This window comes from Ovis canadensis, chromosome Y (assembly GCF_042477335.2).
Source record: "Ovis canadensis isolate MfBH-ARS-UI-01 breed Bighorn chromosome Y, ARS-UI_OviCan_v2, whole genome shotgun sequence".
In the NCBI taxonomy this organism is placed as follows: Eukaryota; Metazoa; Chordata; class Mammalia; order Artiodactyla; family Bovidae; genus Ovis; species Ovis canadensis.
Genome location: NC_091271.1, coordinates 1,573,126 through 1,644,989, shown reverse-complemented (window position 1 = coordinate 1,644,989; position 71,864 = coordinate 1,573,126). Strand labels below are relative to the sequence as shown.

Genomic DNA, 71,864 nt, shown 5'->3' with positions numbered 1-71,864 from the left:
TGTGCTGGGTCTTCACTGCTGTGTGCGGGGGGGGCTTTCTCTGGTTTTGCTGTGCAGGCTTCTCTTTGCGGTGGTCTCTCTTGCTGTGGAGCTTGGACTGTAGGTCCAAGTTGCCACTCCCAGGCCCCAGAGCAGAGGCTGAACAGCTGCGCTGCACGGATTCAGTTGCTCCGAGGCAGGTGGGATCTTCTGGACCAGGGATCGAACCCGTATCTTGCTATCTACCTACTGAGCCACCGGGGAAGCCCACATTACCTGATGAAGATTAGTATTCCACCTGTAGGGAACACTCTAGAGGTGGAGTGGGCTTCCCTGGTGGCTCAGCTGGTAAAGAATCTGTGTGCAATGCAGGAGACCCTGGTTTAATTCCTGGGTTGGGAAGATCCCCTGGAGAAGGGAATGGCTGCCTGCTCCAGTATTCTTGCGTTTCCCTGGCAGCTCAGCTGGTAAAGAATCCACCTGCAATGTGGGAGACCTGGGTTCCATTCCTGGGTTGGGAAGATCTGCTGGAGAAGAGAAAGGCTACCCACTCCAGGATTCTTGGGTTTCCCTGGTGGCTCAGCTGGTAAGAATCCACCTGCAATGTGGGAGACCTGGGTTCCATCCCTGGGTTGGGAAGATCCCCATGGAGAAGGGAAAGGCTACCCACTCCAGTATCCTGGCCTGGAGGATTCCATGGACTGTATAGTCCACGGGGTTGCAAAGATGCAGACGCGACTGAGTGGCTTGCACTCCACACCACTTCGCTAGAGGTGGAAGATTTGAATTCCTGCTGCAGCAGAGCGCATCACAACTTTTCAGATGCAATTGGACAGGGAGAAATTAGGAAATAACATGTGACGATCTCACATTCAGAGGTTACTCAGTGCAGTTCAGTTCAGTTGCTCAGTTGTGTCCAACTCTTTGCCACCCCGTGGGCTGCAGAACGTCAGGCTTCCCTGTCCGTCACCAACTCCCAGAGTTTACCCAAACTCACGTCCATTGAGTCTGTGATGCCATAATAAGGACAAAATTGGGGGTAGATTCACAGTTAAGGTCTGGCAGGAACGCTTTATTCATGAAAGCCTGGAGACCCCTCTTTATGGGAAGTCCAAGGGTCCCCAGACGAACCCTGCTAGCTCGGTGTCAACTCAAAAATTCTAGTGTCCAACGAGGAACTTCCAAGAAAAGTTTCACATAGGGAAAGAAAGTGCACATCAGAAAAGAGGGGTTTTCTTGGAAATCTTTCTGTTAGGAAAACACTCAGATGCAGATTCGCAAAAGTAAAACTAGGTACTTTTTTTTTTTTTGGTATCCTGAATCAAAAGTTATTTTCCTAGACAATGAAAAGCGTGGTTCTTAACTCACTCCTGTCAGGGAACTTTAAAGCACTTTTGTTCTAAAGTCACTCCCGTGCTCCCAGGGAAATTCTAAAGCTGAGTTTCCTTCCTGCAATTGTCAGAGAAATTACATTAGGTGGGTATGAACCAGAAGTCGTGACAATCAGGTATTGTTTCTCCATAACTCTTAGATGTATATTTTAACATGTTTTTTTTTCCCTGCATACATTGGTTTAAATATAGTTGTTTGTTCCAAAGATGGTGGTAGCTTGAAGATGTAAATCACAGGCTTGTCGCCTCCTGCAAGGGAAGTGGGCGTTTCCTGCACACGCAGGGAAGGTCATTCTTTTCCTGGCCCCTTGGGCCTGAATGGCGCTCCAGGTGCGTGTCACAGACAAATGGAATGTGAAAAACAGCTGGAGATTCAGGGAGGCGTGTCCGCATCAGATCTGTTGCGTTGTAGTCAGCTTGATGCATTTCTTGCATACGTACTGAGTTGTGTCTGACTCTTTTGCGACCCCAGGGGCTGTAGCCCACCAGCCTCCTCTGTCCATGGGATTCTCCAGGCAAGAATCCTGGAGTGGGTTGCCATTTCCTCCTCCAGGGGATCGTCCCAACCCAGGGATGGAACCCGCACCTCCTACATCGGCATTGGATTCTTTACCACTGAGGCACCAGGGAAGTCTTCAGGTTGATGCACACCGATGACCACATGGTTCATGAGGATATTAGGCTGTACAGCGGTCACTGCAGTTTCAGAAAACTCATAGGACAGATCCAGCTGGGGGCGTCACAGCCATTGGGTGTCCCCCTTCCTTTTCGGAAGGCCATGGGCTTGTGTGTCCCGTCCCCTTCCTATGCTGTGCTCAGTTGCTCAGATGTATCTGCCTCTTTGCGACCCTGTGGACTGTAGCCCGCCAGGCTCCTCTGTCCATGGGATTCTCCAGGCCAGAATACTGGAGTGGGTTGCCTTTTCCTTCTCCAGGGCCTCTTCCTGTACACCTAGGAAATTCTTAAGGGTTGACCTCCACTATTCTTTGAAGTTGTGTGTAACTCACACTACAGAGTGCTTAACCAAAATGGAACCTGTGTATGTGAGAGCTCCAGTTGACAACATACTGAAGCCATTTCCACAGCAGTGATGATACATGACCAACAGGTGGATGGGTAGATGAGAGATTAGATGAGTAGGTGATAGATGAATGATACATGCTAGATCGATGGTACTGAAACAGTGAAAGCGAATGTCGCTCAGTCGTGTCCGACTCTTTGCAACCCCGTGGACCATGCAGTCCATGGAATTCTCCAGGCCAGAATACTGCAGTGGATAGCCTTTCCCTTCTCCAGGGGATCTTCCCAATCCAGGGATCAAACCCAGGTCCCCCACGTTGCAGGTGGATTCTTTACCAGCAGAGCCGCAAGGGAAGCCCAAGAATATGGAGTGGGTAGCCCATCCCTTCTCCAGGGGACCTTCCCGACCCAGGAATCAAACTGGGGTCTCCTGCATTGTAGGCGGATTCTTTACCAACTGACCTAGTAGGGAAACCCAGATATATGATAAATCCTTAATAGATGATAAATGATGAAAAGATGATATCTGAGACAGATGATGGACAAAGAAGTATATAGATGATAGCTATAGGTAGATGATAAAATAGAGAGATATGGTTTATGCATACATGTTAGAATAGGTAAATAGAGAAGCAGAAAGATAATGGAGACGATAAGTAGGTAGATGATATTAATAGATAGATAGGTGTTGATGGATAGATGGATGGATAGGTAGGTGAATACATGGGTATATGAAGGGGTGGAAAAGGAGGTCAAGGATGGATAGATACATAGATACGGATGAATGGACAGATAGATAAATGGACGAAAACCAGATTAATGGATGGGTGAATGGATAGATTATATGGAGAGAGAAAGCAGATAGGTAAATAGATCGAGGTAGCTAGGTAGATACTGAGCTGATAGATATCTATACATCATTTACCTATTATCCATCCATCATCTAAGTATGTATCTACCTACCCTGATTTAGCTACCTGTCTTCTCTCTCTCCATGTAATCTATCCGTCCGTCCATAGGTGCATAGATACATGGACATGATAGATAGGTAAGCAGATAGAAAGACAGACACATAGATAGATGTCGTAGGTAGGTAGGTAGAAAGATACAGAGATGGATAGATGTCGTAGGTAGGTAGGTAAGATCCATAGATAGATGTCATAGGCAGGTAGGTAGATGGAAGATAGATACGATAGGTAGATAGACATAGATGTCATACGTAGGTAGGTACAAGGATGGATACATACATCAGTTCAATTCAGTTGCTCAGTTGTGTTGACTCTTTGCAACCCTATGGACTGCAGCACACCAGGCCTCCCCCCAACTCCCAGAGCTTGCTCAAACTCATGTCCATCAAGATGGTGATGCCATCCAACCATCTCATCCTCTGTCGCCCTCTTCTCCTCCCGCCTTCAGTCTTTCCCAGCATCAGGGTCTTTTCCAATGAGTCAGCTCTTCACATCAGGTGACCAAAGTATTGGAGTTTCAGCTTCAGCATCAGTCCTTCCAATGAATGTTCAGGACTGATTTTCTTTTGGACAGACTGGTTGAATCTCCTTGCACTCCACGGGACTCTCAAGAGTCTTCTTCAATACCACAGTTCAAAAGCATCAGTTCTTCACTGCTCACCTTTATGGTCCAACTCTCACATCCATGCATGACCACTGGAAAAACCACAGCCTTGACTAGACGGACCTTTGTCTGCAAAGTAATGTCTCTGCTTTTTAATATGCTGTCTAGGTTGGTCATAGCTTTTCTTCCAAAGAGTAAGCATCCTTTCATTTCATGGCTGCAATCACCATCTGCACTGATTTTGAAGTCCAAAAAGATAAAGTCTGACACTGTTTCCACTGTTTCCCCATCTATTTGCCATGAATTGATGGGACCAGATGCCATAATCTTCGTTTTGTGAATGTTGAGCTTTAAGCCAACTTTTTCACTCTCCTCTTTCACTTTCATCAAGAGGCTCTTTAGTTCCTCTTCACTTTGTGCCAGAAGGGTGGTGTCATCTGCGTAGCTGAGGTTATTGGTATTTCTCCTGGCAATCTTGATTCCAGCTTGTGTTTCATCCAGCCCAGCACTTCTCATGATATAATCTGCATACAAGTTAAACAAGCAGGGTGACAGTATTACAACCTTGACATCCTCCTTTCCTGACTTGGATCCAGTCTGTTGTTCCGTGTACATACATAGATAGATGTCATAGGTACGTAGGTAGAAAGATAAGATGCTTAGATAGATAGGTGTGGTAGGTAGGTACGTGTGATGTCGTAGGTAGGTAGGTAAATGGAAGGACAGATAGATATGACAGGTAGGTAGATAGATACTTAGGTAGGTAGGTAGATAGTTAAGGAAGTAGGTAGGTAGAGAGATTAGATCAGTAGGTAGGTAGATATTATTGGTAGGTAGATTGATAGGTAAGTAGGTAGGTAGGTAGATATGATCCGTAGGTAGGTAGGTAGATATTATTGGTAGGTAGATTGATAGTAGGTAGGTAGATATGATAAGTAGGGACTTAGAATGATAGATACAGATAGATAGTAAGTATTTTCTAGGTCTCTCTCGTGCTGCTGCATTAGTTCTTTGGAGCCACGCATGCATTATATATTGAAGCCATGCTCATTAAAATTTGAGACGTGAAAACGCGAAGCTCATGCCAAGTCCCAGCAGGTCCGTTACACGTAGGGCTACACCCGTCCAGAACTAAAACTCCAGCACAGCATGGCAGCCGCACAATGTCCCTGAGCCCTTTCTCTCTGTGACGTGGTCCTCTTGCGCCATTAATCTTTCAAATGTCAACTCCGGGAGCACCTGATGAGAGGATCCCCTCCCACCGTGAACACAGCACAGCGCTCCCACCCGCCAGAGCAGCGGGTCAAAGCCTGATGGGGTCTAGGCAGGTGGAATTAATTGCAGAACGTCACCCACCCCGGCACCTGCACAAAGGAAACCAGAGAGACACACATTCACTGGTCCTCTGGGCAAAAGCAAACGCCGAAGAATGAAGAAACACAGCCTACACGGGTTCCTGGGAGCTTTCCCTTGCTCCTGGGGGCGGGGCCAGAAGCCCACCCCAAACTTCGTAGTCAGGGACACTCAGAGTCTCCGCAAAGCCTCCCTGCCAAGCTAGTAAAAGCTGAAGTGTTAGCCACTCAGTCGTGTCTGGCTCTTTGCGACCCCACTGTGGACTGTAGCCCGCCACGCTCCTCTGTCCGTGGGATTCTCCAGGCAAGAACACTGGAGTGGGTTATCATTCTCTCCTCCAGGGGATTGTCCTGACCCAGGGATTGAACCCAGGTCTTCTGAATTGCAGGCTGCAGCCTGCTTGTCTCCTGGCTCTTTGTTCCAGGCGGTGCCAGCCGCGGGCCCCTTCTGCCGCATCCCCCATCTGGTTCTGACCTGGGTACTGTCTTTCACCTTGGTGTGCCTGGGTGTGTGTGTGTGTGTGCGTGCGTGTGTGTTCGTATGCATGCATGTGTTCCGTTTGTGTGTAAACGTGTACACGCATCAGTGTGCATCTGTAGATGTGCGTGTGTTTCTGCATGTTTCTGTGTGAATGCACGCCTGTACATGTACCGGTGTGTCAGTGTAGGCATGCGTGTCACGGCATGACGTTATCCATGTATGTGTTTATGAACATGGGTACGTTTACCTGTCTCTGTGTATCCTCGAAAACACTGCCGTGTCTCCTGAAGGAGAAGTATGGTATGACATCCTTTTATATGGAATCTAAAATGACATGATGCCAAGTAACTTACTTAGGAAACAGAGACAGACTCACAGATTTAGAGAGTGAACTTGTGGTTGCTGGGGGAAGAATGGGGAAGGGACAGTCAGGGAGCCTGGGATGGACATGGACACACTGCTGGATTTCACATGGAGAACCAGCAAGGACCTGCTGGACAGCACAGGGGACTCTGCTCAATACTCTGTAATAACCTTAGGGTTCCCAGGGGGAAGGAGGGGGGAAGGGACAGTCAGGGAGTCTGGGATGGACATGGACACACTGCTGGATTTCACATGGAGAACCAGCAAGGACCTGCTGGACAGCACAGGGGACTCTGCTCAATACTCTGTAATAACCCAATGGTCACCAGGGGGAAGGATGGGGGAAGGGATAGTTAGGGAGTCTGGGATGGACATGGACACACTGCTGGATTTCACATGGAGAACCAGCAAGGACCTGCTGGACAGCACAGGGAACTCTGCTCAATACTCTGTGATAACTTTATGGTTCCCAGAGGGAAGGATGAGGGGAAGGGATAGTCAGGGAGTTTGGGATGGACACACTGCTGTATTTAACATGGAGAACCAGCAAGGACCTGCTGCACCGCACAAGGAACTCTGCTCAATACTCTGTGATAACCTTATGGTCACCAAGGGGAAGGATGTGTAATAACCTTATGGTCACTAGGGGGGAAGGGTGGGGGAAGGGATAGTCAGGGAGTCTGGGATGGACACGGACACACTGCTGTATTTAACATGGAGAACCAGCAAGGGCCTGCTGGGCAGCACAGGGAACTCTGCTCAATACTCTGTAATAGCCTTATGGTTCCCAGGGGGAAGGATGGAGGAAGGAATCGTCAGGGAGTTTGGGATGGATATACTGCTGTATTTAACATGGAGAATCAGCAAGGACCTGCAGGGAACTCTGCTCCATGTCACGTGGCAGCCTGGATGGGAGGGGAGTTTGGGGGAGAATGGATACTTGTATATGGACAATTTAGACCCTTGACTGCCCACCTGAAACTATCACAACATTGTCAGTCAGCTGTACCCCAATACGAGATAAAACGTTTTCAAAAAGTAGCCTCCTTCTCACCTCCATTTATCCTGCATTCTTTTCCACTCCCCAAATGCCGTTCCAGATGACAAGGAAAAGAACCAGCTCATTAAAATGTCCGTCGTTTGTGAAGCTCACAGCACATCTCAGCAGCATTTGCTTTTACGTTGAGAACAGACACTTTTGAAAGGACGCCGTGAAAGGTTTATGTTAATAAATCCTGAGTTACTCCACACCTTCAAACATATTTCCAAGAGGGGGAAAAAAAAATGTTTACGCAGATAAATGTCTGACAGATACATGAAAACTTAACTTCAGTGCCTAGAGATCGTATCTGAAACTTCAGGCAATAAACACAGCCACAAGCACTGAGTGTCATCAAAAATATTATGAGATTGGTATTGCCAACGGGTTTCTCTTCACGGCATTAAGATGACATTGGATATCTCATGTGCATGCTGGTTAACCTCGTCTAAAATGAACAGTGTCTTATAAACACGCAGAGATATAGAGAGTGTTGAGGCCCAAATTCATCGCTTCTATCGACCATCCTCCTATAGCTCACAGTGACCTCTCAGAAAGATAAGGAACAGATTCTATGCCCTTCCAAATGTAACATATGGTTAAACTCAGGGTCAGGAGATCCATGGTGCGAAATGGAATATTTCCTGCCGTATCACTAAGGAAAGGGTGTCACAGTCATCAGAACTGATGCTTTTGAACTGTGGTGTTGGAGGAGACTCTTGAGAGTCCCTTGGACTGCAAGGAGATCCAACCAGTCCATCCTAAAGGAGATCAGTCCTGAATATTCATTGGAAGGACTGATGCTGAGGCTGAAACTCCAGTGCTTTGGCCACCTGATGCGAAGAGCTGACTCATTGAAAAAGACCCCGATGCTGGGAAAGATTGAGGGCAGAAGGGGACGACAGAGGATGAGATGGTTGGATGGCATCACCGACTCAATAGACATGAGTTTGGGTGAACTCGGAGAGTTGGTGATGGACAGGGAGGCCTGGCGTGCTGCAGTCCATGGGGTCACAAAGAGTCGGACACGACTGAGGGACTGAACTGAGCTGAGTCATTAGCTCTTGCAGCCACCGTGGATGGTGAGCCAGTGAGCCCTGAGGAAGCTCAGGATTCGAAGACACAGGATACTGGCCCCACGTAGCTGTGTACTCAGTGGCGTCTGACTCTCTGTCACCCCATGGACTGTAGCCTGCCAGGCTCCTCTGTCTATGGGATTCTCCAGGCAAGAACACTGGAGTGGGTTGCCATTTCCTCCTCCAGCAGATCTTCTGGACCCAGGGACCGAACCTGTGTCTCTTGTATCTCCTGCACTGGTAGGCAGACTCTTTACCTCTGAGCCACCTGGAGGCTCCTCTGCAGCTGTGGTACAGATCGAAGGAATGATTCCATCGAGCCTAGACCCTTACATCTTCCTGTAAACAGAAACACACTCCATTCCCTAGCGAGATATCTGATCTTCCTTCCGTTAAGAATGATCGTTTGATGTTCAGACTGCCTGCCCTTTCTTGCAAAACCTCTCTACCATCTGATTCCTCCCCTTGCCTCCTTGGAGCAGTGCACTCAGGGCCATTTGAGATGCCAACTCTCAGGCTTAAAGTCCTAAAAATCCCCGCCAAATGAAGCATTAGCTCTCAACTGTTACATTGTGAATGTTTGTTAAGTCCTCAATGGGTAGCTCTGTCCCACTGCTCACATAGCTTTGCATCAGGGCTTCCCTGCTGTCTCAGTTGGTGAGAAATCAGCCTGCAGCGCAGGAGACCCAGCTTCAGTTCCTGGGGTGGGAAGATCCCCTGGAGAAGGAAATGGCAACCCACTCCAGTATTCTTGCCTGGAGAATCCCATGGACAGAGGAGCCGGTGGGTTGCAGTCCAAGGGGTCGCAAGAGTTGGACACAACTGAGCAACAAAACCAGCTCCTGGCAGAGGTATATTTGGGGCGGGGGTGGGGTTGGGGAATGCAATTCAGATCCAAAGGAAAAGCTGCATCACGGCGACCATTATTTTGCATGTAGGTCCTAGTCAGTAACGGCTACTGTGCACAGCTGTGTTAAGAATTCCCCGTGTCAGCTGCAAACTGACACCTCTACAAAGATTAAATCAAGCGTTGCTGCCGCTGCCGACCTTCAACATCCCCTGAAAGGAGTCGAGGCTGGGGAGCGGGAATAAGGCATTTGTGCTCCTGGAAAAACTGGCATGAGAGGTTTTCAGATATTTAGATGTTTTTCAGGAGCTAATTTCATGAGCCCAATTCTTGTATCTCATCCTATCTAGAAAAAAACACTAAAATCCTTCACAGTGATGATTCCTCCTTGTGACTAGCATAAATTTCAGAAGACCCACAAAAACTTTCTACAAAAGTTGTTATTGCGTGAACATCCCCCTTGGCCAAAATCACATACGTATCGATCTTCCTCCCCTGCCAGTTTGGAGCGGTTTCAGAACTATGTGAGGCGCTGTCTCAGCCCTCATTTTGCCCCTCACACCTGATGGCGAAGAACCAACTCGCTGGAGAAGACCCTGATGCTGGGAAAGATGGAAGGCAAGAGAAGAGGGTTGGCAGAGGATGAGATGGTTGGATGGCATCACCGACTTGATAGACAGGAGAGTTTGTGCCAACTCTGGGAGGAAGTGAAGGACTGGGAAGCCTGGCGTGCTACAGTCCATGGGGTCGCAAAGGGTCGGACACGACTGAGCAACTGAACAGCACCAACAGCAAAAACTGAACTTGCAACTCTCGCCTTTTTAAAGTCACCCCCGCCTCTGTCTCCACGGAAACACAGTCCCTGAAAGTCACGAGGCAGGAATGAGTTCTTGCCTGGGACGGATGGTGCGGGCAGACAGCTCAGGTATCAGACACAGTAAGCTTGGAGATTTATCATCTTGGAGGTTTGCACTCTGCTCTGCGCCTCTGGGCAGACAGCTGCGTCCCAGCCCTTCCAGGGGAGGTGACGTAACTGGGTCTGGAAAAGGCAGGCACAGCACTGCTAAGACTGAAGCCTGTGGTGTCTGCAGAGAGTTGGGAGGAGATCTTACACCCTTTATCGCTCTTATCTACCGCCTTTGTAGCAAAAACCCTCCCTGGGGGCGTTCATATCGTCCTTGTAAAACCTCCAAATATCACCGGCTTTGGGTGCGGGGGGGTGGGGGTGGTGGCGCGGGGAGGGGATAGGTAGCCTGTTGGGAAATGCTTTTGCAAAAGCATCCTCTTTTAAGATAACGTGTTGGAGCGACAAAGAAGGTCTCGCTGGCAGTCCAGACTTACTCATTTCTCTGGAAAAAGAAAAAACTTGGAAAGATTAAAAAAAAAAAAAAAACAGAGAAGTTTCCCAAACTGATACCGGGAGCATTTGCCATGCTTGGCCGATAGGAAGTACAGCGGAGCTATTGTTAGAAGGCCTCCTTGTCAAGTCATTTCCTGGGGAGTGAAGGAAGGGTCTGCGGTGACCGCTTGTACTCCTGCCAAAATCGGTGGGTCTTGCTGCGTCCCGGGGAACGCTGTCTTCTTGGCGATGAGCTGTAGCACAGCTAAGGAAGGGGCAACTGTGCTTAGATGTCTGGGCAGGTGATCGGACTCAGGGATTCCTGGGGAGAGAGACGTCCAACCAGAGCTTACGTTTTCCACTCTGGGTGCATGTTAAGCTCAGTTCAGTTCAGTTGCTCAATCAAGTCTGACTCTGCAACCCCATGGACCTCAACACACCAGGCCTCCCTGTCCATCACCAAGTCCTGAAGCTTATTCAAACTCATGTCCATTGAGTCGGTGATGCCATCCAACCATCTCATCCTCTGTCGTCCCCTTCTCCTCCTGCCCTCAATCTTTCTCCAGCATCAAGGTCTTTTCCAGTGAGTCCGTTCTTCACACATTTAGCTTTCATTAAAAAAAAAAGAAGAAGAAGAAACGTTTTCAAACACTTAGCGATAATTTCTGGCTATGATACTAATGCTAGGTACCCGTTAGTCGCTCAGTCATGTCCAACTCTTTGCGACCCCCTGGACTGTACCCTGCCAGGCTCCTCTGTCCATCGGGATTCTCCAGGCAAGAGTACTGGAGTGGTAGCCATTCCCAAGGCTTTTCACTTTCATGCACTGGAGAAGGAAATGGCAACCCACTCCAGTGTTCTTGCCTGGAGAATCCCAGGGACGGGGGAGCCTGGTGGGCTGCCATCTGTGGGGTCGCACAGAGTCGGACACGACTGAAACGAGTTAGCAGCAGCAGCAGCAGCAGCCGCCGTTCCCTTCTCCAGGGGATCTTCCCCACCCAGGGATCAAACCAGAGTCTCCTGCATTGCAGGCAGATTCTCTACCATCTGAGCCACCTGGAAATCCCATGACCCTAAAGCGAAGGCAGCAGAAGAAAAATAAATAAGTAAATGGGACTGCGCCCCAGCTAGAAACTTCTGTGCATCAAAAGGCACTCAGGAGGGAGAAAGACAACTCCCAGAATTGGGGCAAAATATTTGCACACTGTGGATCTAATAAGAGATTCATACCTACGATATGTAAAGAACTTCTCCAAGGGAACAACAACAGCTAAACAAAAGCAACCCAATTTTTAAAAATGGGCAAAGGAGTCCAATAAGTGTTTGTGCAAAGGTGTATGAACGGTCGATGAATCTGTGAAAGTGAAGTCGCTCAGTCGTGTCCGACTCTGCGACCCTGTGGACTGTAGCCCACAAGGCTCCTCCATCCACGGGATTCTCCAGGCAGGAGTCCTGGAGTGGGGTTGCCATTTTCTCTTCCAGGGGATCTTCCCGACCCAGGGGTGGAACCCGGGTCTCCTGCACTGCAGGCAGACGCTTTACCATCTGAACCACCAGGGAAGCCCCCAAACACATGAGAAGATGTTCAGCAGCCGTAGGCGTTAGACCAATGCAGATAAAAAAGCACGGTGAGGTACCACTTCACACAAAACCAAACAAAAAAGAGTGGGAAATCAGAGTTGTCAATGAATACGGTACAGATGAACCTGTCTTCAAAGCAGAAATAGAGACGCTCATTGGAGAACAGACGTTACGGAGCCCAAGGCAGGAACGGGGCGCGTGGGGTCCACTGGGGGATTGGAATGGACACGTACACGCTATGGATGCTGTGGATAAAACAGGTGAGTAATGAGAACCGGCAGTCCAGCACAGGGCGCGCTACCCAATGCTGTGTGGTGGCCTCAAGGGAAAGGAAATCCAAATAAGAGGTGATGTGGAGCTGATTCACGTCGCGGCACAGCAGACACTAACCCAGACACTAACCCACTAACTCTACTCCAATAAAATAATTTTTTAAAAAAACACACACAATGGAGTATTACTCAGCCATTAAAAAGAATGCATTTGAATCAGTTCTAGTGAGGTGGATGAAACTGGAGCCGATTATACAGAGTGAAGTAAGCCAGAAAGAAAAACACCAATACAGTATACTGACACATATATATGGAATTTAGAAAGATGGTAATGATAACCCTGTATGCTAAGTCACTTCAGTGGTGTCTGACGCTGTGCGACCCCATAGATGGCAGCCCACCAGGCTCCTCCATCCCTGGGATTCTCCAGGCAAGAACATGGGAGTGGGTTGCCATTTGCTTCTCCAATGCATGAAAGCGAAAACTGAAAGTGGAGCCACTCAGTCGTGTCTGACCCTCAGCGACCCCGTGGACTGCAGCCCACCAGGCTCCTCTGTCCATAGGATTTTCCAGGCAAGAGTACTGAAGTGGGGTGCCATTGCCTTCTCCCGATAGCCCTGTATGCGAGACAGCATAAGAGACACAGATGTGCAGAACGGACTTTTGGACTCTGAGGGAGAGGGAGAGGGTGGGATGATTTGGGAGAATGGCATTGAAACATGTATGCTATCATGTAAGAAACGAAGCGCCAGTCTAGGTTCGATGCAGGATACAGGATGCTTGGGGCTGGTGCACGGGGATGACCCAGAGGGATGGTATGGGGAGGGAGGTGGGAGGGGGGTTCAGGATGGGGAACTCATGGACACCCGTGGCGGATTCATGTTGACGTGTGGTAAAACCAATACAGTATTGTAAACTAAAATAAAGTAAAATAAAAAAAAATAAAAACGAGGAGGGGGAGCTACTTCAGAAACTAGCTCTGACGTATGCACACGACCGTGTGTCAAAGAGACAGCAAGTGGGAAGCTGCTCCGCAGCCCAGGGAGCTAGAGGGGTGGGAAGCGGAGTTACAGAAAGTCTCGAGAGCGAGGGGATGTTTTAACAGTCATAGCGGATTCGTGGTGTTCTCGAGCTGCAGATAACACAACATTGGAAAGTCACGATCCTCCCATTTAAAAAGAAATACTGAATATTTATGCATCTATGTAGAATCTGAGAGCCAGGTGTGGGCAGGGCTGGACTCTCTCCTGGGCATGTAGACGGCCGTCTGCTCCCTGGGTCCTCAACATGCTTGTTCTTAACGTGTGTCTTGTTTCCTCACCTCTTATAAGGACCCCAGCCCTATGGGCTCAGGACCCACCCCTGTGACCTCATTTGACCTTCATCCCCTCCCCCGCCGCCCGTTTAAAGACCCCCCTCTCCAAATCACATCCTTAGGTCCCTGGGGGGCGGGAATCAGGATTTCAACCCAGGAATTTGGCGCAAAACCTCAGTTCAACCCACCCGCCTCCACGGGGAGTTGGGGTTTGTACAGATCCACTGGAGTCAGCACTTTCTCAAGTCTGGTCTCCCGTCAAAGAATGCAACCCTCCCCTCTGGTGATCGTTCCGGGGGCCGGAGAAGAATTTACTTGACGCTTGCCAGAGGAAGCCGAAACCGTGCTCGTGTGTTTTTTCGTCCTCTGCACTTCCCTCCCAAGAGTGTGTCCTTGAGTCTGCCGGGGATCCCGGGAAAGACAGGGACGGAGGGAAAAGCTGGGGTGAGGGCAGCTCTCACTCGTCCTGGCACAGGGGTGCGTCTCTTCCTGTGGTAATCGTCCCATCGAGAGACGTCACCTAGCACCTGCCGTCCCAGGCTTTGAGGGACTCGGGGACACGTTGTCATCTCACACGAGTAGCTCATTCCTAAGACAGAACCTATTGGAAGGGCAGCGATGGAGACGCAGACAGGGAACACAGTTGCAGGCCTGGATGGGGAAGGGGAGGGCAAGATGAATTAAGAGAGAGCCGCGTGCAAACATACACATCGTGACTCGTAAAACAGATGGCCGGGGGGATTCAAGGCTTCCCTGGCAGCTCAGACGGTGAAGCATCTGCCTGAAACGCAGGAGACCCAGGTTTGATGCTCTGGTCTGTTTTTTTTTTTTTTCAGAGTTGGTTTCTTTTTATTGTGCAATAACTAGGCCCACTTTCCTTAATGTGAATGTTAAGGATGTTCCTGCCCCGTGAATGTTAAGAATCCACGTGGACCATAAAGCTGATATCCGTACTCAACCCTGTAGCTTGCTTTTAGTTACAAAACTGTTAGGATTTCTTTTCCTAAAATGTTCACAGCAGAGGTATTCGTTTCACTTGTAGTTACTGCCGGGGTTACTGGGATTTTTGTGTGAGGAATGGACCCGATGGGTATTATGAACCCAACGCAGAGATCTGGAATTGGGATAGAACGCCACTTGTGGCCATATCTTGCAAAGTGCTGAAAGCTCAGCCTAGGACCTTACAGAAAGCTAAAATCGTGACTGCCGGAGTGGGTCACGTTATAAACCACGGTTCCTACTCCCTCCTCCCCCAACACCAATTAGCCTTGTTGTGAAGACAATATAAGAAATGGTCTTCGACCCCAGAGACAGCAATGTAGGCGTTCTAAACAGGGAGGAAACCTCAAGGTCTGGTTTTGACGGGGGAATAGTGAACGAGTCCCAAGTTGCACAAGACTCCAAAAACTCAGGAAGAAGCTGATCCGAGAGGGAAGAAGCTGTGTAGCTGGTATTTTGTGGTTGTCGCTAAGTTGTGTCTGACTCTTTGTGACCCCACGGACCAGAGCCCACCAGGCTCCTCCTCTGTCTGTGGGATTTCTCCAGGCAAGAATACTGGAGTGGGTTGCCATTTTCTGTTCCAGATACCCGGGCCTTTGACTGTCCCTTTTTCTCATGAAACACGACCCAGGTTTTACTCTGAAATAAGCCCACGTGTAAGATTTCCACTTAGCGTCATTAAGTGGATGACTGGTTAAGTCTGTACTTGACCGTACAGGAATAGAGGTTATGATACATTCTTATTCCACTTTAGGAAAAGGTACAACTATTTTTACATGCTGTGTGCTGTGCTAAGTTGCCTCAGTCGCGTCTGGCTCTCTCTGACCCTGTGGACTGTAGCCCACCAGGCTCCTCTGGCTGTGGGATTCTCCAGGCAAGAGTCCTGGAGTGGGTTGCCATGCCCTCCTCCTCCAGCAGATCTTCCCAACCCAGGGATCAAACCCAGGTCTCATATGTCCTGCCGCCTGCCAAAGCAGGCGGGTTCTTTAGCACTACCAGTGAAGTCGCTCAGTCGTGTCTGACTCTTTGCAACTCCACGGACTGCAGCACGCCAGGCCTCCCTGTCCTTCACCATCTCCCGGAGCTCGCTCAAACACCACCTGACCATCTCAGCCTCTGTCGTCCCCTTCTCCTTCTGCCTTCGGTCTTTCCCAGCATCAGGGTCTTTTCCAAGCACTCGACTCTTTGCATCAGGTGGCCAAAGTGTTGTGGCTTCAGCTTCAGCGTCAGTTCTTCCGAGGAATATTCAGGGTACATTTCCTTTAGAATTGACTGGTTTGATTTCCATGCGGCCCAAGGGACTCCCATGTATTCTGTACAGAATGCAGTAAGTTGAGAAACACATCACAGACACAGGCCAGAACAGGAACCATAGAAAGTAACAGAATTTGTATATCCATCTTACCAAATTCATCTGGACATCACCTCAGAAGAAACGGTAATGAAAGACGGCCTGTTTTGGGTCTTAACCTCCAGCATCAAAATCCCACCATTTACAAAATCTATGCACTGCACGCCTAGGAATGAGGTGTTTTCTCCAAGAAATGACTCTTTTTATTACCGTAACCCATATGTACATTTGTCCTGATTCTTACAAATACTTTTGAATAGGAAAAACTATTTCTGTTTATACCTGAGGACATTTTTTTAAAAAATAATGGTTTTAACAGGTATGGATTGCCTCGAATAGCTCATTTATTCACAGTATCGGGAAAGGATTTCAATGGAAATTGCAGAGTAGGATTTTTGTTCTAAACACAGTATTTGGTGCTTATGGTATGAGAGCTTTGGTCACTGAAGGTATTTTATTACAGTTTCAGGGGTAAATTGAACAGCAATCCATTTTACTATCCTTTTAACATCTCTGAGAGTCCCTTGGACTGCAAGGAGATCCAACCAGTCCATCCTAAAGGAGATCAGTCCTGGGTGTTCATTGGAGGGACTGATGCTAAAGCTGAAACGCCAAGACTCTGGCCACCTGATGCGAAGAGCTGACTCATTGGAAAAGACCCTGATGCTGGGAAAGATTGAAGGCGGGAGGAGAAGGGACGACAGAGGATGAGATGGTTGGATGGCGTCACCGACTCAATGGACATGAGTTTGTGCAAGCTCTGGGAGTTGGTGATGGACAGGGAGACCTGGCGTGCTGCAGTCCACGGGGTCGCAAAGGGTCAGACACGACTGAGCGACTGAACTGAACTGAACACCTCTTCATTTTACTGTTTCGTGTTTTTGCAGTCGCTCCGTGAGGCAAATGAGCCGATGACAGGCATGCAGAATGTGAAACTTGCTTGAGACTAATGGAAGTCGAATTCCATTCCAAGCGCACGTTCCTAAGTCCTCTTTGTTCGTAAGTGCAACAAAGTTGCCTGGGTACCCAAAGTAATAGGAGACGGAGGGCGATCTGTGATGTCACATTCCTGACTTTGAGGAAGTGCACGTTTGAATCTTTGAAAGTTCGCAACTTGAAGGTTCATGTTGTAGGGGACTTCCTGTATTTCAGAATTGAGTCTTGGGCTTGGCATTAGAACATAGCTATCCATCTTCTTCTGGAGAAGACTCTTGAGAGTGCCTTGGACTGCAAGGAGATCCAACCTGTCCATTCTAAAGGAAATCCGTCCTGAATGTTCATGGGAAGGACTGATGCAGAAGCAGAAGCTCCAATCCTTTGGCCACATGATGCGAAGAACTAACTCACTGGAAAAGACCCTGATGCTGGAAAAGATTGAAGGCGGGAGGAGGAGGGGACGACAGAGGATGAGATGGTTGGATGGCATCACAGATTCAATGGACATGACTTTGAACAGACTCAGGGAGACAGTGAACGACAGGGAAGCCGGGCATGCTGCAGTCCACGGGGTCACGAAGAGTCACATACGACTTACCCACTGAACAACAGCAACACCTCCCGAATCAGAACACAAGCTCTGTGTGTATTTGAAGGTGATACAGGAGAAATAATACCTGTGAAAGCTTTGAATTGAAGGCGGTAAATAGCAACTTATTTTCCCACAGTAAAAAAAAAAAAAACAACTTTCTAAAAGATAAAAGTTTAAAACTATATGGCAAATCTCTGTCTTTTTTTTTTTTCACCTGACAGTGATTATCATTGTAGCTTTATCTAGATATCTTCAGTGCTGTTAAAGACATTTATTAAAACCAAAGGAAACTATTTCCATTCGCATGCCCTGAAGGCCGAGTTCCTACATGTCCCTGACAAGCAGAGCTTAACGCGGGATATTTCTGTAGCTTTTCCATCGTTAGCACAGAGGCCTAGTGACACGATGCAGAACTAATTGGTGCCCTATATAGCAGGGCAAAGCTCATATCCTGTCCACACGGGACGTGTGAAACCTGGAACCTCTAAGACTCCGTGTCAGTGAGCAGTTTGAGCAGAATGCCCGTGGCTCCGTCTTGTCACCCGGTGCAAAGCAGGCTTTTAACAGTCCATGAAACACAGAATCGGGTCCTGTGCAGAGACCTGGATGGACCCAGCGTCTGTCACACAGAGGGAAGTCAGCCAGATGGAGAAAAACATAAAGATACCGTATATTAATGCATATATGTGCAAGCCGAAAAAAATAGGTATTGACAATCTTATTTGCAAAGCAGAAATAGGGACACAGAGGTAGAGAAGAAAGGTATGAGGGGGTGGGATGAATTGGGAGATTGAGACGAACATATCTACACCATTGATACTCTGTATAAAATAGAAAACTAACCAAAGGCTACTGCACAGCACAGGGAGCTCTGTCCTCACTGCTCTAAATTCAGTTCAGTTCAGTCGCTTGGTCGTGTCCGACTCTTTGTGACCCCATGAATCGCAGCACGCCAGGCCTCCCTGTCCATCACCAACTCCCGGAGTTCACTCAGACTCGCGTCCATCAAGTCAGTGATGCCATCCAGCCATCTCATCCTCTGTCGTCCCCTTCTCCTCCTGCCCCCAGTCCCTCCCAGCATCAGAGTCTTTTCCAATGAGTCAACTCTTCGCATGAGGTGGCCAAAGTACTGGAGTTTCAGCTTCAGCATCACTCCCTCCAAAGAAATCCCAGTGGTGACCTAAATGGGAAGGAAATCCAGAAAAGCGGGGAGATGTGTGTTCATGTAGCTGATTCTTTCTGCTGTACAATGGAAACTGGCAGAATACGCCAAAGCAACCATGCCTGCCTGTGGGCTAAGTCACCAAGTCATGACCCTCTCTTGGCGACCCCATGAACTGTAGCCCGCCAGCCTCCTCTGTCCATGGGGATGCTCCAGGCAAGAAGACTGGAGTGGGTTGCATGCCCTCCTCCAGGGGATCTTCCCCCCGACCCAGGGATTGAACCCACCAGACCCGTAAGATGCGTCTCTTACATCTCCTTCCTTGGCAGGCAGGTTCTTTCCCACTAACACCACCTGCGAAGCCCAAGGCTGTTACACTCCAGTGAAAATTTTTTTTAAAAAAATTAACTTCCATGGACAAAGCGGCTCCTTTTTCTAACCTGACACCGCCTGGCTTCACCAGTTCCACGTCACATCGACCTGCAGACAACACCAAAATATAGAATTGCAGAAACCCATCTAAACTGTGTTAGAAAAAAAAAATTTATCTCAGTTTTAAGGTAGCAATCTGACCAGGGCTTTTTAAAGATTATGCAGCGAAACTAATAGTCCTGTTTTGTGAAATGCCATCAAACCATTATGAGCGTTGATTATGTTCTGAAAGCTCCATTAAACGCTTGGCCACCGGCTTCCCTGGTGGCTCAGTGGTAAAGAATCCACCTGCCAATGCCGGAGATGCGGGTTTGGTCCCTGGGTGAGGAAGATCCCTTGGAGGAGGCCAGGGCAACTGGCTCCAGTATTCTGGCCAGCAGAATTCCATGCACAGGGGAGCCTGGCGGGCTACACTCCATGGGGTTGCAAAGGTTTGGACACGGCTGAGCTTGCGCACACCCACACACGTTTATAGCTACTCCAGGAAGGACTTTTGTTCTTGGCCCCATTTGAGGACGATTTGGCCTTGTCAGGGCAATTTGAGGCGACGACTGCACCATCCACCGGTCCGTCACGTGGGGTCCACCATGGATTCCATCTGATGGGTTTGCTTGTTCAGAACAAGAACAAGCAAGGTCCATACTTGAATGTGGATGCCTGAACGCCCAGCTCCCGCTGGCCTCACGGGCTTCATGTCTCAGTACCATGGGTGATAGCTCTCTGGACACACGTGTCAGATTCGGGGGATGACCCAGGAATTGGTTTCTGACCAGGATGTCTCTGGGCTTCCCTTGTGGGCTCAGCTGGTAAACAATCCTCCTGCAATGCGAGAGACCTGGGTTCCCTGGATTGGGAAGATCCCCCTGGAGACGGGAAAGGCTACCCGCTCCAGTATCCTGGCCTGGAGAATCCCATGGGCTGTGCAGTCCGTGGCCCATCTCTGCCAACAGAAACACACTTTCTGCTCTAGCTGAGACTCAGCTACTTCGTACTAGTAAGAAACCTTTACCGAGATGAAACATTTAATAGCAGTTCATTAAGACGCCACTTGGCTTCCAAACACTTAGCTGTTGTCATGACCTCGAGTCTGTTTACTGATGAAGAAGAATTAAACCAGGCTGCGTTTTTTCTTTTCTCTCTCTCTCTCTTCCTGAATTAAAAAGACTGTAAAAGAAACTTTTTATCGAAGAGTTAGACTTGTCAAAATGCATGTGTATTCGTTTACCACGAACGGAATCCAAACTCTGAATTTTCATCTTCCCCATCCTAATTTTTTTTTTTCCTTTCCAGCTCTTGGCTTGGTGTCACCTGTTTTTCTTTTTGGTTCCGAAGGCATGTCCAAAAACCACTCCCAGAAAATAATTTAACGCGTTTTCTCTTCCTAAAGTATTTGTCAGTGTGCCTTCTTCTTAAATTCATATATTTCCACAAAGAAAAAAAAATTTTATATATATATATATGATGTTACTGGCACACAAGCTGACGTTAAGACTCATGGTCGTAATAAAGTACACCTACCCCAAATGCCAGAGGAATGAAGAAAACAGATTCTTGTGTCTCCGGTAACCTTCGAAATGCATTCAGTTATTTTTATGGCTCCTCTGGGCCAGCCGAGCACGCAAATGGTATTCAGGTTGGGTCGTTGGGATTGTTAATGTTTTGTGAAGTTTGTAAAAACTCATGCCTGGTGCCCCTCACTTGTCTTGGATGTGTGTGCGTGCATGACAAGTGGTTTCAGTCAAGTCTTAACTCTTTGCGACCCTACCGGCTGTAGCCCGCCAGGCTCTTCTGTCCATAGGATTCTCCAGGCAAGAATACTGGAGTGGGCTGTTATGCCTGCCACCCCTGTGGAGTCTTTGATTTCATGAACCCCAAATCATCTTTCCCCTGACGTTCCTTCCTTCTCTGGGGTCACACCTAGGATGCTTTCAAACTGTGGTGTTGGAGAAGACTCTTGAGAGTCCCTTGGACTGTAAGGAGATCCAACCAGTCCATCCTAAAGGAAGTCAGTCCTGAGTGTTCTTTGGAAGGACAGATGCTGAAGCTGAAGCTCCAATCCTTTGGCCACCTGATGCAAAGAGCTGACTCATTGGAAAAGACCCTGGTGCTGGGAAAGATTGAGGGCAGGAGAAGGGGGCAAGAGAGGATGAGATGGTTGGATGGCATCACTGACTCCATGGACGTGAGTTTGAGCAAGCTCCAGGAGCTGGTGATGGACGAAGCCTGGCGTGCTGCAGTTCTTTTGGTCGCAAAGAGTCAGACATGACTTAGCAACCAAAACACAGCAACAAATGGCAAACCAGAAGAGTCTTGGCAAAAGTGCCCTGGTAGAGTCACTGATCCTCAATTAAAGCCTGAACTAAATCTCAAGGGACTGTTTAAAGTTGGGAAGCCACTTAAGCACTGTATCTTTATCATCGTATAGAAAGTGGAATTAGTTAGCAATGGTATGTCCTCGGTGAGCTTCCCTGATAGCTCAGCTGGTAAAGAATCTGCCTGCAATGAAAGAGACCCCGGTTCGATTCCTGGGTCAGGAAGATCCCCTGGAGGAGGGGTAGGCTACCCACTCCAGTGTGCTGGGGTTTCCCTTGTGGCTCAGCTGGTAAAGAATCCGCCCGCAATGCGGAAGACCTGGGTTGGATCCCTGGGTTGGGAAGATCCCCTGGAGAAGGGAAAGGCGACCCATTCCAGTATTCTGGCTTGGAGAATTCCATGCACTGTATAGTCCATGGGGTCACAAAGTATCGGACATGACTGACTGACTTTCACGCACTGAAAACATAGTTTCACTTTCTTTTAAGACTGGGCTCTTGAATTAGTGGCAATATTTGGGTGAAATTAAGATTTAAAAAGTAAAAGAATTGTCTTCTGAAACGTGGATTGGGTGAGAGGCACACACGCATGATTCTATATATACTTCCTTTGCAATGATTAGTTCAACTTCCAGAGAATTCATTCTTCCGGATTTCTTAACCCCGTTAGACAGGAACTCCAAGAAACAGAGCACGTCCATATGCATTTTCGTTCTTAGGGGATCTTATCCTTTTGAAAGCCATTACCCGAACGTGGAGGAAGCAGAATCAACCTCTCCTGGAAAACCAGGTGTACCTGCCATTAAGCAGTTTTCATCAGTTGCCTGTCTTTTACGGCTGTTTTTCATGTTCTTAGAATTTACTGAGCACTGAAGCGACTTTTACTTCAAGATCGTAAAATATAAGACAAAATCGAGACCCGACTTCCCCAGTTTACAGGCATTTGCGCATAAGCTCGTGAAGAAAATGTCTTTTGGTGAGTGGGAAGAGTTGGACACGACTTAGCGACTAAGTAACAACATTGAGTTTGTTGACCACCTCAAATCGAGGTATGTTCTGGAGGGCTGAATGGCCCGCAAGGCTGAATCCAGGAGTAACTCTAAAGGTACAAATAAAATTGCAAGCTAGAGACGTTCTATTTATCCGGCGGCTATTTCTAGCAATGTGTTTGTGTGTGTGTGTATCCGGTGTCTGAGTCTGGGAAATTAATCGGGCGACTTTGCGGTGGTCCAATAGTTAAGAATCCACGCTTCTAGGCAGGGGACACAGGTTTGATTCACGGTTGGAGAAGTAAAAGCCCCGTCTGTGTGTGTGTGTGTGTGTGTGTGTGTGCATGCTCAGTCATGTTCAACTATTTTGTGACCGCGTAGACTGTAACCCATCAGGCTTCTCTGTCCGTGGGATTCTCCAGGCACGAACACTGGAGTGGGTTGCCATGCCCTCCTCCAGGGGAGCTTCCTGACCCAGGGGTCAAAGCTGCATCTCCTGAATTGGCAGGCGGATTTTTTTTTTTTTTTTTTTTTACCGCCGAACCACTAGGGAAGTCAAGATCCCCTTGGTGCAGCCAAAGTTTTTTTTTTTTTTTAATAAATGGGTCAAGGACCATAATGTTTATAGAGAAGAAGGTTAATATGGGCTGAATTCTGTCCCCTGCAAAATCCTTACGTTGAAGCTCTGACCCTCAGTACCTGAGAATCAACCTGTATTAGGAGATGAGAGTCTTCGAAGCGGGGATGAAGGTGAAATGAGGTCACTGGGGTGGGCCGTGATCCCATAGGACTGGGGTCCTTATAAGAAGAGAACCTAGAGTCTCTGCTCCACAGCAGTGATAAGCCTGCCTACCCCAACTAGATCATAGCCCCTGTGTGCCGCTACTAGAGAAAACCCCACAGCAACGAAGACTCAACACAGAAAAAAAAAAAAATCTTGCATGGAAAAAGACTGGAAATTATCTCTTTAAGGAACAAAAATTTCCCCAGAAAAATAATTGCAGTTTGTTGCCAAGGTAAATACAGTTCTTAAAATCTTGAGACAGGTAACATTGGCAAGCACTCCTTTTTGCCCTGAATGCATTCACTGACTGATTTGCATTGATTGAACTCACGTATTAATTAATGTATGGGCACCACCTGCCAAATTTGTTCTTTACTTCCAAAGGGACTGTCGAGAAAAATTCACAATCACGACCCTGGGAGACAAACAAAGCTTGTCCCACCTTCAAAGGACGGCCTGTGTTAGCAGGTGATTGATTTTCATGGTTGGTTGTGTCAGTGAAAAAGAAAATCCCTTTGTGACAAAGATGAAACCACCGGGCTCTCTCCCATCTTGCAGAGGATTAGAATAGATACTTTTGCAGGAGTAGGCTTGCAACGTTCATGTTACTGTTGCACCGAAAACAGAAATGACTGAACAGGTCTTTTTGCACACACCAGCCAAACACGCTTGCAAGTGTTAAACAATTTTAGATACTTTTTTTAGCTATTCCCCAGGTGTCTCAGTGGTAAAGAATCCGCCTGCCAATGCAGGAGACCTGGGTTTGATTCCCTGGGTCAGGAAGGTCCGCTGAAGAAGGGCATGGCAACCCATTCCAGTCATATTGCCTGGAGAATCCCATGGACAGAGGAGCCTGGCAGGCTATGGTCCATGGGGTCACAAAGAGTCAGACGTGACTGAGGGACTGAGCAGGCACACACACACACACACAGATACACACACACAGACATGCATGCAATATTTGATTGTATATATGTACCACAACTTCTTTATCCATTCATCTGTTAGATCCAAACCAAACACAAAAACACACATTTAATGTTGATGGAATTCCATATGAAAATAGGCGTATACATTCACCGCCTTTTTTCGTCCGCTTCGTCTTCCCAGAGTCACTAACATACCTCCATGGAAGCAATTGAGGAAATGGAAAGATAGGAGCCCATCATTTCAGGATCTAACCAGAAGGCTGCTGCTGCAGCTGCTGCTAAGTCGCTTCAGTCGTGTCCGACTCTGTGCCACCCCATAGACGGCAGCCCACCAGGCTTCCCCGTCCCTGGGATTCTCCAGGCAAGAACAATGGAGTGGGTTGCCATTTCCTTCTCCAATGCATGAGAGTGAAAAGTGAAAGTGAAGTCGCTCAGTCATGCCCGACTCTTAGCAACCCCATGGACTGCAGCCCACCAGGCTCCTCCATCCATGGATTTTTCAGGCAAGAGTGCTGGAGTGGGGTGCCATTGCCTTCTCCAATGGTGGATCAAAGTTGTTTTCCTTTTCAAAGAATCTGAAAAGGAATAAAAGACCATACAAACGAACTTATTTACGAAATAGAAACGGATGCACAGGCTTGGAAAACAAGTTTCTGGTTACCAAAGGCAAAGGAAGGGAAAAAGTCTTAGCCGCTCAGTTATATCCGACTCTTTGCCACCCCCTGGACTGTAGCCCACCAGGCTTCTCTGTCCTTGGGATTCTCCAGGCAGGAATACTGGAGTGGGTTGCCATGCCTTCCTCCAAGGGATCTTCCCAACCCGGGGATCTTCCCAACCCAGGGATCAAACCCAGAATTTGCATTGTAGGCAAATTCTTTACCATCTGAGCCACCAGGGAAACCCAAAAAGGAAGGGAGAGAGGGATAAATTAGAAGTTTAATTAGAAGATACACATTACTGTATATAAGATAGATAAACAACGTGATCCTACTATATACCACAGGGAACTATATTCCGTATCTTATAATAACCTGTATGAAAAGAGCGTGTGTGTGTGTGTGTGTGTGTGTGTGTGTTACTTGCTTAGTCATATCCAACTCTTTGCAACTCCCGTGGACTGTAGCCCACCAGGCTCCTCTGTCCATGAGATTCATCAGGTCTCCAGGCAAGAATACTGGAGTGGGTAACCATTCCGTTCTCCAGGGGATCTTCCCAGACCCAGGGATCGAACCCATGTCTCCCGCGTTGCAGACAGATACGTATATCCTTAACTGAATCACTTTGCTGTGCGCCCGAAACTAACGCAATGCTGTAAATCAACTATTCTTCAATTGAAAAATCTAAAGAAAAAAGAATTCTTCCATTCGAGCCGAGAAAGAATGTTCGCCGTTCATTAACTACCTCACCCCAAGTCAGGCATCTTGAACCCGACTCCTGGCAGCTCAAGAAGACGGATCCCAACATGCTCGTCAGTCCCGAGGCATAAACAGAATCAGGCAGTTATTAATTAGCATTCATAGCCTTTGAGACAAGCACAGCGTTGATCCTTTACGCTCCGGATGCCAGTGTTCAGATGCGAAACAAAAGGGCATTAAAGACAGTGCGTTTCCACGGGTGGAGTAAGGAAGCCCTTCAGACGCCATCACGAACTGTGGAGTCTGAGCTTCCCAAGTACGTTCTCTGCTCTTGAGAATCATCGCCAGGGGCCCCAAGAGCAGCTCCCGAGGGACGCAGTTTCCTGCTTAACTTTCTCGTCCAAGACAGGCAGTTCCTGGTAGCGAGCTCTTTCAACAGCTCTGCGGCGCAGTCCTTGTATGTATGAGATTCTGGTTGTTTTTGTTAACATGCCTGCTTGATGCCAGATCCAAAGCTAGGTGGCTGGGGTTACGAAGTGAGCACGACCAGGCTCATTAGAACATCAGATGAGTCGACTGTGGTAGGTGCTGTGAGGCGAATAAACAGGTTGCTGGGAGACAGTGTGTTAACAGAGAGAGAGTGGGTTGGTCCGGCCGGTCGGAGATGGATGCCCCACGGAAGACGCAGGACGTGCAAAGATCTCCAGCGGATGGAGGTGAAAGGGGAAGGAGAGACAGAGTGACTGGAGGGCATGGCAAAAGGGGAGATGGGTTAGAAAAGTGAGACCAGGGATGGAGAGAAGGACCACAATTCAGGACCTTATGCGTCGAGCCAACGATATCATCCTTTGGGAGCCAGCGCTATCATCCATTGTAAGAGCCGTGGCAAGCTCTGAAAAATCTAAGGAAGGAGAGCTTCCTCATGCAGAAGAGAATTTTGGCCAAGTGACTGCCTCCAAAAATCAAGTGCAGACAGTGACTGCAAGCCACGAAATTCAAACAAACAAACAAAAAAGCTTGCTGCTTGGAAGGAAAGCTATGACCAACCTAGACAGCATATTAAAAATCATATACATCACTTTGTCGACAAAGGTCCATCTAGCCAAAGCTATGGTTTCTCCAGTGGTCATGTATGGATGTGAGAGTTGGACCATGAAGCAAGCTGAGCACGGAAGAACAGATGCTTTCAAGCTGTGGTGTTGGAGAAGACTCTGGAGAGTTGTTTGGACTGCAGGGAATTCTTCAGGGTTGATTTCCTTGAGGATGGACTGGTCTGATCTCCTTGCAGGTCAAGGGAGTCTCAAGAGTCTTTTCTCCAACGTCACAGTTTAAAAGCAGCAATTGCAATCCAAGGGACTCTCAAGAGTCTTCTCCAGCAGCACAGCTCAGAAGCATCAGTTTGTTGGTGCTTGGCCTTCTTTACGGGGAAGGTCCTTGCTGCCCCCCAGAATCTGTTCATGGGAAGCAGTTGTTACCCAGATAAACCTGCTGGGGTCAGCAAGTCTCGGCTCAGCAGCTGAGCTGCAAACACGCTTTACACCCGGAGCCTGCTGACCACGCTCTGGAGAACTTCTTGGCCAAATGCTTCAGGCCATCCATCTGCTGGTGTGGCTGGAGTGTGGACAGCAGCCAGCCCTCCTGGGGAGGAAAAGGGGCAGACGAGCTGGTCCAGGAAGGGGAGGACAAGGAGTCAGCATTCACCCCTGCCCCCCGACCGCCAGGGAAATCCCAGAGGAGCTGAGAGAGATCCGTCTTTCCTAAAAGAACTTGACAAGGATTCGCGTTATGCACCGTGGTCTCCTGGAGGCCACAGGAAATGTTGCGGGCAAGAATCTGGCGACTGTCAGCGGGACCGACTTGGCTGGAGCGGAAACTCGCCTCCCACGCGGTGGACAAAAGCATGCAAGGGGAGCGATCGGAAGCCCCAGGGAGGGTGGGCCGAGGAAACGCGAGGATTCCGGTAGCGGGAGCAGAAACGCTGTGGTCAATGTCTCCTGGGGTCCTGCCCGCCTTCCCGGGGCGACCCCGTCGCGTCTCCCCTGCTGCGTAGCATCCTCACCCCTGGTCTGCCCGTCCTCTCCCTCCTGTCTCCCTCCTCAGTCTCTCCTCCCATCCTTTTTTTTTTTTTCTCATTCATCCTCCTCCCGGTCTCCAGTCTCAGAAAAGAACTCTGCATCCAGCCCCCCGACAGCTTCCCGTGTTTCATCACTCTGTCTGTTTGGGGCTCATGTTCTTTAAATATAAGACTGTTAAGGACCCCCCGGGTGGCTCAGCGCTAAAGAACCTGCCTGCCATACAGGAGATGTCACAACAGAGTACAAGATGAACCGAGGTCAAGCCGTGAGTGGGCTTGACAGATACACCCCACACCAACAGAGCGTGAAGAATACGATAGAAACAGCCCATAAAGAAGGCTGAACACCGGAGAACTGAAGTCTTAAAATCTGCGCTGCTGGAGAAGACTCTTGAGCGTCCCTTGGACTGCAAGGAGATCCAACCAGTCAAGCCTAAAGGAAATCAACCCTGGCTATTCGTTGGAGGGACTGATGTTGAAGCTGAAACTCCAGTACTCGGGCCACCTGATGCGAAGAGCTGACTTGTTAGGACAGAATGTGATGCTGGGAAAGATTGAAGGCGGGAGGAGAAGGGGACGAAAGAGGACGGGATGGTTGGATGGCATCACCGACTCGATGGGAACGAGTTTGAGCAAGCTCCGGGAAATAGTGAAGGACAGAGAGGCCTGGCGAGCCGCAGTCCACGGGGTCGCAGACAGTCAGACACGGCTGAGCCGCTGAACACACACAGCTGGCAGATCGGACCAACCCCACCCGAAAAAGAATCCCTCCAAGATGAAGCAGACAAATGAAACTCCCCTGCCAGGGAAATATGTTCCCGGCTTCCAAAGAAGCCGTCCTAAGCTGTTTTCCTGCGTCTGCTGGAGGTGAGCTAGGGCAGGCGGCCTCTTGAGCCTGACGTTTGTAGCTGGACTCCCTACAAAGATCCCGTGCTGGGCTCTAATCGGAGCGCTATCTCCACGTCTAGACTGTGTGTTTGGCCGCGCTCACACAGATAGCGTGGGCTGGCCCCGGTCAACCCTGGGTCTTTGACCACAAAGCTGGCGACAGACGGCTCTGTGGTACGAGACAGATGACGTCCCTTCCGTCACGTCCCCTTATTTTCTTTGTTTACATTGAAGTATAATTGCTTTACAATGTAGTGTGGCTCTCTGCTGCAGTGTGGACATGGATTCCCCTCCCTCTTCACGCCTCCCTCCCACCCAAATTCACCTTTTGCTTCCCCTCACCCCAAACACATACACTGGATATATTTCACTGAGAAACCTCCCACACACGATTTACCTAAAGCGCCGCTTGCGTGAGGTCATTTTTGGCAAAAGCCCCGGATACTAATAAATCATATTTTCTGCTTTTCCTATTGCTGGTCCTTTTTTTTTTTTTTCCTGGCATCTGTTATTCTGCTGATTCTCCAGGGATGTTTCCACATCTCCACGGCGGCCCCTCCTGTGTGTTCACACGTATCTTAAGTCATCCCAACGTCTTCTCAGTAGGCAGCATGTCTGGAATGCTAAGAAGAGGAATAAAGAGCTAATTGTTGGATGGGTGAACCATCAAGACAGCGATGAACCGACTTCTGAAAGTGTTATGAAAGTCACCGCGGTGGCAGCTTCTGAGAGTCCTCTCTGTGTGTGATCGGTCCTGGGCTGATGGCTTCAGGGAAAATTATTTTTTTGGGAGCCGGGGCTCTGAGGATGATCCAAGTGGGAACTGAAGCCTGAACGCAGGGTTTGGCTTCCGTCTCTTGAGTGCTTAAGCCACTTGTCTACACAAGAAAGCCTTTCAGAGCTCAGCATCATCATTATAAGTGGGCTGCTTTTTCTTTTCTTGTGTTTTCACATCAGGATCTTGGAGTTCTTTCAACACATAAATAAATGTGGATTTTTGTGTGTGTGTGAAACAAATTTTTTGCTAGAAATCTTTTTTTTTTTCTTTGCTTTTTTTCTATTTCAGCTCCCTCCAAGGAGAAGACTGTAACTCAAAGTGGGGGAAGTGGGGGTTGGTGGAAAACCAAAACGATGATCCAAGTAAGAATAGTTTATGATGGGGCGGGGGGGGGGCATGGACAGTTATTGCATTTCTGTTCCACCATAAAGCCGGTGGCTCAGATGGTTAAGGGTCTGCCTGCAAAGTGGGAGGCCTGGGTTCCATCCCTGGGTGGGGAAGATCCCCTGGAGGAGGGCATGGCAACCCACTCCAGTATTCTTGCCTGGAGAATCCCTAGGACAGGGGAGCCTGGCGGGCTGCAGTCCATGGGGTCAGAAAGGGTCGGACACCACTGAGCGACCGACACGGCAGGAGTGGGACCATATCAGAAACCCATTCCTAATCACGCCCTCCAGTTTGAAACTGGAAGTGTCCTTTCCTGGTGCTTTCTCTGAAGGGCCAAAGGATATTTCTCTCTTTTTAAACAGATTTGTAAAGTCCCCTTTTATTTCTGTAGAAGGACACGTGGGATGTCGGTTCCATGACCCGGGATCAAACCGGTGACCCCGCATTGGAAGCGCGACAGTCTGAACTACCGGACCTCCAGGGAACTTTAACAAAGGACATTTCTCTGTGTGCGGTTTCTCAACAAGAGGACCTGTGCAAACCTGTTTCTTAACATTCTGGTGCAGCGCTCGCGGCCGTGAAAAAGAAGTCACTTCTTTCTGGAAGGACAGAGTTTTCGGAGGGCCCCTGCCTTTTTTAGCCCTGCGCCATTTAGCTGCAGAGAGCGAAGGCGGCTTCAGTCCTGTATGGCTTGCTTTTCTCTGGTTGCGGTGTGTGGACCTCTCGCTGCGGTGCCTTCTCTTGTTGCGGAGAACTCTGGGCTCTTAGGGCGTGATGGTTTTAGTAGCTGCAGCTTCCGGACTTCGTTGCCACATGGCACGTGGGAATCTTCCGGGACCAGGGGTCGAACCTGTGTCTCCTGCATTGGCAGGCGGATTCTTTACTACTGAGCCACCAGGCAAGCTGCAATGTCGTTTTTACAACCTGGGCTACATGGTCACATGGCCTGGGGAGCCGAAGAACAATTCCATGGCTAGGTTCTCAATCCAGGAGATTCCTTTTCAATGGATGTGCCACTCAAAAACTGCGGTCCGTGGATCCAGACCACCAGTATCACCTGCGAGGCATTGGAAATGCACGATTTGGGGCCAACTGCTTCAGATACGTCTAGTAAGAATCTCTTGCTGTGTCTGACTCTGTGCGACCCCATGGACTGTAGCCCACCAGGCTCCTCTGTCCACGGGATTCTCCAGGCTAGAATACTGGAGTGGGTTGCCATTCCCTTCTCCAGGGGGTCTTCCTGACCCAAGGATCGAACCTGTGTCTCCTGCATTGGTGGGCACGTTCTTTAGCACCAGAGCCATCTTTGTTCAGTCGCTAAGTCGTGTCCAACTCTTTGCAACCCCATGGACTGCAGCACACCAGGCCTCCCTGTCCATCACCAACTCCTGGAGTTTGCTCAAACCCATGTCCATTGAGTCAGTGATGCCATCCAACCATCTCATCCTCTGTCGTCCCCTTCTCCTCCCGCCTTCGGTCTTTCCCAGCATCAAGGTCTTTTCCAATGAGTCCATTCTTCACATCAGGTGGCCAGAGTATTGGAGTTTCAGCTTCAGCATCCGCCCTTCCAATGAATATTCCCAAATAAGAATGTGTACTGTACCAAGACCCCTGGGTGACTCAAAAGAACGTTGAGGCTTTAGAAGCAGTAACCTAGCAAGAGTTCTCCGACCCATATGTTGTGGGGTCTTCTTGCAAAGCATGACACGTAATACTGTATCTCCTGAAATAAGAAAGACTGTTTTTATTTTAAGACCCTCTTACCAGGCGGTCCATCCATGAGAATATTCTCCCTGCCCCCAGCACCTCCTTCGCTAGACTTGAGACACACAGCATCTGCATTTTTATTTTATTTTTAGATCTCTTTAATAGATGCTTGCCCTCAACCCTTTAATTTAACACAGTATCCATGATGAGCCAGAAACAAACCTGAAACCTCTTTTCAAAGTCAACAGTGTTGAGAAAGAATCTTTTGACGCTTCATCATTTTTTTTTCCCCCTAGACCGAAGCTAACCATCCCCTCAAACCATCCACTCCCCTTCCAGGGCACCATGGAACTCTTAAAAACAAATTATACATAAAAAATTCTCCACCACAAATTCCACAAATGATTGGTAACGGGGCAAGTAGGCACAGCTCACAAAGAAGAAAGAAGAAAAAAAAAACTGTGTGTTTTGGGGGGAAAGGAACCGTTCTTTCCGCGATGGCTTTATTTTTTTAATTTGGAAATTGGCTTCCTTTTTGAATTTGTCTTCCAAGATGTACAGTGGCTTAAGCGGCGGCCCCTTGCCATCTGTTGTACTCAATTTAAAACTCCTCTCATCATGTTATTTTTTTGACCACCACTTTCTCTGCTCTTTTCATCTACCTGCTCCATGACAGTGAAATTGTGTATTTGTTCTGAACAGCTGCAGTTTTCAAGGTCTTTTGCCAGAATCATCAAAGCGGAGGCATTTGCTTCTCTTTATTAAGTTTAAATTTTCTTTTTTTTTTTTTTCCTTTACACACTGACACGCTGTAGATTGGGGATGATTCCATTCATGTCTGGTACTTGTAATGAATCTTCACCATTTGCATTTTTGAATCTCCACCGTATTGCATCGTCTTATATTATATGAGGGGGGCTCAGATGGTGAAGAATCCACCTGCAATGCAGGAGACCTGGGCTCCATCCCTAGGTCAGGAAGATCCTCTGGAGGAGGGCCTGGCAACCCGCTCCAGAATGCTTGCCTGGAGACTCCCATGGACAGAGGAGCCTGGCGGGCGACAGTCCACAGGGTCGCAAAAGAGGATACAAGTTAGTGAGTAACACTGACACTTTTCATACAGGAAAATCATGGCAGATTTTTCTGTGTGTGTCGTGGTCCCTCTGTAAAAACAATTCCAATGAAAATGTCTCAAAATATCAGTTTCCTCCCCCTGTTTTGCATGTAGTTGAATTAAAGATTCAACGTCTGTCTGGAACATCAAAGGTGACCTCTGACTCCAGAGCTAAAACAAAGACGTTTGCAACCTTCTGAAAGGATGCTGCTCCTATATTCCAAATGCTGGTCCTCTAATAGTTTGCAAATGCAAAAGGCATCCTTTAAAAACACCCAGAAGGCAGGGGCCTGAAAGTAATCAAAGCAGCATAGGATGCTTACGATGGTGTCACACACGGGGAGGAAAGTTTTAAAATACTTTCGGCCGCATTTCTGCCTTCAGAGAAGAGCCTCTGTTTCCTGTGGGTTTAACGATTTGTCTGTTAGCCTCCTGACCGGGAGACGGGAGAAGGAAGGAGAAACACGGGCCAGCAAGCAGGTTTATTTTGAATGGATGATTCCTAACGCAGTGGGGTTTGAGCCAGACGGAGAAATTCTTCCACCAAAAGACAGCAAGATAATAATAATAATGCTAATGCTATGTATCATTGCAGTGTCTATATAAATGATATAATGTACTACTATATATTATTACCGTATATAATATATAATGTACTACTATATATTATTACCATATATAATATATAATATACTACTATATATTATTACCATATATAATAATATATATTATTACCATGTATAATACTATATATTATTACCACATATAATATATAATCATACTACTATATATTATTACCATATATAATATGTAATAATACTATATATTATTGCCATATATACTATATATTATTACCACATATAATATATAATCATACTACTATATATTATTATCATATATAATATATAATCATACTACTATATATTATTACCTTATATAATAACACTATATATTATTACCATATATAATATATAATTAAGTACTATATATTATTACCAAATATAATAATATATAATAATACTATATATTATTGCAATATATATACAATATAGTAATAATACATTATAATACATATACTAATAGTATATATCATTTCAATGTATATAGATAATGTAATACTATATATTATTACAATGTATATATTATATATTATTACAATGTACATGATAATATATAACAATAATACTATATAATATATATATAATGTAATAATACTCTATTATAATGCATATATAATAATTACAATGTATATATAGCAATATATAATACTATGTGTTATTACAATGTGTTATAACATATATAACCATAATATGCATATATTACAATGTATATGTGATAATATATAGCATAATACTATATATTATTACTATGTATATATAATAATATACTATATATTCTTACAATGTGTATATAACTATATAATACAATAATGATGCTATGTATTATTACAATGTATACAATATATAGTTAATAATATGTATTATTAGAAGTATATATAATACAGTAATATATATTACAATAATACCTATTACTATATATTATTGCAATAATATAATAACTACTCTAAACATTATTATATAGAAAGTATTACATTGATTAATTATATAATGTACTATATTATCAACAATAATTTTTTTTTTACATTGTTGTCTTTCCTGGAAGAATTTCTCCATCTGCCTCAAATAACCGTTAGTTAGTTAGTGAAGTCGCTCAGTCATGTCCGACTCTTTGCAACCCCGTGGACTGTAGCCCACCAGGCTCCTCCGTCCATGGGATTCTCCAGGCAAGAATCCTGGAGTGGGTTGCCATTCCCTTCTCCAGAGGATTTTCCTGACCCAGGGATCGAACCCAGGTCTCCCACCTTAGAGGCAGACGCTTTAACCTCTGAGCCACCAGGGAGGCCAAATAGCTGTTATAGAGTAATTATTCTACAAAGACAAAAAGCACTATTACTGTTCTGTTGATGCAATAATTATTATTATTCTGTTGGCACCAAAGAGTCTGATATTTGATCTAGTTACAACCCGTGCGTGCATGCTAAGTGGCTTCAGTCGTCTCTGACTTTGCAACCCCATAGCCGGGCTCCTCCGTCCATGGGACTCTCCAGGCAAGAATCCTGGAGTGGGCGGCCACTCCCTTCTCCAGGGGATCTTCCCGACCCAGGGATGGAACCTGGGTCTCCTGCATTGCAGGCAACTGAGCTGCGAGGGAGGCCTCCCCGCTGGTTACCATAAACTCATTTTCTATGCCTGGGAGTCTGTTTCTGTTTTATGAATGAGTGCGCCTCTGGCCTGTTTTACAGGCCGCATCTAAGTGGTATCACATGATATTAGTCCTTTTCTGGCTCCCTTCCCTTACGGTGACACTCCCTGGGGCCAGGCATCTTGCCGCACTTGGCATTACTTCATTCTTTTTTTTATGACTGAGTAATACTCCATCGTATACAGCCAGCACATCATCTTCTTCATCCATCCATCTGCCGGTGGACATTTGTGTTGTCCTCATGTCTCGGCTGTTGTAAACAGTGCTGCTATGAACATTGGGATGCGTGTAATTATGGTTTTCTGTGGATATATGCCCAGCAGTGAGATGGCTGTATCACATGGTATCTCCATTTTTAGCTTTTTAAGGAACACCCATGCTGTTCTCCACAGGGCCTGTAGCAATATACATGCCCACTCTGTTTTTAATTATTCTTGTATCTTATCTTCAAATAGTCAAGTCGTCTGAGGGTATTTTCTTCGTACACGTCTTCTGCCAGGCTTAACACTAGGAAGGGGTATTGAGGACTTTTATAGAAGTGGTTCAAAGAGGGCGTAAGCAGCTCATGGACATTGTTCTGATTGATTAAGTGTCAGTCGCTCAGGCGTGTCCGACTCTCTGCGGCCCCATGGACTGCAGCCCGCCAGGCTCCTCTGTCCATGGGATTCTCCAGGCAAGGATACCGGAGTGGGTTGCCTTGCCCTCCTCCAGCGGATCTTCCCCACCCAGGGATGGAAGCTGCGTCTCTTGTGTCTCCTTTATTAACAGGCAGACTCTTTCCCTCCTAAGCCATCAGGGAAGACCCGTTTTGAAAGAATGTAGAAAAGCAACGGCTGGTACAAGGGTTTTAACCAAGACACGCACAGACGTGTATTTATTTCTTCAGTAAATAAAACACAAGAAGCATAGGGATTATTTTTTTTTTAACATTTAAAAGACAGCCAGGGAGAGGAGCACTCGTTGAAAAATGAAGCTGGGAAAAATGGAAGGCAGGAGGAGAAGGGGACGACAGAGGATGAGATGGTTGGATGGCATCACTGACTCAATGGACTTGAGTTTGAGCAAGCTCCGGGATATAGTGATGGACCAGGAGGCCTGGCAAGCTGCGGTCCACGAGGCCACAAAGAGTCGGACACGACTGACCAACTGAACAGCAACAGGGAGGTGAAGTACTCCTAGGTGTCTTATACTTCCCCTCGGGGCAGGCATAGCTATGACCCACGAAGGTTACAGACACATGGATTTATAGGGCTGAACGGAACGAAGCTTGGCCTGCCTCTCAAAGACTCAAGCCCGTATCGTGGGAGGCGGGCAACTTACGTAGCCTGGCTGGGAGCTTGGCAGGAATGGTATGGAATTAATGTAGCCCTTGATGAGGTGATAAAATCAGATAGAAACTATATAAGCAGGTTGGAAGCTGCCCATTGTTGAATTTTATTTCCTTTTGAAGCACAATTAACCTGTTCTTCCAAAGGTTCCTGCACACCAGCCGTCCTGAGTTCAGCCCATGGGCTATCTATTTACACTGGGAAAGATTGAGGGCAGGAGGAGAAGGGGACGACCGAGGATGAGATGGTTGGATGGCATCACCGACTCGATGGACTTGAGTTGGAGCAAGTTCTAGGGGTTAGTGATGGACAGGGAGGCCTGGTGTGCTGCAGTCCATGGGATCACAAAGAGTTGGATATAACTGAGCAACTGAAGAACAACCCTATAGGTCTCCTAACCACTAAAATTACAGAAGGATCCAGGCCATCTGACTTCCTCTGGGTCTGTCCCATCCCCCACCCCCATCAAGGTTGAACTTGCTGTTGAACAGTGTATTACTTTTCCAATTAACTTAGCCCAGCGCCTCCTCCCCGGCCAAGTATACACACAGACTGTTGTTTCTGGGGGCTTCCCAGGTGGCGTTAGTGGTAAAGAATCTGCCTGCCAAAGCAAGACATGAGTTCAATTGCTGGGTGGGGAAGATCCCCTGGAGAAGGGAATGGCAACCCACTCCAGTATTCGTGCCTGGAGAATCCCATGGACAGAGGAGCCTGGTGGGCTGCAGTCCATGGGGTCGCACAGAGTCAGACACGACTGAGTGACTAACACAAAACTAATTTTGGTAAAGAACCTTTCTGCAATGCAGGAGGTGTGGGTTCGATCCCTGAGTCTGGAAGACCCCCTGGAGGAGGAAATGGCAACCCACTCCAGTATTCGTGCCTGGAGAATCCCATGGACAGAGGAGCCTGGCGGGCTGCAGTCCATGGGGTCACAAAGAGTCGGACACCACGGAAGTGACCGAGCAGGCATGGACTGTTCCCAGGTGCAGAAACTGTAAATCATATCTGTATTCCTTCACAAAACATACTGTATAGCGATATATATATAATTCTGCAGGTGTCTCATAGGTGTGTTGGCCCCAGGGTTGAAATTTACGTATGATCATGTCCCTTGGTTTTTTGTTTTTTTTTTGTTTTTTTTTTTTTTTACTTCCTTCACCATTGGGAAATGTTTACTCTGTCTCAGAAAGACGGTTACCTAAGATCGAAGCCTGAGGCGTGTCACCCGAGGATACAGGATGTTGAGCTGAGTAAACAGAGTCAGCTCTCCTGAGAGGCTCTTGAAGGATGCGTAGGGAAGAAGGTGGGTGGTTTGTTTAGAACACGAATCTCAGGGCTTTGCCTGGTGGTCCACCGTCTCGTCTGTTTGTCCGAGTGACTCGGACGACTCTTTGGAAACTCATGCGTAAGTGAGCCCTGCTCATCCCAGTTCAGCAGCTTCCCCGATGCCTCAACGGCTGATAAATCCACCTGCGGTAAGGGAGACAGAGGAGCTGCACCTTTGATTCCTGGGTCGGGAGGATCCCCTGGAGGAGGGCTTGGCTACCCACTCCAGTCTTCTTGCCTGGAGAACCCCCGAGGACAGACGAGCCTGGCGGGCGACAGTCCATGGGGTCACAAAGAGTCAGACACGGACTGAGCAATTATGGCAAAATCGTTGCCATTTTCTCCAGAAATCCCTTTTCGCATAAGCCCCGCGATGATGGGTCACTCTTGGGTTCACATCCTTGCGTGGCTACCCTCCGGGTTGACCAGGAATTTCTCCAGCCTGTTTGGCAGAAATAATCCAGCTGAGCTCGGGAGATCTGGGAGATTCCCTCTGATGGGTCCTTCTTCTTTTCTATTTTGAAATACGCAGTTGAGAAAAATCTGGAAACATTTGAGTGAACGCCATGGAACGGGAGACTTCCACCGACTGTGGTATGAACGAAGGACGAAACCCAAAAATAACCCCTCATTCTCAGAGCCAGTAGCTTGGATTCTCATTTAAGGCTCCCCCCTAGACAGACGGCGGGCGGGGGGGCAAGTTTCACATGCAACATTCCTCAAAGTCTCTTTCTGCTCAAATAAAATGCTGTTTCCCCATCAGATACCAGTGCACCCCTGGGATTCCGCGGCTTGGGCAAGTACACATTGCCTGTGCAGACTTCTTTTCTCCTTCACCCCCTTTTGTTTCCAGTCACCCTAGAATACTGAGGGTCAGTTGTCCCCCTGTTGATGGAGGGTGAATAGTGGTCGTGGAGGCAGGGTTCACTTTTACAACCCCCGTTAAGCAACAGGACTGAAAATCGCACCCCCCTGGTCTTTACCGTTGATTCCGTGTCGTGTCTACCGTTAACAGGGCTGCAATGAACACTGGGGTCCACGTATCTTTTTGAATTATGTTTCTTCCCCACCTCCCCGGGTGGATGCCCAGGAGTGGGATTGCTGAGTCATATGTCCATCAACATAGGGATGGATAAAGAGGTGGTGATGTGTGCTAAGTCGCTTCAGTCGTGTCTGACTCTTGGTGACCCCCTGGACTGTAGCCCACCAGGCTTCTCTGTCCATCGGGATTCTCCAGGCAAGAATGCTGGTGTGGGTTATCATACCCTTCTCTGGGGGAATCTTCCTGCTCCAGGGATTGAAGCCAGGACTAAGTCTCCTTAAGAGTCCAAAAAGAACCTGGAGTCTTTAAAGAAGCTGACAGGTAGGTTCTTTAGGACTATTGCCACCCAGGAAGCCCCAAAACCACTAGTGTGTGTGTCCAACTCTTTGTGACTCTTTGGGACCCCATAGACTGCAGCACGCCAGGCCTCCCTGTCCATAGCCAACTCCCGGAGTTTACTCAAACTCATGCCCATTGAGTCGGTGATGCCATCCAACCATCTCATCCTCTGTCGTCCCCTTCTCCTCCCGCCTTCAATCTTTCCCAGCATCACAGTCTTTTCTAGTACATCAGCTCTTCGCATCAGGTGGCCAAAGGATTGGAGTTTCAGCATCAGTCCTTCCGATGAATATTCAGGACTGATCTCCTTGAGGATGGGCTAGTTGGATCTCCTTGCAGTCCCAGGGACTCTCAAGAGCGTTCTCCAGCACCACAGTTGGAAGGCATCAGTTCTTCGGATGCTCAGCCTGTTTTTCTCTCTTCCCAGTGACTGCCCTTACCCTGCCTCACCTCTGCCCAGGTGGTCTCACTGCTGACAGCCCTCAGCTGACCCCTTGCCCTTTTTTCCCAGTTCTCCTTCCTCCTGGAAACCAACACAGGTCTTTCTCTCCCCCTCTTCCTTCCCCTTCTGCGTTACAGACAGCACTGTCGTCTCCAGCCTTGATTTCCCCAGCCCTCCATCTCACTTGCCCCTGCCAGTACCTCGGGGCTCCACAAAGCGCTCATCCCGGCCCAGCCCCTTCAGGCTCTCCAAACCGGGACGAGGAAAAAAAATATTCCACCTTTTTTTTTTTTTGGCAAGAGGACTCAGGCTGGAGGAGGGATGGTGGCTGCCAGGAGCCACAGGAGAGGCGGGAGGGCGTGGCCGGGGGCTCTGGTTGCAGCCTCGCCTACGGCTCCTCCGGAGATGCCGGCGGGCGCCCCCGGCTGCCTGCAGCCTGCACTCGGGGTCCGGAGGCGCCGCCAGAGAAAACTCCAGCCCGCCTGGGGGAGCGCAAGCCGTGTTCCTTCTCTCTTGCCCCCACTGAAAAGAAAGACAGTCCTCCTCCAAGTCTTGCTGGGAAGGGCGCTCCGGGCGCAGACCTCGCGGCTGTGCGCTCCCGGGTATCTCTCAGTCCCTCGGGTACCCCCGGAGTTCCTCTCGGGGGTGAAGGGGCCCGGATACTTCCCCACCCCCGACCCCCGCACCAGCCCCTCCAGCTTCCTCCAGCCGGCCGTGTGTGTGCGGGGCACCAGCGGTTCGCCCCACCGGCGTGGACGAGGCGTGCCCACCCGGGCCGTGCGCGGCGCCATGCGGAGCCGAGAGGAGGGCTGAGCGCGCGGCGGCGGCGCGGCCAGGGTCCCCCGCTCCCCGTCTCCCCGGGGTGGGGCAGGGTGGGGCTGGGCCGAGGCGTGCTCTCGGGGAAGGCTCTCGGCGACGGGAATAAAAGGGCGCCGCGCTGGGAAGCCGAGCCGCCTTGCCTCGCCCCCCGGGCAGCAGGACATGGCCCCGGCCGACCCCCGGCGGTGACTCGCGCGCCCTGGCCCAGTGGATGCTCTGCGCGCCCCGCTCCCGTGGGTCGCGGCTTCCGACGAACAGGTGAGGACCGAGGGCTGCCGGGGCGCCCCCGGCGGTTGCTGGGAAGGTGGGGCGGGGGGGCGGCTCTGTCTGCAAGGGGTGGAGAGAGTTAGAAACGGGACCGGTGTTGCGCTGGGGGGAGCAGGGGGCGAGGGCAAAGGCTTCTGGAAATGTTTCCTGGCGCTCCGTTAAAGCTCCAGCTACCATCCGGAACGGGCTTCCTTGGTGTCTCAGCTGGTAGAAGAATCTGCCCGCCATGCGGGACACCTGAGTTCGATCCCCGGCTGGGGAAGATGCCCCTGGAGAAGGAAACAGCAACCCACTCCAGTATCCTGGCCTGGAGAATCCCATAGAATTCCGTGGGGTCGCCAAGAGTCGGACACGACTGAGCGGCTAAGCGCAGCACCGTACCGTCCAGCGCAGAAGCTGACGGAAATCATGCCGGAAGATGCACAGAGTGGGTCTAAGGTCCCCTTTCCAAAGTGGCCTCGCTCACCTCCCCCGGGGACCCCCGACAAGACCCTCAAGTGTAACCGGCTGCGCTCCTGCGTTGGTGGCGAGAGGCAAGTCACAGTTGCGGGGCCGTCTCCCCAGTTTCTCCAGATCCCTAAGACTCTCCACGCCCAACCCCCGCCCCCCTCCTTCTTTTGCCCTGCAAAGTGGGGAGACGCAAAGCAACCCCCTTCCTCTGCCAGGGGACGGGGGTTTGGGGTGGGGGGAGTGTCTGAGCCGCGCGCAAGCTGGGGAAGTCATCGTTTGGGGGAGAGACGCCCTTTGGTGTCCGAGTCTCTGGCCTCGGAGACCTTCGGGGTAACCTGAGACGCGCTCGGGGAAAGCTTTGTGAAGTCACAGCGCAGCCTGCCCGGGCGCGTCCGGAGCGCGCGCTGGAAGCCGGCCAGGGGCGTAAGGCGGCGCGCCCGGCCCCTCCAGACTCTTCCCGGCCGGGTGGACGCCCGCCGACCGCCTCGCGCCCCGAGTCCAGCTTCCCGGGGTTCGCCGGGCGTGCCCGGAGATCGCGCAGACGCAGGGAGGCTTCCCCGCGAGGCCTCGGGATTGGGCTTCAAAGGGGAGCGGGGACGCGTCCCTGCGGTCTTCCGGGGGTGCCCTGGGTAGAGAGCCGGGAGCGAGGCTTCGGGACGCCGGGGACCAGGTCCGCCTGCGTGCACAGGGCTTGGGCATGAGCCCGTGTGGAGTGTCAAGCGCGCGGGTGAGGGGCCTGGAGAACCGAAAAAAGCTCCGCAGAAGCCGGTCGGTTCCAAGGCGGAGAGGAGGCGCCTGGGCTCGGTGTTTGCAAAGCTGCTTGCACCGTCAGCTCTTTAGGAGCAGCTGAAAAACGAAACGCGTAAAGGCTTCAGAAAACGTCTGTTCCCAGGTCCTCCTAAGGGGCAGCAAACGCTGTGCGTGCGTCTGGGGTGTCCCTACAGCGCGGGAGCAAATGCAGTGTTTATGATCAGAAGTCAGGGTTGGCCACCGTCGGGAAGGGGCGCGTTTCTCTGACCGTGTTCCGTGTGTTGTTACTTACTGATGCATGAAGAAAGTCACTGACTTTCTACAGGAGATAGCGGCTGATGCAACCTAATATTGTAGCTCATCTTTTCCTTCTCTTTCTCCCTCTTTTTCTCTTTCCCTTTTTTCTCCTCTGACCTCCCTTCTTTCCTATCCTTTGTCCTTCCTCTCTCTGTGTCTCTTTTGGGTCTTACTGACCTTTTTTGCTTCCCTCAAGATTCTTCATCAGGCTACTCCTTGCCTCGTTCTCGCATGGCAGATTTTTCAGACGTTTCTCCAAATTTGCTCCCTGGTAAAGAATAATGTTTTTCCCTCTCAACATTTTGGTTCTTCCAAGGTGGGGGGGTGGGGAGCACGGAATTAAAGAGAGGAGACAAATTCACATACAATGGAATACGTTCTGCTTTAGTGAACATCTCTATAAGCCCTTGAAGACGGTCTGAGTAAAACTTTAAGGAATGCCATTAAAAGAAGGAAATACTTCTGGTCATAATGGATTTCCTGAGAAGCTTGTTATTCAGTTATACAGAGTATGTACGGCTTGAGATAAACATCAGAGGTGGGCAGATAACAGTTACTTTTCTGAGTTGAAACATGAATGTATCTGGCATCCAAGTATGTGTGGGTGTTAGTGGCTCAGTCCTGTCTGACTCTTTGCAACACCGTGATCTATATAGCCCACCAGGCTCATCTGTCCATGGAATTTCTCACTGCTATATGTAAGCACAAATATATATATATACACATTTATACAAGTATATACTTGCATGTATATATACATTGTTGTTCAGTTGCTAAGTCATGTCCAGCTCTTTTTGTGACCCCATGGACTGTAGCCCGCCAGGCTCCTCGGTCCATGGGATTCTCCAGGCAAGGATACTGGAGTGGGTTGCCATTTTCTCCTCCAGGGGATCTTCTTGACCCAGGGATTGAACCCCGTGTCTCCTGACTTTCCTTCATTGCCAGGCAGGTTCTTTGCCACTGAGTCATCTGGGAAGCTCTTATATCTACATTTATATAAATACATATTTACATATACATATATTTGTACATTTGTGTCTGTATATATACATTTTTACAAATAAATATTTACGTATACAGGACTTCCCTGGTGGCTCAGCTGGTAAAGAATCTGCCTGCAATGCTGGAGATCTGGGTTTGATCCCTGAGTCAGGAAGATCCCCTGGAGAAGGAAATGGCAACCCATCCCAGTAGTCTTGGCTGGAGAATTCCGTGGACAGAGGAGCCTGGTGGGCTACAGTCCATGGGGTTGCAAAGAATCGGACATGACTGACTGACTAACCCTTTCCTTTCACCTTTCGTACATTTATACAAATATATATTTGTATATATACACCCATTTGTGTATTTGTTGGTATGTACAGGGCTTCCCTAGTAGCTCAGCTAATAAAGAATCTGCCTGCAATGCAGGAGACCCTGCTTGCCTTCCTGGATCAGAAAAATCCCCTGGAAAAGGGATAGCCTACCCATTCCAGTATTCTTGGGCTTCCCTGGTGGCTCAGCTGGTAAAGAATCTGCCTGCAACTCGGGAGACCTGGGTTTGATCCCTGAGTTGGGAAGATCCCCCTGGAGAAGGGAACAGCTACCCACTCCACTGGGCCTGTCAATTTCATACCCTCCCTTACAACACAGCGACATTTCCAAGTCGTAATATCGATGTCAGGAGTGAAGGCTGTATTCCACAGTTGTATTAAACTGAGTTGCAGACGATGATTAAAAATTTTTTTAAAGTTTTGTGTTGCTCCACGCACACGCTTTGCGTCACTCAGATGTCCCACGCTGACGCCTTGCGAAGCTTAGCGTCGGGAGGCACAGTGGAGGTGCAACCAGCTGGCAGTACGGAAGCGCTGTCTGACACCTGGCTTTGTGTGGTTCCCCGACAGGTGTGCCAGGATGACCCGCCCGGACAAGATGCGGATGACGTGGGCGCGGTGGCGAGCCCTCTCCATGGTGCTGACTCTGCTCTGGGGACGCCCCCACGTGGCCTTGGGCTGCCCCCACCCCTGCGCCTGCTACGTCCCCAGCGAAGCCCACTGCACGTTCCGATCCTTGGCCTCTGTGCCCGCTGGGATCTCTCCACATGTGGAAAGAATCAATCTGGGGTTTGTACCACATTCCTTCTGAGCCATCTCAGCCTCCTCGCGAGCGGGCGGGCGGGTGGGTTTCGTCTTTGGTGTACGGGTGTGTGAGCACGTACGTGATAGCGAGTGTGTATTCGTCTGTGGGTCACCGTGCCTGGCATGATGTGGGCCTAATTAAGAGGACATGTATAACTCTACTAAATGTGGTCCTTTGGGGGCCAGTATCTGAATTAATCAATCAGCACAAATCTCTGTCACAAAGCTTATGACCCATCAGAGACAGCTTCAGCTCCTTCATAAATTTCCATTAATAACAGTTCTTTAATACACTGCAGATGCGGAATATATGATGCGTGCATAAATATGCTGATAGCGTTTAAATAGATTTCAGCAGTTATTACAAAGTGATAAATAGAATGAGGGAGACATCTTTGACCCTGTAAATTATCCGTATGACTCAATCGTGACTCTGATGAAATAAGAGTTCTTTCAGGTTTTGCCTATTTAAAATAGTGATGTCTTTTAAGCCGTTTTTTAAAAAACATATTTATTTATGTGGCTGCGTCAGGCCTTAGTGGCAACATACAGAATCTTTAGTTGTGTCAGGCCAAGTCTTAGCTGAGGCATATAGGATCTAGTTCCCAGACCAGGGGTTGAACCTGAGCCCCCTGCATTGGGAGGAGCATGAAGTATCAACCACTGGACCATCAGAAAGTGAACGTGTTAGTTGCTCAGCCATGTTCGACTCTCTGCGACCCTATGCACTGTAGCCCACCAGGCTGTCCTGCCCATGGGGATTCTTCAGGCCAGAATGCTGGAGTGGGTTGCCATTGCCCTCCTCCAGAGGATCTTCGCAACCCAGGGATCAAACCCCCATCTCTTACATCTCCTGCATTGGCAGGTGGGTGCTTTTCCACTAGCTGCACCTGGGACCAGCAGTGAAGCCCCCTAAACAGATATTTCAGTACAGCATTTCAGGTAGAATTTTTATGTTTCAGTTTTCTTCTATCCCCAGATATACTTTCTATACCTAAGTGTCCATTTCCATGAATTATAGGTACTCATAAAATTTTCATACTAAACCCTCCTGTGCACAATTCTAATAGTAAACAATCACTTGGAGTTCTTCAGCAAAATATGCTAGCTACTTCCTCCCACGTATAAAACAACACAACTATTTAGGGTTTGACGAATAGACATTTTAGTAAGACAAAGTCCTCTTTGAGTACGGAGCCTCGGAAATTCTTTCCTTTACCGATTACAAGGTCCAGTAGAAGGGTGAAGGAATGGGCAGTTAAGAGAGAGAGATAAACACTTTGCAAATCCATAGCAATGGACCATGAAATAGCTCTCTCCAAAAAAAAAAAAAAAAAAAAAAGAGCTTGGCAAACTCGACTGTCTGAAAAAAAAAAAAAAAATCTAACCACGATGATGATCACTCCACAGGGAAAAGACGTTGGCTTTGCCAGAAGAGAGAATAGTAACCGTTTCCTTTTTATAATCTTTAAATCGTTTGACAATTTTAAAACCAGCTTCCTTTTCACAGTCTTCCGATTTATGCAGAAGAGGAACTAAAGCTGTTTGAATCGGGGTAGAATGGGCGCTGCGAGTTTGTAGAAAGGAAAACAGAGTTGATCTGGGATCACTCTTGTCTCTTGGGGTTTACCAGTGGCTCAGCGGTAAAGAATCTGCCTGCCGTGCAGGAAACGCGGGAGACACAGGGTCATTCCCTGGGTCGGGAAGATCCCCTGGAGGAGGGCAGGGCAACCCACTCCAGTATTCTTGCCTGGAGAGTCCCATGGGCAGGGGAGCTTGGAGGGCTACACTCCATAGAGTTGCAAAGAGTGGGACAACTTAGCAAATGAGCACGCAAAGACTTTGCCAGCGGAAGCAAAGGCAGATATCAAAATGACTCTTTTTCCTCCTTTGGCCAACAGTACCTTGAGATGGTTTTCTGTAATATTCAGTTCAGTTCAGTCGCTCAGTCGTGTCCGACTCTTTTTGACCCCATGGACCACAGCACGCCAGGCCGCCCTGTCCATCACTAACTCCCGGAGTCCACCCAAACCCATGTCCATCGAGTCAGTGATGCCATCCAACCATCTCATCCTCTGTCGTCCCCTTCTCCTCCTGCCCTCAATCTTTCCCAGCATCAGGGTCTTTTCCAACGAGTCAGCTCTTCACATCAGGGGGCCAAAGGATTGGAGCTTCAGCTTCAGCATCAGTCCTTCCAAAGAAGAAAAAATAAAAAGACCAGGACTAGTTTCACGGCACCAACGCATAATACTTCCCTCTGGCTTAATGTGTAACTGGATTCAGCGTACCATGGTTTTATTGTCTGATTCGTGTTGATGCATGGCAGAAACCCATACAATGTTGTAAAGCAATTATTGTCCAATTGAAAATTAAAAAAAAATAAGTACACATAGTAGGAGGATATCACTCATAATATCACAGCGCTGTTTCTCCGTAGTGTCAGTCGCTCAGTCGTGTCCAACTCTTGTGACCCCCTGGGCTGTAGCCCTCCAGGCTCCTCTGTCCATGGGATTCTCCAGGCAACAATACCGGACTGGGTTGTCATTCCCTTCTCTAGGGGATCTTCCCCACCCGGGGATCAAACCCGGGTCTCCTGCACTGGAGGTGACTTCTTCACCGTCTGAGCCACCAGGGAAGTCCAGCCTCAAAGGAGATAACGAGGCTGGCATGGTGCATTTTGTTGGGAAAAAAAGCAAAAGAGAAAACAGCAGTGTCCAGGGTCTGCGTTGCCTGTTAGCAGTCTGCGAAGGGTTGAAAACCCTCGGGGAATGAGCAGTTATTGGCAGAGCGCTCCTGATTTTCATTCCCACACAGATGTTTTTTTTAGGGTTCTCATTCAGCATTGAAAGAGAAAGAGTGGCTCTTTCCTGTTTTGAAAGAAAGAGTTGTTCTTTCCTGTTGGGACAGCCCCAACGATTTTTTTTTTTTCCAGAAATGACTTTCCATTTTCTTTTTCTTTTCTAGGTTTAATAGCATACAGGCTTTGTCGGAAACGTCGTTTGCCGGACTGACGAAGCTGGAGCTCCTCATGATCCATGGAAATGACATCCCCAGCATCCCCGACGGGGCTCTGAGAGACCTCATTTCGCTCCAGGTAAACCAGGCGTGGCGGTTTCCCAGGTGGCTCAGTGGTAAAGAATCTGCCTGCCAGTGTGGGAGACACGGGTTTGGTCCCTGGGTCGGGAAGATCCCCTGGAGGAGGACATGGCAACCCACTCCAGTGTTCTTGCCTGGAGAATCCCATGGACAGAGGAGCCTGGCAGGCTGCAGTCCATAGGGTCATAGGGTCGGTCACAACTTAGCTACTAAAAACAAACAGCCTGGGCAAATAAGACCAGCACTAATTGCAACCTCTAACCACCAGCCGTGGAGAGGGAAAGCTTTAAAATCCTCCTTCACAATGAATGAAACGGCCGCTTTTTCTAAACATGAAAAACGAGCTTCCTGTCTGTCCTTCCGTGACCTTTGTTCTGCTTTCTGTTCCTGTTTGTGGTGTTTTATTTAAATTATAAACAGGGCTTCCCTGGTGGCTCAGCTGGTAAAGAATCCACCTGCAATGCAGGAGACCCCGGTTCGATTCCTGGGTTGGGAAGATCCCCTGGAGAAGGGATAGGCTACCCACTCCAGTATTCTTGGGCTTCTCTGGTGGTTCAGCTGGTAAAGAATCCACCTGCAATGCAGGAGACCTGGGTTCGATCCCTGGGTTGGGAATGTTCCCTGGGGAAGGGAAAGGCTGTCCCACGACTGAGTGACATTTTCCACTTGTGGTCTTTGTAGGTTTTCAAGTTCAGCTACAATAAGCTTCGTGTCATCACGGGCAAGACCCTGCAGGGGCTGTGGAACCTGGTGAGACTCCACATGGACCACAACCAGATCGAGTTCATCCACCCGGAAGCGTTCAGGGGCTTAACCTCCCTGAGGCTCCTCCACTTAGAGGGGAACCTGCTTCACCAGCTGCACCCCGCCACTTTCTCCACCTTCGCCTTCCTGGACCACTTCAGGCTCTCCACCTTGAGACACCTCTACCTGGCCGAGAACGCCATGAGCACTCTCCCCGCCGGCATGCTCCAGAACATGCCGCTTCTGGAGAACCTCTACCTGCACGGCAATCCGTGGGCCTGTGACTGTGACATGACCTGGTTTCTGCAGTGGGACGCCAAATCCAAAGGTAGGGACCGCGCAGGCAGCTCGGACAGTCAAGAATCCCCCGGCAGCGCGGGAGACCTGCATTCAGTCCCTGGGTCGGGAAGATTCCCCTGGAGGAGAAAAGGGAAGCCCACTCCAGTTCTTCTTGCCTAGAGAATCCCCATGGACAGAGGAGCCTGGTGGGGCTACAGTCCATGGGGTCGCAAAGAGTCAGACACGACTAAAGCGACTTGGCCCGGATGAATACAGAAAAGCCGAGAGACGTTTAGCAGGGAGGAAAATGTAGTTAGATTCTGTAGGCATCAGTTTGAGGAGCATTTGTACCATCTGACGGGCTTGTCAAGTAGGGCGTCGGTGTGCCTCTCCTAGAATGGGTTTGGAATGGAGAAGCATAGACGGAACTCATCGTCGGCCAGTAGACGGTAATTGAAACCACCCGCGTGGGCGAGACCCTCAGTGACAGGGCAGGGCAAGAAGGGAGGGGTGTTAGACCGAGTCCAGGAATCGTTCACCCATAATGAGTTGGGCAGAGAATCGCTGAAAGCGTCAGTGTTGGCCAGAGAAGGACAAAACTCTGGAGGACTGACTGTCCAGGAAGCCAAGAGTAAGAATGTGAATCCAAAAAAGAAAATTCTGCCTGAGATGAAAAACTGCTGCGAAAGAAAATGTGGTTATGAAAGGCCGGTATGAAATGAGGTATGCCAGCAGTCGGTTCTGAAGTGTTAATCACTCAGTCGTGCCCGACTCTTTGCAACCCTGTGGACTGTAGCCCACCAGGCTCCTCTGTCCGTGGGATTCTCCAGGCAAGGATAGTGGAGTGGGCTGCCATGCCCTCCTCCAGGGGATCTTCCTGACTCAGGGATCGAACCCCAGTCTCCTGCATGGCAGGGGGATTCTTTACCACATGCGGCACCAGGAAAGCCCCACAGTTGGTTCTAGCACCTGGAAATAGGTTCATGGCTTGCAGAGACTTACATAGGTTCTCCTGAACCTTCATAAAAGGAAAATTGCATCCTATGTACAAAGAGAGATTCCTTGTCAGCTTAAAAATGTCTTTTCCTTGCCGCATGTGGGATCTAGTTCCCTGACCAGGGATGGAACCCAGGACCCCTGCATTGGGAGCATGGAGTCTTAGCCGCTGGACCACCAGGGAATCCCAGACCCTTAGTTGGCACACACAGGGTTAAATGGATTTAAGCTCCTAGGTGACATCGGGGACACCAGGTAGGTAACGTCTTGAATCTTGGCTGAGATGCACCCAGGTGATAAAGATGAAATAGAGGCTTCATCCTGTGCCCAATCTTCAGGCCACTGACTTAGAGCTCATTCGTCTGCTGCTGTGTTTCAGGGGTCCTGAAGTGTAAGAAGGACAAAGCGTACGAAGGGGGTCAGCTGTGTTCCACGTGCTTCAGTCCCAAGAAGTGGCACCGACAAGAGCTTCAGAAGCTGCAGGATGTCCGCTGTCAGAAGCCCTCTATCGAGTCCCCGCTGAGACAGAACCGGAGCCGGAGTAGCGAGGAAGATCAGGACGAAGACGAGGAGGCTGACCACCCCTTCTCCCCGGACGGGCTCCAGTTCCCCGGGTGGAACGTGTCCGTGAACATGAGCGACGAGCACGGAAACACGGTCCACCTGGTCTGCGACATCAAGAAGCCCACCGACGTGTACAGGCTGCACTTGAACCAGACGGACCCCCAGGAGATAGAGATCAACGCCACGGTCGCCTTGGACTTTGAGTGTCCCATGACGCGGCAGAGCTACGAGAAGCTCTGGAAGCTGATCGCCTACTACAGCGAGGTCCCCGTGAAGCTCCACCGGGAACCCGCGCTCGGCAAAGACCCCAGGCTCGGCTACCAGTACAAGCAAGATGCCGACGATGACACCACGCTGTACTACACGGGCGTCAGGGCGCACATCCTCGCCGAGCCGGAGTGGGTCACGCAGCCGTCCATAGAGCTGCAGCTCAACCGGCGTCTGAGCTCGGCCAAACTGGTGGTGCTGTCCTATTCGTCTCAGCACTCCCTGGTCCTGTCTGCCAAGGACGCGAGGCTGTCTCGGAGCAGAAGCTGGGTGATGATCGAGCCCGGCAGAGCCGTGCAGAGAGCCCAGACCGTCCTGGAGGGGAGCTCCTGCCACCTGAGCTGCAACGTGAGGGCCTCCGAGAGCCCCTCCATCTCCTGGGTGCTCCCGGACGGGTCCGTCGTGAAAGCGCCGATGGAAGACCGCGACGGCAGGTTCTCCGTCCTCACCAGCGGCTGGCTGAAGATCAAGTCGACGCAGCCATCAGATGCTGGTCTGTACCAGTGCGTCGCTCGGGTGAGGGATGAGACGGACCGGATGCTCTACAGGGTCCTGGTGCAGCCGCCGGTTGTTCAGCCTCCTGACGCATATACGGTGACCGTTGAGAAGAACCCAGGGGAGCCCGTGATGCTGCCTTGCCAGGCGCTGGCCGTACCGGAAGCCCAGATCAGCTGGATCCTTCCAAACAAAAGGCTGCTGAACACGATGGCCAACGCCTCACACGCCTACGTGCTGGCCGACGGCACTCTTTCCATCCCCAAGGTTCAAGGCAGCGACAGCGGTTACTACAGATGTGTGGCAGTCAACCAGCGAGGGGCAGATCATTTTACGGTGGGGGTCCAGGTGAGCAAGAAGGGGTCTCCGAAAAGACGCGGGCGCCCAGGAGGCAGGATTCTTCCCGGAGGGCGAGGCGGGATCGTGGAGGATGAAGGCGGATCCGGCATGGGAGATGAAGAGAACGCATCAAGGACGCTCCTCCACCCGCAGGACCAAGAGGTGTTAATCAGAGCAACGGATGACGCCGGCGGCGGGGGTAAGAAGACCAGGAAAGGGCGCAGAAAGCTGAAACCCTGGAAGCACCCTGCAAAGGAGCCGGAGACCAACGTCGCTGAAGGCCGCAGAGTCTTCGAGTCCAGGCGGAGGATAAACGTGGCCAACAAGCAGATTAACCCAGAACGCTGGGCAGATATCTTAGCCAGAGTCCGTGGGAGAAACCTCCCTAAGGGGACGGAAGGACCGCAGGTCATCACAGTCCACTCGCCTTCACTGATGAGGCAGGAAGTGACTCCACCTCCGCCTGCCGTCACTCCCGGCTCAGCATCGCCTGTGCAGACCACAAGCAGTGCAGAAGAATCCTCGGGAGATATGTCCATATTTGGTGAGGAAGAGCAGGTTTCCAGTGCTGTCTCCTCCCCTAGGACTGTTCTGCTCCAACCTGGCCCCGACGGAGTCATTCATAGTGAACCCAGAGTGACAAGCACTCTCGCGGAAGAATTTATCGACGAGGACTCTTCTGAGAAGACCGTGGGTGCAACTCCCACTGAAGTTGACTCCAACCAGACCCCAGCCACAACACCGGCATCTGTACTTTATGAATCTTCTACTCTGCAGACCGTGGAGATGGAACGCAAAGAGCCTACCGAAGAAAACGTAGCCACAGACAGCTGGTCTACCCTCCACGCTGGATCCGTGCTGGAGTCCACATCCCCTGAGGATGAATCTCCGATGGATGCCGTACCCTTGGCTGAGTCTGAGACTGTGACCTACTTTTACCCCGACCTGGGGACAAATTCACAACCAGCTAAGACCGTGAAAGAACAGGCCCCCACACGCTTCACGCCAACTCCCGCCTCATGGGTTGCTGAGGCCAGGACGTCTGAGCCTTTTGAAGACCCCACCTTAGGGGACCCTGACGTCCCAGCTGAAACGCGCCTCCAGGAACAGACAGCCAGCCAGCAGCTTGTGAAAACTGGTTTAAGCACTCCAGGCCACCCACTGACTCCCGAGGACACGGAGGAGACTTCTCAGACACTTCAGGAAGGGGGCACGCTAGAGACACACCCCACAGACTCCAGAAGCGTCGAGGGAAATGGGCAAGCCGTAGACCCGACCACTCCTCCTGACTCGACGCTGGAAGTGGTGAACAGCGTCACTGACTTGCAGCCTCCCGGGGAGTCCACGCTTGGCGTCGTGTTTGGCAAGAACACCACCACGGCACCTGTGCCCACACCAGCCCAAAAGGACACTTCACCATCGGCACTGACCAGTCTTCCTTCTCGAAAGAGGCCCCACGGGAGGAGGCGATTCCGACCCCACAAATTCCGACACCGCCATAAACAGACCCCGCATACGACGTTTGCCCCAACAGACGCTTTCTCGACTCCACTGACCCAAGTCCCCGAAGTGAAGACTCCAAGCCTTCACGTGGCGAGTTCTCTGGTTCCTACGACCTGGGTTAACAGCGCTGTAGGTACCACCGGACGCTTGGACATGGAGGACCACGCTGAACCCGTATCCAGGGGCAGCCCACACAGGAGACAGGGCAAGAGGCGCAACAGACACCGATACGTCACTTCCACCCTGAGCTCTGCGGCGTCTGTGTCCAAGCCCAGCCTTTCTCCAGAAGATAAGCATAAAACCTCTTTCCCCCCCAGTTCCCAAGCTGCGCTTTCCCCTACCACCGTCTCTTTCACTACTGGAGACCCACGGGAGATAACCAGCGTGGAAGCTTATAGCACAGCCAGCATCAGCAAAACACATTCATCTCCTGGCAGATTCCGAGAGACCATTCCAGTCACACGTGAGCCCGCGTCAGACGGAGAGGAAATGAAAAAGCATGGTGTCACAGACCTCGGGGACTATCAAACTGTGGTCCCTGGAGGCTCACTCACTCACGCGGCATCACCTTCTGTGGCCGAGGTCTCCCGTGCGAGAGGGTTTAAGGAGGCGTCTCTGACGTCTCCCTTTCCAAAAACGACGAGCTGGGATCCCCCAGGGGCAACCCAGCCTGGGATGGAACACACAGACCCACCTGTTACCAGCCCTTTGGAAGCTCTTACAGAATCACCCTCTGAGAGACAGTCGGTGCATCTAGGTTTGCTTACTGAGTTTTCTCCTTCAGCGGTGGTCTCTACGCTGTTTCAACCCCAACGGGCGGCTCCCTCGACAACTGTCCCCATCCTAAATGTAGAGGCATCCTCGAGTCCGGCGGAAACCACCGTCCGTGATCAGAGAGGCCGTGAAACCGCTCAAGCTACCGTCCGTTCTGAAATCGGACCCCAGAATCACATGACCACTCACGCCCCGGTGGAAGAGCCAGAATCACCATTCCCACCCACAACTTTGATGCCCTTCGCAGAGACCACGACAGAGCCCACACCACCTCTTACTTCAGGGACGTCCCCAGCCTGGGAAGCTTCCAAACACCACGTCTCCTTCCATTACGTGGGGACCCCAGAAACCAAAGCGCCTTCCGTGAATAACGAAGTGACTCAGCATCTGGTGAAGCCAGACCAGTTATCCACGCCCTCTTCCAAGCAGGACAGGTTCACCTTGACCCCAGAGGAGGCGCTAAGAAAGGAAGCGTTTGATGGTGCAATGAAAAACGTGCTTCCCCGTGCTCCAGACGGTCCAGACGAGGCTGGGAGGGCCCCGGTTTTCCACCAACCAGCCAGAGTTCCCGCCACACCGATCCCACCGAGAGGAACCGTGAGACCCCCGCACGAGGTCACACAAAGCCCCTTCAGATACTCGGTCACCTTCCAGCCCCCTCATCACCTGACCCGCAAACTGGGAGTCACCGCATACCCGTCGAGGGTTTGGCCAGAGGGCAGGCACATGACGACTCCGAGACCACCTAGTTATCCGACGACTCCCGTGGTGGTTTTGTGGCCTGGGTCCAAACCTAGCATTCCGGGTACGGTGACCAGCCAAGGAGCTGACCGATTCCAGGGCAACTCGAGATCGTTTGCAAATAACCACCTGCCCGATCTAAGAAGAGACCCCGTGGGCAAGCTTCCAAATTCGAGAGCGCCTCCTCTTCCCGGCGGAAGATTCCCTTTCTTTATCAACAGGACCGTCTCTTTCCCCCAGTTAGGAGGTACTCCAAAACCTCAGGGACCCAGCTCTCCAGCCCCAGCGTTGAGAGACAGGAAGGCCAATGTAGCTCCTTACACTAGAACACACTCTCAGAGCATCTTCCACGTGGACCTGGGGCCCCCAGCGCCTCCAGTCTTGCACCCCCCCAGGACCACAGTGTTCCCTTCCACCAATGTACGGACCATCCCCCCAGTCTCCTCCACCCGGAGTTCCATCCCCTTCGCGATGTCTTCCGCCCCGCCCTCCAGAAGCTTCCATCACGGCAGCGGAAAGCTCTTCTCTGCCGGAGGGCCGCCTGCGTCCAAATTCTGGACGCTCGGGGAAAAGCCGCAGATCGTCACCAAATCCCCGCAGGCCGTGACCGTCACTGCAGAGACGGACGTCACATTCCCCTGTGAGGCCACGGGGAAGCCCAAGCCCTTCGTGACTTGGACCAAGCTGTCCACAGGTAGGGCCTTTACATGTCGGGCGTCCTAAGCGGGGCTGGTAGGTGAAGAGGGGTCGGTTCCTTGAGCATCAGAAGTCCACATAGAAGCAGAGACTCTCAGAAGAGGACAACAGGTAGGTGTGATGGGAAAGGACTCCAGAGAATCTTATCAACGGGTGTATCCCTTTACAGAGACGGGGGAGTGAAAAAATGAACAAGGGTGTGAGGGTTTTTTTTTGATTTTTAAAGCAGCCGTGGAAACACGTAGCATCCCTAAGCGGGACTTAGGGCTTCCCAGGGGGCTCAGAAGTAAAGACTGTCTGCCAGTGCAGGAGCCGCGGGTTCCATCCGTAGGTCGGGAAGATCCCCTGGAGAAGGGCATGGCAACACACTCCAGTATCCTTGCCTGGAGAATCCCACAGAGGAGGGTGGCGGGCTACAGTCCACGAGGTCGCAAAGCATCAGATGTGACTTACCGACTAAACGATGAGAAACCGAGGCTTAGAAATGTTCCGCACAGGAACCTCTTTCCTTATCCCCGTGAGGTTCGGTACAGAAGTCATCTGCAAGCCACGAGGGGCTTGCAGGAAGGGAGGGTGAGGGGAAGCCCCCTGCATCCTCCCACTGGCTTGGAAGGTCGCTGGAGTTTGGTCTCAGCTCAGCGGGCATTGGTTTGCTTTGAACCTAGAGCTGTGATTTCGATGAGTCAGCTCCGTCTGCCATGACTGAGCACCCTACACGGGGCGGCTGGAGCAGCCAACTTATTTTCTGACTGTTTGGGAGGTTGGAAGTCCAAGATCCAGGTGACAGCAGGGGTAATTCCTCCTGAATCCTCTTCGGCGTGTCAATGGCCTCTCCTCACGTGATCATCCGTCTGTGTCCCATCTCCTCTTTTTATCAGAACCCCAGCCCTATGGGATCGGGACACATCCTCGAAGACCTCATTTTTTACCTTCATCCCCTCTTTAAAGACCATCTCCAAGCATAGCTGCATTCTGAGCTTCTAGGGGCAGCGGTGGGGGGGAGGGGACGGGTCCAGCTCTAGCATAGGAACTGATGGTGGAAGGACAAAATTCAGCCCATATAACAAGGGTCCATACAACAGTCTCTACTTGGCAGGCCGGGGTGCTGCAAAGACCACTTTGCTTCCTCCAAAACGACCCATCTGCTTGGATGTCCAGATTCTAGGCGACGCGAGGAACTAAAAGTGATGAGCCCCCCTCTAGGTCATCGCAGAGCACCGAGCTGAGCTCTCTGTGTTATTTAGAAGCTTCCCAGTCGCTGTCTGTATTTCACACGTGTGGGGTATATATGTCAGCGTTCCTCTCTCGGTTCATCCCACCGTCTCATTTCTCTGCTGTGTCCACAAATCTGCGTCTCTATTTCGGCCCTGCAGTCTCCTTGAACGTACCTCCCTTTTCCTCTTTGTCTTTCCTCCTCTCTCGAGCACAGCTGTGTCCTTCAGGCTTGGATTCGGTTCAGGAGCTTGGGTTTTGTTTTTTTTTTCCCCCCTCCATCTGCCATGTGGATAACCCAGGAAGTGACCGATGCTGTTACACTAGAGACAGCTGTACGTTCTCTGCTAACCTCGCGTATGCTGGACGTTTTCCAGTTGTGAGAAGAGGTGCTGGGCGCAGGCGGATTACTGACATATCTGATAGGCTCCAGCCCGACGCCAAACGCTTCCCTAATGATTTAATGAGGAATTTGCTGGAGGAAGCGAGCGGGGGACACCGCGGGGTTTTTCATTCTGAAAGGACTCTGCCTCGGATGGAAGGCGTGTCCCTCCACTGAAGAGACCCCATTTGCATTCGTCCTCAGCGTCCTCTGTACCTTGTTCCATCCTAGAGTGCCCCTGGACCACGCCTCCTCCCGAGACCATCATGCATCTTCTTCTACCTGACCGGGATTCTGCTTCTTAGCACCAGCTTTTCCTTTGGAGCAGGGCACGGCAACCCACTCCAGTATTCTTGCCTGGAGAATCCCCATGGACAGAGGAGCCTGGTGGGATACAGTTGACGGGGGTCACAAGGAGTCAGACACGACTGAGTGACGAACACTGTTCCTAGTTAGCTCCACTTTTTTTTTTTTTTTTTTGGAATATAATTGCTTTACATAATTCTGTGTTGGTTTCTGCTGTACAGCAATGTGAATCAGCTACAAGTATCCATGTATCCGCTCCCTCTTGAGCCTCCCTCCCAGCCCCCAGCCCTCCATCCAGGTCGTCAGAGAGCCCCGAGCTAAGCTCCCTGGGCTACACCCCAGCTTCCCTCTATCTGTCTGTCTCACACACGGTCGTGTGTATATCTCAGCACTGCTCTCCCGATTCGCCCCACCTTCTCCTTCAGCCGCTGTGTCCACCTGTCGCCGCTTCTCTCCATCTGCACCTCTGTTCCTGCCCTGCAAACAGGTTCATCAGGACCGCCTTTCCAGATTCCATATGTAGGCGTTCGTATCAGAATATCTGGTTTTCTCTTTCCGACCTCCTTCACTCTGTATGACAGACTCTAGGTTCCACTGCATCTCTGCAGCAGGCTCAGCTTTGTTCCTTTTCGTGGCTGAGTAATATTCCATTCTGCGGGTACCACACCTTTATGCACTCCTCTGTGGATGGACACTTAGCTTGCTTCTGGGTCACGGCTCTTGTCAACAGTGCTGCAGTGAACACCGGGGTGCCTGGGTAACGGCTTCCCTGGTGGCTCAGCTGGTAAACAATCCGCCTGCAATGCAGGAGACCTCAGTTCAGTTCCTGGGTTGGGAAGATCCCCTGGAGGAGGGATAGGCTACCCACTCCAGCATTCTTGGGCTTCCCTGGTGGCTCAGCTGGTAAAGAATCCGCCTGCAGTGTGGACGACCTGGGTTCAATCCCTGGGGTTGGGAAGATCCCCTGGAGAGGGGAAAGGCTACCCACTTCCAGTCTTCTTGCCTGGAGAATTCTTTGGACTTCATAGTCCATGGGGTCGCAGAGAGTCGGACACCACCGAGTGACTTTCACTTTCTGACTTACTTCACTCTGTGTGACAGACTCTAGGTTCGTCCACCTCTCTACAAAGGACTCAATTTCATTCCTTTTCATGGCTGAGTAATATCCCATTGTGTGTGTGTGTGTGTGTGTGTGTGTGTACCACGTCTTGTTTATCCGTTCATCTGTCGATGGACACTCAGGTTGCCTGCATGTCATTACTGTAAACACTGCTGCGTGAAGGCTGTGGTACATGTGTTTTTTTGTTGTTGTTTGTTTTGAGTTATGGTTTTCTCTGGGTATATGCCCAGGAGCGAGATTGCTGTGTCATATGCTAATTCTGTGTTTCGTTTTTTAAGCAGTCTCCATGCTCCTGTCCATACTGCTTGTTATCAGCTTCCATTGCCACCAACAGTGCAAGAGGCGTCCCTTCTCTCCACACCCTCTCCAGGATTTATCATCCGTCAGTTCAGTTCAGTTCAGTCGCTCAGGCGTGTCTGACTCTTTGCAACCCCATGGACTGCAGCACATTTTAAGGGGGAAAGAAATAGATGGCATAGTAGTGCTAAGTCGTGTCCAACTCTCTGCGACACCAAACAGCAAAGGCAAAAAGACCCACCCCCAGTACCTCCACAATCGCGTGCGTTCTGGAGGGGTGGGTCTTTTGCTCTTTGCTGTGTGGACCTAAACGGGAGAAGTCCATAAATTAAAGGGCTGCGCACGTGTCTTAGTGGTAAAGAACCCCCCTGCCAGTGCAGAAGACTCCAGTTCGATCCCTGGGTCGGGAAGATCCCCTGGTGAAGGGCCCGGCAACCCAACTCCTGTCTTCTTGCCTGGAGAATCCCACGGACAGAGGAGCCTGGCGGGCTGCCGTCCACGGGGTCACAGAGAGTTGGACACGACTGAAGTGACTTAGCACACACACACAAATGAGATTAGAGCAAGTCCTGGGGATTGGGCCTTTTTGCTTTTATTTTTTTTTTTTTTTTTGCTGTTTGGACATAAAGAGAAGCATCAGATTAAAGGGTTTCCCTGACGGCTCAGTGGGAAAGAACATGGCTGCCAATGGAGGAGACTCAGGTTCAATCCGTACGTCTGGAAAATCCCCTGGAGAAAGGAAATAGCAACCCTCTCCAGTGTTCCTACCTGGAAGAATCCCAGGGACCGAGGAACCTGGCGGGCTACAGTCCAGCGGGGGCGTCGCAAAGGGTTGGACACGACTTAGCGCCTGGGCAGCTGCAACGCACAGATCCATTAACTAACACTCTTTATTCCATCCTTGTGGAAAGGGCTCGGTGTACATTGCATGTGACGGCAGCTATTGTTTGAATTCCAGGCGCTCTGATGACGCCCAACACCAGACTGCAGCGGTTCGAGGTCCTGAAGAACGGCACTTTCGTCATCCGGGGCGTCCAGGTGCAGGACCGCGGGCAGTACATGTGCACGGCCAAAAACCTGCATGGCGCCGACCGCAGGGCGGTCCTCCTGTCGGTCACGGTACAACAGCCCCAGATCCTGGCCTCCCACTACAAGGACGCCACCGTCTACCTGGGCGACACCATCGCCATGGAGTGTCTGTCCAAGGGGACGCCGGCGCCGCAGATCTCCTGGGTCTTCCCCGACGGGCGCGTGTGGCAGACCGCGTCCCCCGTGGAGGGCAGGGTCACGCTGCACGAGAACCGGACGCTGAGCATCAAGGAGGCGTCCTTCCAAGACAGGGGCGTGTACAAGTGCGTGGCGAGCAACGCGGCGGGCGCCGACAGCCTGGCCATCCGCCTGCACGTGGCGGCCCTGCCCCCGGTCATCCGCCAGGAGAAGGCGGAGAACATTTCGCTCCCGCCCGGCCTTAGTATCCATATCCACTGCACCGCCCGCGCCGCGCCCCTGCCCAGCGTGCGCTGGGTGCTCCGCGACGGCACCCAGATCCGCCCCTCGCAGTTCGTCCACGGCAACCTCTTCGTCTTCCCCAACGGGACCCTCTATATCCGCAACCTGGCGCCGCAGGACAGCGGGCGCTACGAGTGCGTGGCCGCCAACCTGGTGGGCTCGGCGCGCCGGACCGTGCAGCTCTTGGTGCAGCGTGCGGCCGCCAACGCGCGCATCACCGGCACCTCCCCGCAGAGGACCGACGTGCGCTACGGCGGCACCCTCCGCCTGGATTGCAGCGCCTCCGGGGACCCCTGGCCGCGCATCGTCTGGAGGCTGCCATCCAAGCGGATGATCGACGCACTTTTCAGGTACGTACGTACGGGGGCGCTCCGGGCTCGCCATCATTCCCCGGGCACCTCCGCGCGCTCCCGGGAACAGCTACGCGCAGCTTTCCTTGCAGTTTTCTTCTTGGGACGCCTCCCTCCATCTCCAGTTGGAATTTGGTTGTTCAGTCGGTCAGTCGTGTCCGACTGTTTGCGACCCCATGGACCGCAGCACGCCAGGCCTCCCTGTCCATCACCAACTCCCGGAATTTAGTCAAACTCAAGTCCATTGAGTCGGTTATGCCGTCCAGCCATCTCATCTTCTGCCGTCCCCTTGTCCTCCCACCCTCAGTCTTTCCCAGCATCAGGGTCTCTTTCAATGATTGGGTTCTGGGGAGACACCTTTTTGTGGGGTCGGACAGAAAAACGAACAACTCCTTGTCTGGAATGAATGGGCTTCGCTGGTAGCTCAGTTGGTGAAAAATCTGCCTGCAATGCAGGAGAGACCCGGATTCGATTCCTGGGTGAGGAAGATCCGCTGGAGAAGGGACAGGCTACCCACTCCAGTATCCTTGAGCTTCCCTGGTGGCTCAGCTGGTAAAGAATCCGTCTGCAATGCAGGGGACCTGGGCTCAATGCCTAGGTCGGGAAGATTCCCCCTAGAAGGGCGTGACAACCCAGTTCAGTCTTCTTGCCTGGAGAATCCCACAGACAGAAGAGCCTGGCGAGTTTCAGTCCATGGGGTTCCAGAGTTGGGCACAACTGATCGACTAAATAGCAACCACCCAAGAACAGATAAAAAACAGTTTGCCTTCTTTTTTCTATAATCGAATTTCAACAAAACATAGAAGCGCTAGATGTTATGTTAAAATGTATCAACAGAAGGAAAGGAGGGGAAGAAAGATTGAAAGGCATCGTGTCAGCACAAAGGTCACGCCTTTGAAATCCTTAAAGTTCATTTTGGCTACAGGGAAACGCACCGTGCCTTGTTGCCCTGTCTTCGAGCCCCAGATGTACGAATCTGTGGAGAGATGAGTCTGAACCCAAGGGGGATTTTGTGCCCCCGGGGAACTCTGGGCAATTTGGGGAGCCATTTTTGGTTGATGTGACTTCAGCAGCGGGGAAGCGGGGCTCCCGGCACAGGGTGGGTGGAGACCAGGGGCGTTCCTCCACACCCCATAGTGCCCAGGATGCCCCACATCAGAGAGCCGTCCAGTCCAGGTGTCAGGTGGGCTGAGGCTGAGAAACCCTCAGCTGGCACGAGAGACTGTCTAATTATCCATCCGTACATCTCTCTGTCCAACCATCCATCCATCCATCCATCCATCTATACATCCACACATCCATCCATCTATCCACACATCCATCCATCTATCCATACATACATACAATCATACATACATACATACATATGCCTGTCTACCCATCCATCCATCCAACCATCCATCCATCCATCTATCCATACATACATACAAACATACATACATCTATCTATCTATCTGTCCATCCATCCATCCATCTATCCATCCATCCGTCCATCCATCCATATGTCTGTCTACCCATCCATCCATCCATCCATCCATCCATCCATACATACATACATGCATACATATATACATCCATACATACATACATCTGTCCATCCATCCATCCATACATATATACAAACATACATCTATCTATATATATGGATACATATATCTATCCATCTATCCATACATATATCCATCTATCCATACATATATCCATCCATACATACATAATCTATCCATCCATCCATCCATATGTGTGTCTACCCATCCATCCATCCATCCAACCACCCAACCAGCCATCCATCCATCTTTCCATACATTCATCCATCTATCCATCCATACATAATCTGTCCATCCATCCATCCATGCATCATCCATCCATCCATCCGTGCATGCATCTATCTGTCCATCAATGCATACATGCATACATCTATGCATCCACCCATCCATCCATCCATCTATCTTTCCATACATTCATCCATCTATCCATACATGCATATATATATATATATATATACATCCATCTATCCATCCATCCATACATCTGTCCATCCATCCATCTATCCATCCATCCATACATCTGTCCATCCATCCATCTATCCATCCATCCGTACATACACACATACATGCATCTACCCATCCACCCATCTGTCTATCCACCCATCACCCACCCACCCACCCACCCATCCATCCATCTCTAGCGGTGGTTCTCAACCAGGGATACTGTGTCCCTGAAGGGACATCTGACAATATCCAGAGACATTTCTGGTTGTCACAACTTGCCGGGGGTGCTCCTGGACCTGCTGAGTAGAGACCAGGGATGTTCTTCCACGCCCCACAGTGCAGAGGATGCCCCACATCAGAGAGTGGGGAGAAAACGAGGCTAAGAAACCCTGACCTAGCTTAAGTGGCTGTCTAATTATCTATCTATCCATCCCTCCATCCATGCATACATCTATCTATCTGTCCATCAATGCATACATACATCCATCTATGCATCCATCCATCCATGCAGCTATCTATCCATACAGACATGCATACATCTATCCACCCATCTATCTATCTACCCATCTATCCATCCATCCATTATCCACCCATCCATCCATCCATCCATTTATCCATCTATCCATCCCTCCATCTATCCATCCATCCATCATCCATCCCACCATCTACCCATCCATCCATCATCCATCCCTCCATCTATCCATCCATCATCCATCCCTCCATCTATCCATCCATCCATCCATCATCCATCCATCCATCCATCCATCCATCATCCATCCATCCATCTATGCATACATCTATCTGTCCATCAATGCATACACGCATACATCTATCCCTCCATCCATCCATCCATCTATTCATCCATCCATCCATCCATCTATCCCTCCATCCATCCATCCATCCCTCCACCCATCCATCCATCCATCCATGCTGCTGTTTAATTAGTGTAGATCAGGAGAGCTGCCCCAAACCCCGCCATGCGCAGGACACCTGCCGTGGGCAGGCACCCGGCCCCGATATCAGTAGTGCCGAAGCTGCAAAGTCCTGGGCTAGCTCCTCCCAAAGCCACCGTCTCTTTGTTCAGTGTTTCAAGCTGCAGAGGAGAGAGACAGTGGTTGGCAGCAGGGAGGCAAAGCCACGCCCATGACACCGTGTTGAAACCCCCCCCCCCTTCCCCGGCTCTTCAGCCTGCAGAGCCGGGCAGCTCGGTGTGGGTTCCTCCCCAGGGACAGGACCAAAAAAAAGCAGCATGCAGGGTTCTGTGCAGCCATCCAGTCTCCTTCCAGTGCAGGAAAATGTTGCCATCGCGTTCTCCCAGCCTGTATATTTTAACTTCAGGCAGCTGGGTGGTACCTCGCGAACTTTTGCACAGTCAATCCGGAATACCACGTACCCAGTTTTCCGCAGAACATCTTCCAGCTGGGCCGGTGTCCTGCCACGCGGAGGCCTGTTTTCCATTGACATTGGCAAGGCTGAGGCAAGTGTGGAACGGACGCTGAGATGAAGGATGGTCATTCCAATGTCGATGGGGGCCGTTCTGGAGCTTCTCGCTGTAAATCATAAACGGCGGTCTCTGTAGCTTCATTATTCCCAGCTTCTGGCTAATTACATTCTCAGAAGAAAAAAAAAAAAGTGTCATTAAACAGCCCATGGGAGTTTTAGAAAGGAGCAGGCTCTCTGCCCTGCCTACACACTGGGATTGTTTAAAAAAAAAAAAAAAAACAGAGATATTGGACTTTGGCATCTTGAAGCCAAGTCTCCTGTGCGGTGGAGCCAGGTGCCTTTTTCAGGCTTGCCCTGTTGATTCTGATTGTGACCAAGGCTAGGATTTGCTGCCATAGGCATTTCTAAATGTTTTTCAGCCATGTGCTACTGTATACATTTCTGGAGTCTGACTCCAAGACACATTAAAACATCTCTGTCTTCACTGCTCTCCAGTGACCGACGAATTCACGGAGACTTGACTCTCTTTCTCATGGCCAGAAAAAAACAGTTGTTTCGGTCCTTGTCAATAGGTGCTTCTAGCTCAGTTGGTAAAGAATCTCTCTGCAGTGCAGGAAGAGCTGGGTTTGATCCCTGGGTTGGGAAGATCCCCTGGAGAAGGGGCGTGGCAACCCACTCCAGTATACTTGCCGTGGGAAATCCCATGGAGAGAAGAGCCCGGCGGGCTGCAGTCCCTGGTGTCTCTAAGGAGTCAGCCGTGACTTAACAACAGCACCAATGAGGTTATCAGGTTGAATTCCATCATAGGCAATTTTTTTTTTAAATGAACCATTCCATACATGCTATGAGAATGAGGCAGTGTACAGGAAATATTTAAGGATGAATGTTCAAGTTCCCCCTACAGAAGCCAGAATGGTCATTTATAAGTAATTCGGATGCTGGACACTTTTAAAGTAGCAACTTCCCAAATGTCTTAACCCGTTATTCGTAGCATTAGCTTTGCACTGCTGGCAGAGATGCCAATATATGTTTATAAAAATGTCCTGTACCTAGGGTAACTATTTCCGTCTTTCTTTCCATGTTGCCCCTTTATGCTGAAAAAAATTTTTTTCTTGCATAATAACTCAGCAGCGTGTGAATGTAGGCCTACTGCGTGGAGAAATGGCATGTCAGCATAGGGGAGTGAGAGCTGGTGAGGGTCTGTAAGCTTTATGGAGAAGGAAATGGCAACCCACTCCAGTAGTCTTGCCCGGAAAATCCCATGGACAGAGGAGCCTGGCGGGCTACAGTCTTTGGGGGTTGCAAATAGTCAGACATGACTGAACCGCTGAGCACATTTCACATTGACACATTGTAGAGAAGAAACCACAGACCAACAGCATCAAGTGCTGAAGCATCCTACCTTAGCGTCGAAACTCTTCAGATCACCACACCTCCGTGATCCATGGTGTTGCGGCCTTGCTTCCCCGTTTGCCTCACAGTTCAGTCCAGCAGCATAAGAATTGTCAACGGTAGAAATCGTCCGTAAAGTGCTTTCTTTAGGAAAAATTTCACCTCTTCCTAAGGTTAATGCATATTCGTTCTGTCTGTGATTGTAGCATTTGATCTGATTTTATCATTACCCTAAGCACCACACTGGCCAGCATGCAAATATTTGATCCACACACACACACTAATAGGGTTGATGTCGTAGGCTGCATTTCACATCTTTGAATCCGTGGCTGGGCCAGCCAGAGGGCAGGCTCCACCGGGAAGTTCTTATTCATGGTAAATAAATTGCTTCTGTGTTTGGGTCGTGTCCCCTCTCGGCTGCAAAAACCATCTGACGTTTTGAGTGGCAGCCTTGTGTACTGATGGAGTTTCCCTGGTGACTCAGCAGTAGAGAATCCGCCTTCCAGTGAAGGAGATGCGAGTTGGATCCCTGGGTGGGGAAGATCCCTGGAGAAAGGGCATGGCAACCCGCTCCAGTATTCTTGCCTGGAGAACCCCACAGAGTAGGCGACTCAGAGGTAAAGAACCCGCCTGCAATGCAGGAGAAGCAGGTTTGATTCCTGGGTGGGGAAGATCCCCTGGAGAAGGGGCATGGCAGCCCCCTGCAGTCTTCTTGCCTGGAGAATCCCATGGACAGAAGAGGCTGGCAGGTGACAGTCCACAGGGTCGCAAACAGTTGGACATGACTCAGTGACTATAAACAACCAGCCTGAGCATCGGTAATTCTCAGAACCCCAAGTTTTTGTCAGGCTTTGATGCTCTCAAGCCAGGCGAGAGGGAGCATTTGGGAGACTGACTTTCTTCCTCCTTTTCTTCTCCCTCCCAATCAGCTTCGACACCAGGATCAAGGCGTTCACCAACGGGACACTGGTGGTGAAATCGGTCACCGACAAAGACGCGGGGGATTACCTGTGCGTCGCCCGGAACAAGGTGGGCGACGACTTCGTGGCGCTCAAGGTGAACGTGGTCATGAAAGCCGCCAAGATCCAGCGCAAGGAAGCCAACGACCACCAGGTCCTGTACGGGGGCGACCTCAAGGTGGACTGCCTGGCCACGGGGCTCCCCAACCCCGAGATCTCCTGGAGCCTCCCGGACGGGAGCCTGGTCAACTCCTTCATGCAGGCGGACGACAGCGGCGGGCGGGCCAAGCGTTACGTGGTATTCCACAACGGGACGCTCTACTTCAACGAGGTGGGCCCGCGGGAGGAAGGCGACTACACGTGCTTTGCCGAAAACCAGGTCGGCAAGGACGAGATGCGCGTGCGCGTCAAGGTGGTGAGCGAGCCGGCCGCCATCCGCAACAAGACGTACTCGGTCATCCACGTGCCCTACGGGGACGTGGTCTCCGTGGCCTGCGAGGCTCGAGGGGAGCCCCCGCCCAGGGTAACCTGGCTGTCTCCCACCCACCGGCTCATCCCCGCCTCGTCCGACAAATACCAGGTCTACGAGGACGGCACGCTCCTCATCCAAAAGGCCCAGCGCTCCGACAGCGGCAACTACACGTGCCTGGTCAGGAACAGTGCCGGGGAGGACCGGAAGACCGTCTGGATCCATGTCCACGTGCAGCCACCCACCATCAACGGCTACCCCGAGGCCATCACCACGGTGCGGGAGGTTGCCCCCGGCGGGAGCCGCAAGCTCATCGACTGCAGGGCGGAAGGCGTGCCCGCGCCGCGCGTGCTCTGGGCCTTCCCCGAGGGCGTGGTCCTCCCCGCCCCCTACTACGGAAACCGCATCACCATCCATCGCAACGGAACCCTGGACATCAAGAGCGTGCGGATGAGCGACTCGGTGCAGCTGGCGTGCATCGGGCGCAACGAGGGCGGGGAGGCCCGCCTGGTGGTCCAGCTCACCGTCCTGGAGCCGCTGGAGAAGCCCGTCTTCCACGACCCGGTCAGCGAGAAGATCACAGCCATGGCCGGCCACACCATCAGCCTCAACTGCTCGGCCACGGGCACCCCGACGCCCGCGCTGCTGTGGGCCCTGCCCAACGGGACGGAGCTGCGGAGCGGCCAGCGGCTACACAGGTTCTTCCACAAGGGGGACGGCCGGCTGCACGTCAGCGGCCTCTCATCCGAGGATGCCGGCGCCTACCGCTGCGTGGCCAGCAACTCGGCGGGCCACACGGAGAGGCTGGTGTCCCTGAAGGTGGGGCTGAAGCCCGAGACGAGCAAGCGCTACCACAACCTGGTCAGCATCGTCAATGGGGAGACCCTGCGGCTGCCCTGCGTACCCCCGGGCGCCCGGGGGACGCGCCCATCCTGGACGCTGCCCAGCGGCATGGTGCTGGATGGCCCACAGGTGCGGGGACGCTTCGCCCTCTGGGAGAACGGCACCCTCACCGTGCAGGATGCCTCGGTCTTCGACCGGGGCACCTACGTGTGCCACGCGGACGGTGAACACGGCCCTTCCGTCGTGAGCGTGCCAGTGATCGTCATCGCCTATCCTCCGCGGATCACCAGCGAGCCCACGCCGGTCATCTACGCCCGCCCCGGCAGCGCCGTGAAGATGAACTGCATGGCCATGGGTATCCCCAAAGCCGAGATAAGCTGGGAGCTGCCGGACAAGTCTCATCTCACCGCGGGGACTCAGCCGCGTCTCTATGGCAACAGATTCTTGCACCCGCAGGGGTCCCTAACCGTCCAGCAGGCCACCCAGAGAGACGCTGGATTCTACAAATGCACTGCGAAAAACCTCCTGGGCAGCGACTCTAAGACCACCTACGTCCACATCTACTGAACTGCCACGCTGGGCGGCGAGGCCTCCACCTACCTCGCCTGAAAGCGAAAGTGTTCATCGATCAGTCGTGCGGGACTCTGCAACCCACACCCCCTGGACTGTAGCCTGCCAGGCCCCTCTGTGCATGGGATTCTCCAGGCGAGAATATTGGAGTGGGTTGCAATCGCTTAGGAAGTTAAAATGAAGCCTGCTTTGGGGGGGGGGGGGGTCACAGCTGGGGCCAGAAGGTCAGAGCTTGAAAAGGGTTTGTCTCGTGCTACAGTGGCGTGACAGGAAAGACTGAAGGCTAAAGAAGAAGAGGGTGACGGAGGATGAGATGGGTGGATGGCATCACAGACTCAATGGACATGAGTTTGAGCAAACTCCGGGGAGATGGTGAAGGACAGGGGAGGCCTGGCGAGCTGCAGTCCACGGGGTTGCAGAGACTCTGACACAACCGAGCAACCCAACAACAAACCACAGCGGTGGCCCCTCTCCAGGTCGGTGGGTTTCAGGCTCACGTTGACCTTGACCCACGCTTGATGATGAGAGGAAACAACCGCAAACGCTGTAAGGAGGTGTCTGCCGCTGCCGGGGGACTTTGTGACATGTTTACAGAATGCCAAGTGCTCTGGTCTTGCTTTTCACGGGACTTGGGTGCGGATCTCAACTTCTGAGTTGCTGGTACCACCCTGCCGCTTGAACGAGCGTCTGTAGGATCCCTAAGGAGCACTCACTGCAAATAAATCATAGAGATTCACCGTGCCTTGCTACCCGCCTGCAAAATGCGTTCCCTAGTTAACCTGCTGCAGTTTCAACACAATAGAACCTTCTAGAACGAGTATCCATCTTTCTGTTATTTCAACGTTCCGCTTTGCCCAACAAGGGCTGAGAACCACAATGATTGAATTTTTCCCCCCCACGTACCAGTGTCGTACAATACATCTCGTTTTATAAGAATGCTTTCTTCCTGGAACTCACTTTTTATATAGTGTTTTATATATATATATATATATTTTCTTTCTAATCAGACGATGAGAGTAGAAAGCAAAACATGTACTTTCTGTCTCATTTAAAAATAATAAATTATTGGTCTTTACAAGACTTGGATACATTAGAGCAGGCATGGAAATTCAAAGCAAGTTTCCTCCTCAACTTCCTTCAAATTCTTGAACCACGAAGACATTACTGTTCCCAGGGAGTCCTGTGGTGGGGGGAGGGGAGTGACATATTGAATTTCCTTGCTTGTAATAAAGTTTATCCCATGAAAGCTGCAGGGAGATGAGAGGAGACAGAGCAGAAAGCAAAGTTGTGCCCCCGGAGAATAAAGCCCCTGCCTTCTGGACAGGCCCGGAAATCGCTTTCTTCCTGTCCATTTGTGTCCACTGAAAGTTCATCTGTTATTTCCATGACTGCTTTCCTGTATTTTTAAGACCCATATAATGTACATTGGATAATAAAATAATATTTCCCAAAGAGCCAAGCAGTCATGACAGTGATATTTTTCAAGGGCAAAAGCACATGAATTACATCTGAGTTTTAAATCAGATGGGTTGCTTTCACTTCCCTGGTGATCCAGGGGTTAAGACTTTGAAGATCCCACATGCCTCGGGGCCAAAAAACCCAAACCTAAAATGGAAGTAGAATTGTAAGAAATTCCATAAACACTTTAAAAATGGTGGGCCACGTCAAAACAAAACAAAAAAATTGTAATAAATCAGATTGGTTAAAAATTGCTTTTATCCACCGCACTGGAATTACTCCATTCTCTGAAACTCTTTTTATTACAAAGAAACTTGAGTCCAAGGGGAGTGGTTCTGGCGACCCCTTAGACTGGAAGAAAGGGTGGAAACAGTTCCGATCTGAACCAAGATAATTTAAGGCTGAAATAATGGTGTCAGTTAATTTTCTTTAGGAAAGAGACATCCTGGGTGCATGCCCCGTGCACAATTTTTGGCTTTCTGCGCCGAGAAGCGGGTAAAAAGCAAGATGAGTGTTTGGGAAGAAGGTGAGTTTTCACCATGCCACCAGTCTGGAAAGAAATAGCAGTCATTGAAGCAAAAGGGAGCTTGGCTTCCCACCATTCTGGGAAGCGTGGATGCTGTCTCAGGCATGAATCCGTTTATGGGCTTAAGGATAAGTCCACAGCCCTTAGGATGTGCCAGGTACCAGGATGGGGTACCGGGGGGTACCCAGATATGTTGGAAACATGTCCTGCTTGAGGCGTTCATGCTCCGGAGACAAAAGGCTTTTATCTCGGACAGGGTTTGTCAACATTCGCAGCATGGACTTTGGGGGCTGGGTCATCTTCTGGAGTGGGGGCTGGGTCATCTTCTGGAGTGGGGGCTGGGTCATCTTCTGGAGTGGGGGCTGTGGTGGGCATCATGGGGTGTTTAGCAGCATCTGTAGGCTGTACTCATGGAGCGCCAGTAGCATCTTGCACTCCAGGTGTGTGGCAGTGAAGTAATGGCTCTAAATATTTTCAATGGCCCCCCTCTCACCCTTAGTTGAGAACCACCATGAGAGATCTTAAGTAGATTCAATTTGCTAGATAATACATAGGTAGCTAGCTAGATGATTCATACATGATGGATGGGTGGATGGTTGGTTGATAGATATATGTGAATATCAGTTCAGTTGAGATACAATTTGATAGATAATACATAGCTAGCTAGATGATACATACATGGATGGATGGATGGATAGATCGTTGATAGATACATGCAAATATCAGTTCAGTCGCTCAGTGATATCCGCCTCTTTGCGACCCCATGGACTGCAGCACACCAGGCCTCCCTGTCCATTACCAACTCCCGGAGCCTGCTCAAACCCATGTCCATCAAGTCAGTATATAGTATAAGTATATCACAGATGACAGAAAATAGCTCAATGATGAAAGTTTGTTGCTGAACCATGAAAGACGCCGGGTTTCTTGGCCTGTGGAGGAGAAGAATTCAATCCGGGGCAGAGATGAGGCTTGATCGCTCACAGCTTTTGTGTAATAAGTTTCATTAAAGTATAAAGGAGATAGAGAAAGACATAGACATCAGAAGAGGGCAGAAAGAGTACCCTCTCTAGTGTTAGCAATCCAGTTTTAGACTTCTTAATTGGCTATTACAGTGAATCTAAGGTCCGTCTAGTCAAGGCTATTTTCCAGTGGTCATGTATGGATGTGAGAGTTGGACTGTGAAGAAGGCTGAGCGCTGAAGAATTGATGCTTTTGAACTGTGGTGTTGGAGAAGACTCTTGAGAGTCCCCTGGACTGCAAGGAGATCCAACCAGTCCATTCTGAAGGAGATCAGCCCTGGGATTTCTTTGGAAGGAATGATGCTAAAGCTGAAACTCCAGTACTTTGGCCACCTCATTTGAAGAGTTGACTCACTGGAAAAAACTCTGATGCTGGGAGGGATTGGGGGCAGGAGGAGAAGGGGACGACAGAGGATGAGATGGCTGGATGGCATCACTGACTCAATGGGCATTAGTCTGAGTGAACTCCGGGAGTTGGTGATGGCCAGGGAGGACTGGTGGGCTGCAATTCATGGGGTCGCAAAGAGTCGGACACGACTGAGCGACTGAACTGAACTGAACTGTGAATCAAAAGAAAGTCTAGTGTTAGCAATCCAGTTTTACACTTTTTAATTAGCTGTTGCAGTGAATCAAAAGAATGTCTGGACGTTGCAAAGACCTTACTAGACCCACTCCCATAATTTACATTTTAAGATAACAGAATTAGCCAGAAGGTTTTTTTCCAGAAACTCTCCTCAAGCAGGATACAGTATTGTGATATAATGCTAAGGAATGTAGAAGAAAAAAAAAAAGTCTGTCCTTTCCTCCTCCTTGAGAATTCCAGACCCCTCTCCTTGGGGACCCCGAGACTTCTTATCAACCTGCCTAGGAGCTGACCCTCTCAGCGATATGATAGGTGAGATAAACAGGTATGTGGATAGACGAATGGATAGATGATTGATAGGTACATGTATAGATAGGTATGTATAGATAGATACGATTGATAGGTAGACAGTATGTAGATACCTAGATGGATGATACATAGAGACATAGATGATATATAAGATAGAGAGGTGTGTGGATGGATGGATGGATAGGTGGACAAATCATTGCTAGATACATAAAGGCGTGCCTGCGCGCTAAGTCACTTCATTCATGTCTGACTCTTTGTGACCCTACGGTCTGTAGCCTCCCAGGCTCCTCTGTCCATGGGAATTCTCCAGGCAATAATACTGGAGTGGGTTGCCATGCCCTCCTCCAGGGGATCTTCCCCCACCCACGGATCAAACTCACAGTTCCTGTGGCTCCTTCATTGCAGACGGGTTCTTTACCAGCTGAGCCACCGGGGAAGCTCGGATGCATACTGTAGACTACCAGGCTTCTCTGTCCATGGAATTTTCCAGGCAAGAATACTGGAGTGGGTTGCCATTTCCTTCTCCAGAATGTATAGAAAGGGCATACATGAATATATAGTGGACAATACATATGATTCATAGACAATGTCTGATACACAGATATAGAGCGATGTGTGGATGGATGCATGGATGAATTATGGAAGTAGCTATGTAGACAGATGATTGATACATACCTATACAGTAGATAGATAGATACCAGCTAGCTAACTAGCTACATATGGGTATCTATGATCAAGGATGGATGAATTCCTTGTTTTAAGCCACCCAGTTTGGTG

The 71,864-nt window shown here is 50.2% G+C and overlaps 1 protein-coding gene across 1 annotated transcript; it reads left to right on the top strand.

Moving 5' to 3' along the window:
* Positions 1 to 39,570: 39,570 nt before the first annotated feature.
* On the top strand, positions 39,571 to 68,646 carry LOC138929830 (matrix-remodeling-associated protein 5-like). Its single transcript, XM_070289518.1, has 7 exons — positions 39,571 to 40,232; positions 43,622 to 43,840; positions 46,820 to 46,949; positions 47,633 to 48,023; positions 49,350 to 54,347; positions 58,625 to 59,525; positions 65,281 to 68,646. The coding sequence occupies exons 1-7, from the start codon at positions 40,186 to 40,188 to the stop codon at positions 67,187 to 67,189; spliced, it is 8,595 nt and encodes a 2,864-aa protein (XP_070145619.1). The 5' UTR covers positions 39,571 to 40,185; the 3' UTR covers positions 67,190 to 68,646.
* The last annotated feature ends 3,218 nt before the right edge of the window (positions 68,647 to 71,864 follow it).

What these genes read in the sequence shown, in the direction of transcription:
- LOC138929830 (XM_070289518.1), top strand. Translation starts at nt 40,186, where the DNA reads ATGCTCTGCGCGCCCCGCTCCCGTGGGTCGCGGCTTCCGACGAACAG. An exon ending in GTGGAAAGAATCAATCTGGG is followed by an intron (nt 43,841 to 46,819) that starts GTTTGTACCACA and finishes TTTCTTTTCTAG; the next exon opens with GTTTAATAGCATACAGGCTT. An exon ending in ATGATCGACGCACTTTTCAG is followed by an intron (nt 59,526 to 65,280) that starts GTACGTACGTAC and finishes CCTCCCAATCAG; the next exon opens with CTTCGACACCAGGATCAAGG.